At 40.0% G+C, this 60948-nt stretch overlaps 1 protein-coding gene and 1 pseudogene across 3 annotated transcripts; both read left to right on the top strand.

The window, feature by feature from the left end:
- The first annotated feature begins 3229 nt into the window (after window positions 1-3229).
- Window positions 3230-45804, top strand: ANKRD46 (ankyrin repeat domain 46). 3 transcript variants are annotated; one of them, XM_055286916.2, is made up of 5 exons: window positions 3230-3313; window positions 33247-33348; window positions 36700-37037; window positions 38561-38719; window positions 43801-45804. In XM_055286916.2, the coding sequence occupies exons 3-5, from the start codon at window positions 36727-36729 to the stop codon at window positions 44015-44017; spliced, it is 687 nt and encodes a 228-aa protein (XP_055142891.1). In that variant the 5' UTR covers window positions 3230-3313; window positions 33247-33348; window positions 36700-36726; the 3' UTR covers window positions 44018-45804. The 3 variants fall into 3 exon arrangements, with proteins under 3 accessions (XP_055142891.1, XP_055142893.1, XP_055142890.1); XM_055286918.2 differs by having other exon boundaries at window positions 3247-3984; XM_055286915.2 differs by having other exon boundaries at window positions 3252-3492.
- On the top strand, window positions 13744-15391 carry LOC129486667 (glyceraldehyde-3-phosphate dehydrogenase-like; annotated as a pseudogene).
- Window positions 45805-60948: the final 15144 nt, after the last annotated feature.

Raw genomic sequence — 60948 nt, 5'->3', positions numbered from 1 at the left:
TCGGTTGTAATTACAGGTATTCCCCCGCCATTGGAACTCTCACAATCAAAACTCAGGACCAAATAGATTTTAGTAATGAGGAAGAAGAGGCAGACTTACCTGAAGAGTGTAAAGGTTAAGCTTCAGGGCTCTTGTGGTAGGCTGGATAACAGTTCCTCAAAGATGTCCACATCCTAATCCTAATCCCCCGAATCTATGAATATGTTGCTTTGCATGGTAAAAAGAGCTTTGCAAATGTGATTAAGTGAAAAATCTTGAGATAGGGAGATTAGTCTGGATTTTCCAAGCATGCCCAATATAATCACAAGGGTCCTTATAAAGAGACAGGAGAGTCACAGAGGAAATGCAAGGCCAGAAGCAGAAGTCAGAGGGGAGAAAAGATGCTACACTGCTAGCTTTGAGGATGGAAAAAGGAGCCATGAGTCAGGGGATGTAAGTGGCCTCTAGGAGCTGGAGAAGGCATGGCAACCAACTCTCCTGAGAATCTCCAGAAGGAAAGCACTTCCTGCACTTTGAGTTTAGCTCAGTGAAACTGATTTTGGACTTCTCACCTCTTGAACTGTAAGATAATTCTTGTTTTAAATTATTAAATTTAGGGTAATTTGTTACAATGACAATAGGAAACCAATATACAGCCCTCCCTTGTTCAGGCCCCTTCCAAGACCCTGGGAAGCAGTGTTGACATGGTTATACGTTTTTGTAACGCTTGCAAAATTAAAATACTTTACCTACAATTGATTAAGATTTCTCTCTTTCCACTCAGACTTCCCGAGTATTCTTCTACTGGCTAACATTGGAGTGACTACAGGCATTTTTGGGATCCAGCTAAGCAGAAATGCAGTTGGGGGTACTTCGGTTTGCATTTAATGCCACATGTTCATGTGGTTCGTGGTCACTTCCATGCAGCATTAAGTTATTGCTGGAGAGTAGGAATGGCTTCTATGAATGCTCCTGTATTAGTCTGTTCTCACACTGCTATGAAGAAATACCTAAGACTGAGTAATTTATAAGAAAAGAGGTGTAATTGACTCACAGTTGAATCACAATTCTGCATGGCTGGGGCAGCCTTAGGAAACTTACAATCATGGCAGAAGGCACTTCTTGACAGGGTGGTAGGAGACAGAATGAGTGCTGAGCAAAAGGAGAAGCCCCTTATAAAACTATCAGATCTCATGAGAACTCACTTGCTCTCATGAGAACAGCATAGGGGAAATTGCCCCCCATGATTCAATTATCTCCACCTGGTCCTGCCCTTGACATATGGGTATTATTATAATTCAAGATAAGATTTTGGGCAGGGACACAGCCAAACCACATCAGCTCCTAACAGCCACTGTGTCAAAGTGCCCAGGTGTGGTAACATGAAGGAGTCATAGAATATGTGCAGCATGCAGTTCACTTTAATCCCGTCAGAGAAAAAAGCTGTCTTCACCATCCCTACATTTTTTCATATCAATCAAAAGCAGTAATTCATGAAGAGGAAGAGATAAATTTGAATAGAAGTAATGGAGAGGCTCTCAGATTGTTGGATGAGTCAACTAATGAAGAGTAAATCTTATTAATACATTGGGAAAAGCTTTAATTTCCTTGCTAATTTGACATAGTTTATAGGCATCAGTGAAGATATTATAAACTCAATACACAACCACAAGGAGGACATCAATAACAAACTGATTAATAAATGTCATCAATTTAACAAGTAATATTGCTGATTAGTCATAGCACAATAAAATGTGAAATGCCCTAAGATCTTATAACTTTTTTTTTTGAGATGAAGTCTTATTCTGTCACCCAGGCTGGAGTGCAGTCGTGAGATCTCGGCTCATTGTGACCTCCGCCTTTTGGGGTTCAAGGATTCTTGTGCCTCAGCCTCCTGAGTAGCTGGGATTACAGGTGTGTAACACCGTGCCTGGCTAATTTTTGTATTTTTAGTAGAGCCAAGGTTTCACCATGTTGGTCAGGCTGGTCTGGAACTCCTGACCTCAAGTGATCTGTCCACCCCAGCATTCCAAAGTGCTGGGATTACAGGTGTGAGCCACCGTGCACAGCCAGATCTTATAATTCTTACATGAAAGAAACGTAATAGTGATTTCCTCTAATATGACAATAGCCCTAAACCTTTACATGACATTTTCAAGAACAAATTATTAGACGGTGTAGATGGTCCTTGAATGAATGAACCATGAGATACCCTAGAGCAGGGGTGTCCAATCTTTTGGCTTCCCTGGGCCACATTGGAAGAAGAATTGTCTTGGGCCACACATAAAATACACTAACACCAGCAATTGTTGATGAGCTAAAAAAAAATTGCAAAAACAAAACCTCATAATGTTTAGAGAGTTTATAAATTTGTTTTGGGCTGCATTCTAAACTGTCTTGGCTGCATGCAGCCTGCAGGTGTGGGCCAGGGGTTGGACAAGTTTGCCATAGAGGGTGGCTTGGTTGGGTGAGGGTGCTAGAATTCAGAGGACGGTCACTGTGCAGTGAGAGTTGTCTTGGCTGTAGGACTGGAGTTGGTAAACTGAAAAAAAGAAAAAACTAGTTTTGCATGAAAGAATGTTTCCAGGATATAAATGTCCCACCACAGTTTTAGTTAGTCTTGGCTGTACATGTTGCAATAAGTCAAGGAACCCTACAAAGTAGGATGGAAGGATTCAAGCTGCGAATCGCTTGAACCCGGAAGGCGGAGTTGGAGTTTGCAGTGAGCCGAGGTTGAGCAACTGCACTCCAGCCTGGGCGACAGAGTGAGACTCTGTCTAAAAAAAAAAAAAAAAGAAAAGAAAAGATTCAAACTGCTTTTGAAAAATAAAAATGCAGGGTTATATCTTAGAAATAGCGCAGCCAATCATTAGTGGCTATTCCTAATATGTCAATTTGGGGTCTATAGAAGACCTACCTAGTAGCCAGCAACTATTAATTGATGCTTATAGCACCTAATGAAACTGCCCTTGCCTTTGAAGCCCCCATTTAGCTAAGGGGATGGGAGGATGGGATGTGAATTTAGAATAGGACGTTAAAAGTGCAAAATGCTCCCGGATTCAGATCGGATAAACCTCTTCTAGGCTGTCTTTCCCTTCTGAAGCCACAGTTTTGATGCTTTGCCTAATTCAGAGCAGGCTTTCCCGGAGTCTCTGACTCAGAGCAGCCCGAGCCACCGTGAGGACCGCCCACCTGCAGGGGGCGCGCCGGGGGCTGCAGCGCGAGACCGCTCTGGCCCAGCCGGGACTCCGACTGCCCCTGTCTGGCCCCTCCCCTCCGCCCGTCACCGCCGCCGGGAAGCTGCTGCTGTCGGTGCAGCTCGTTCGAGTCGCAGGTACCTGGCCCGGGGCCTGTAGGCAGCGCCTGGGATAGAGCCACTTGATACCTCCTGCACCATCCCTGTAGCACTGGAGGTCCAGTAGGCCTGGCCGGGGCCCTGAGGGGCGAGGGTGCCCGGGCTTCCCGCACCTTCCGCGGCGACTGGAGGGAGCCAGGCCGAGGAAGCGACCGCGGGTCCGTGATGGCTTCTTCGCGGTCTGTGTGTTCACGAGGGCCGGGAAGAGGCCTGCGAGGGTTCTCGTTTGCGCTTGCGGGTTAGGGCTGTGGTCCGGGGAACCCCTGGGCAGCGCGGGCAGCCTTGGCTCGCGGTTAATCGGGGGATGAGCGCGGCAGCCCCGCCGCAGGTCCAGCTGCGCGGCCGGGGCGAGACGGTGCTTTCGCGGCGTGTGCTTGGAGGAGCGCACAGTTCAGGCGCCGGGACAAGCTGTTGGGGTGTGAGTGAGCTCTGCAGAATGGCACATGGCTCCGGGGCGCCCGTGTTAAAAGGCAGGATTTGCACACCTTCCACTTAGGGCTCGGGTAATCGCAAACTTCCTCCCTTAATTGGCTTGCAGTGCTAAAAAGCAGATCTTTCTCTCTGAGGTTTTCCCAACAGTACCTCAAGAAAAAAACATCTGTTTTTATAACGTTCCACGATATTCGGAATTGGCTTCAGAACATAATAAGGTAAAAATATGCCATTGAATAGTAGCACTTATCAATCTTTAAGAAATGACGGTGGTACCTAGGAGCCTCTTAAAGAGCTGTAATATGAGTGGTGTGGGGATTATTTTTATGTTCTAGTAATAGCTATTTTCAGTGCTTATTTTATGTCAGACACGGTGCCATTGCTTTAAATACCTGGTAGCTTTAATCCTTGAAGCAACCCTATCAGGTACCATTTCCATTATACAGATAAGGAAACTGAGGCACCGAGAGTCTGACTTGTGCAAGGTCAGAAAGCTAGCAAAGGCTGAGCGAGATTTGGTCTCATCTCCCTTACTTCAGTATCCCTGCGTCTGTTATCTAGCCAAACATGTGGTGCTCTCTAAGAGTGTTATCAATTAGATTTGTTGCCTGAACTGATTTCTCTCAGGCTTAGTTTTCATGGTTATATGCAGGAGTCCTATATGAACTCTTTTTTAGTTTAAAAGGAGTTTAGTAAGAAAGATGTTAGCTCATTAAGGACTATAGTGATAATAAAGTTAAACTTGGACCGGGGTTCTCACTGTGCCAGTACAATTTGATTTGAAATAGAGATGAATTTGTTTGGTTGTTAACATACTTTATTACATTTCTTCATTATTTATGTTTCCATACCATTTTTAGTGAGTTCAGTTTGCCTTTGCAATATTATGGTAGCAGTACCAGAGGGAAATCAAAGATTTTTTGATGATAGTAAGTTAATATTTTACAGAATACAGGAAAGGCATTGGAGAGAGGATATGAAGTGATAAGGAATTTTTGGCATGTTATATAAATTGTGTTACTTACTCTGGAAAACAAAGGATTCTCACAGTTCTTTATCAAAAGGGAAATTGTATTTCCCATTGTGGAAATAATTTGGGCTTTATAGTCCCAAACTTCTTAGCCTTACCTATTATAGATTTAAGAATTTGCATATTCGGCATTCATATAGCATGCGTATATTGAGTGCCTTCTATGGCCAGGCTCTGTTCTAAGCACTGGGGGATGTGAGAGTGAACAAACGGAATTTGTGAAAGTTAACGTATCTGGAGTCAGATGGCAACAGTTACTAAGAATAAAAATAAAGTAGCAAAGGGGGATAGGAAGCACCAAGGAAGGAACAGGTGCAGTTTTAAAATAAGGACTGGTGCCATGGAAAAGACTCAAGCAAAACTGAAGGTGTCGGGGACCGCCATGCAGCTGTCTAGGGAAAGAGCATACCAAGCAAGGGCAAAAGCCCAGAACCCTTCAGTCTTGTTAGGGAGGAACAGCAGGGAGGCCAGTAGATTTGAGCACCCAGAGGGAAGGAGGGTGAGACAAGGTCAGAGAGCTAATGGGCCCGGGTAAGGACTTTTGCTTTTACTCTGAGTGAGAAGGGAGGTGGTTGGAGGGTTTTGAGCAGAGGAATGAGGGGATCTGGCTTAACATTTTTAAAGGATCACTCTGGCTTCTGTGTTCAGAGTTGACTGTAAGGGCAAGGATGGAAGCAGGGAGACCTGTTAGGTTGATGCAGTAATTGAAGCCAGAGAGAATGGTGGCTTAGACCAGGTGGGTAGTAAGAGAGGCAGTAAGAAGCCATCGTATTCTGAGTATTGCTGATAGGATTTGCTTATGGTTTGGATGTGCTTATGAGAGAAAGGGTGAAGCACGACCCTGTGGCCTTTGGCCTGAGCTATTGGAAGGCTTTAGTTACAGTGTACTGAGATGGAGAAGACTGAGTGTGAAGGTAGGTGGAGCCAGTTTTAGTTAGGTTTGAGATGCCTGTTCAAGTGGGGTTATAGAGACGGGAGTTGAAGAGAAAGGTCCAACTGGAAATAGAAATTTGGGAGTCACTAATGCAAGCTTGTGCAACCCAAATTTGTAAACGTTCTTAAAACATTATGAGATTGGTTGTATTTTTTTAAGCTCATCAGCTATCGTTATATGTGTGCCCCAAGACAGTTCTTCCACTGTGGCCCAGGAAAGCCAAAAGATTGGCTACCCCTGCACAGAAGAGTAGTATTTAAAGCCATGAGCCTATGAGCTCTAGTGTAAGGAAATGAGAATTGAGCCCTAGGGCTTTCCAAATCCAGATATTGGAGAGATGAATAATTACAAAGGAGAGGCTTTTGAAGGTAGGAGGAAAAAGAGGCGAGTATGGAGTACTGAAGGCCAAGTAAAGAGTTTTTCAGGGAGAAAGTGGCCAACTGTGTCTCCTCCTGCTGATTGACAAGTCACGTAAGATGAAGACTAGGAGATGACCATTGGATTTAGTAATAGGAAGGTCCTTGGTGACCTTGCAAGAGCACTTTCAGGAGAGTAGTGAGGAAGAAAACCTGATTGGTGTGGTTTCAAGAGACAACAGGAGGAAGGGCATTGGAGACTGCAGTATGGGCAGCTCTTTGGAAGAGGTTAGCTGTAAATTTTTCATATGTCGGTTATTTGAAAGCACTGTAGCCGTTCCCATAGTAAATTTTTATTTCTAACTTAAGCTACTGATTAATACCTACTACACTTGGATTGTTTTATTAATGACTGGTGGAAATAAAATAGCTATCCTACTGCTGATCATAATAATAATGTATACTTAACTTTCTAAACCAATAAAGCTTGTCCTTTTTACATAGTACATTTCAGAGTCCATAAAAATCCTTGAGTGGGCTGGGCAAAGTGGCTCATGCCTGTAATCCCAACACTTTGGGAGGCCAAGACTAGAGGATCTCTTGAGCTGAGGAGTTCAAGACCAGCCTGGACAACATAGGGAGAGCTCATCTCTACAAAAAACTTTAAAATTACTTGGGCGTGGTAGCACACACCTGTGGTCCCAGCTACTTGGAAGGCTGAGGTGGAAGCATCTCATGGGCCTGGGAGATTGAGGCTTCAGTGAGCCATGATTGAGCCACTGCATAGTTTCAAAAGGTAGTAAGTGTATAAAAAGAATGCAATTTTTATCTTAAGGCATGAGTTCAGGTTCTTGTTTCTGCCCTCAGCAGGTTAATGTCCAAACCCAAATACAAAACAATCAAGGTATGCAGTAAAATACCAGATTTACACCATCTGACTGGATAAATGTGCCTTTTCCATAGCAAATACAGCCATCTGTTGCATTGTAGATGTAAAATGATTAAAATATTTCAAAGTTTAGGGTTATAGCTACTGATTTTTTAAATCCAATAATTTTATCTAAAAGATGACAGGTCCTTTATACATTGAAATCTTTTTTTTTTTTTTTTGAGCTAAGGAAAATATTAAGTTGGTGCCTTTTGTTTTGTTCTTGTTTTTTTCTCCAGGAATTTTTCATTGGTTGGCTCTCTTTTCTTGTTCTCTTTGCTGTCATCTCACACATCCTTTCTAACTTTTTTCTTTTGCATAGCTTCTTAAGTTAGGCCCTTCCATCACTGATTTCCTTACTGCTTACAATTTGGATTTTAAATTTCTATTGTGTTTTCATTTAACTTATAGTCTTTTTTTTTTAAGTCCCAGTCTTCTTTAATACTGTTTTTTCCCCCGCCCTGAGTTCTTAATTTTTTGTATGTCCCTGAGAGCACAGTATTTTTCTGGATTTTTTTCATTTTCTTATTGTAAATAATTCTCAGTGGTGTGCTTTTCTTCATGTAGATCTAGTACACCTCTTTGCTTCTGGTGTAGAATTTTTTCACTGACTCCATGTTGACTTTTTTTTTTATCCTTTAAAAATGAAAGAACTTTTGAGACTATAATATTGAATTTGTCATACTAGTACCATTCTACTAAAGGTTTTTTCTAGATTTCCTATAAGGAAAATAATTAGAGAACTGGGTTTTGTCTAGGCATTCTATAAAAGACACTATTGTGATGTTTGTAAAAGATTTCTATTTAAAATAACTTTCAGTATTATTAGAACTTAAGTTTATGGTTATGTCTTTGTGATAAGGACTTTTTTTTTTTTTTTGGAGATGGAGTCTCACTCTGTCACCCAGGCTGGAGTGCAGTGGCACAATCTTGGCTCACTGCATCAAACTATTCTCCTGCCTCAGCCTTCTGAGTAGCTGGGACCACAGGCACACACCACCACATCCGGCTAATTTTTGTATTTTTTGTGGAGATGGGGTTTCACCATGTTGGCCAGGCTGATCTCTAACTCCTGACCTCAGGTGATCCACCTCAGCCTCTCAAAGTGCTGGGATTACAGGCATGAGCCACTGCACCTGGCTAAGTACTTTTTTTTTTTTCCTTGTGTTTTTTTGAGACAGGGTTTTGCTCTGTTGCTCAGGCTGGAGTGCAGTGGCACAATCATGGCTGAATGCACCCTCCACCTCCCGGGCTTGAGTGATTCTCCTGCCTCAGCCTCGAATATCTGGGACAACAGGCACGCACGCATCACCATGCAAGGTTTATTTTTAAATTTTTTTGTAGAGATGGGGTTTCACACTATGTTGCCCAGGCTGGTCTGGAATCCTTAGGCTCAAGTGATCCTCTTGCTGTAGATTCCCAAAAGTGCTGAGACTACAGGTGTGAGTCACTGCACCCAGCCAAGTACTTTTAAAAATTAAACTGGTAAACAGACATTAGAATTACCAATGTAAACTTTATATCTAAAACCAAAATCAATTACAAAGGATCATTATTTTCCAAAGTAGATACTTTTTTTTTAGTGCTGTTCAGTTTTTCTGAAGCTTATCTTTGTTCACAAGGATTGTTAGCACTTCCACCAAATCAGTGTTTAGAAACCTTAAATAATTTAACGTCTGACTTGCCAGTGCATTATTAGAGAAACAATTCCAAGACCAAAACATGTTGAATAAACAGGAGATATACACCAATTTGATTTTAAAATGGACAGCTTTCCTGTCTCTAGCTCTCTCTCTCATGTTGCCTTAAACACACATATGCCGAAGAAATCATATACAGATACTTGCATGCATTTAATAAACTATCCAATAAGTGGTACTTTTAATAAATTCTGAATACAATCAATTAAAAGATTTGTGCACATTATTATTTAGGTATGGTACCAAGTAAATCAGAAACAAATGCAAGAGCACAAATGGTTTATTTAGCTACCTTTCTATATTGGGTCTTTATGACATTAGATACTCTGCTGTATTTTATTTTTTAAAGTAAACATATTAAAACTAGCCACATAACCTATATTTTCTTTTATTACATTGATGCCTTTTTTTGGTTCGCCTAAGTTTTTTTGTTTTTTGTTTGTTGGTTTGTTTTTGAGATGGAGTTTTGCTCTGTCTCCCAGGCTGGAGTGCAGTGGTGCAACCTCAGCTCACCGTAGCTTCCACCTCCTGGGTTGAAGCGATTCTCCTGTCTCAGCCTCCCAAATAGCTGCGACTACAGGTACATGCCATCACACCCAGTTAATTTTTGTATTTTTAGTGGAGACGGGGTTTCACTATATTGGCCAGGCTGGTCTCAAACTCCTGACCTCAAGTGATCTGCTGCGGCTTCCCAAAGTGCTAGGATTACAGGCATGAGCCACCGTGCCTGGCCCGCGTATGTTTAATTAAAAAAACAAAAATGTTCTGAGTATGACTTTGTTGAAACAGTTTATATAGGCATTTTAACTTTGGTGGCAGTTTTAGTCCTACTATCAGTCATCTTTTTTCCAGTAGCCCAGCATTGCTGCTACTTTAATTTAAGTCTGCCCTTCTGCCCTCTCCTCAGTTTTTTGGCTGTATTTTGCCCATTGGCTGTTAATGCTGATTTTTTTTAAACACAACAAAAACTGTGGATTGCTTATAAAAGAGTTTTCTCACAATAGGCTTATTTTTATTTCACTTGTTTATTCAGAATATCCTTTCAACTTGTTCTTCAGGTTATCTCCTTTGTCAGTTCTAGAATTTACCAAGCTCTCAGTCAGTGTTCAATCTCCCATGCTGAACATGAGATTTCTTAGGCCTTAATTCAGGTCCTTCTCAAAGAGAGTTAAATATCAGTATACTTCACCCTTCCTTTGACCTTTGTCTTTTGCTGAAACATGTACCACAAACAATATTTTCTTCCTTTTTAGGAAACAATGACAGAAGCATATAAGAGTGGAAATCAAATAGTAATGACCACTTCAGATTCTGTGTCATTTAGATATTTTGTTCTAAGTAGCAGAAAACCTAATTTAAACTGTCTTAAAAAGATCCTTTATTTATAACCCGTAATATGAAAAGCCCAAGGCTTGGCCCTGTTTATCTGTTCTGCCTCACTATACTTGCTATCTATGAAATATAAAGATGACAAAAGCAAATTTAGATATCTCATTTATACACCATATTTTTAGAAAAATAAAGTGACTGTATTTCTCTGGCATTCCAAGCAAAGAGTTTTATTGGACTGGTCACTTGCTCACCTTTAAATAAACCACAATAGCTAGGGAATGTGATATGTTACATGGCCTTAGATAATAAAGACTGACCCCTCCAAAGCATATGAACAGTGAAGAGTAATGGAGTTGGGTACCAATGGAACAGGTAGGAATGGAGTCTAGGTAGGCAGTGGACGTCTGAGGAAATTAAAAACACATAGTTGATTTTGAGTCAAAATAATATATTAAATTCATGTTTGGGCACCTGGCAATAACTGATGTAAAAAAAAAAAAAAAAAAAAAGCCCCAAAGTATAATCAGAATAGTAAATAGGTTAACCATCTCTATAGAGTACAAGCACAAAGTAATGAGTGAGGCTGTAGCTGTTTTGGAATTGGCCAAAATAGAAATCATCGAATATCTGATCTCAGACCAAAAGAAATTAAATTAGAATTTGATAACAGAAAGATAGCTGGAAAATCACTGAATACTTAGACATTAAATAACACATTTCTTTTTTTTTTTTTCTTTTGAGATGGAGTCTCGCTGTGTTGCCCAGGCTAGAGTGCAGTGGTGCGATCTTGGCTCACTGCAAGCTCTGCCTCCCGGGTTCACACCATTCTCCTGCCTCAGCCTCCCGAGTAGCTGGGACCACAGGCGCCTGCCACCACGCCTGGCTAATTTTTTTTGCATTTTTAGTAGAGACGGGGTTTCACCATGTTAGCCAGGATGGTCTCGATCTCCTGACCTCGTGATCCGCCCACCTCGGCCTCCCAAAGTGCTGGGATTACAGGCATGAGCCACCGTGCCCAGCCTAAATAACACATTTCTAAATAACATAAGTCAAAGAAAAAATCTCTAGAGAAATTAATAAATATTTTGAACTAAATGAAAGTGAAAACATAGCCTGACATTTGTGGGATACAGCAAAAGCAGTGCTTAGAGGAAAATATATAGCATTGAATGCATGTATTAGAAAAGAAGAAAGATCCAAAATCAGCCATCTAAAGCTTACATGTTATGAAACTAGAAAAAGAAGAGCAAATTAAACCCAAAGTAAGCAGAAGAAAAGAAATAAGAATTAGAGTATAAATTAATAAAATTGAAAATGAGAAATCAATAGAGAAAATCAGTGAAACCAAAAGTTTGTTCTCTGAAAAGATCAGTAAAATTAATAAGCCTCTAGCCACAGTAAGAAAAGAGAGGACATATATTACTAATATCAGAAATGAGAGAGGACATCACTAGAGATCCCATGGACATTAAAAGGATAATAAAGGAATACTATGAACAACTCTCTGCCCACAACTTTGATAACCTAGATGAAATTCACCAATTATTTAAAAAGCACAAGCTACCAAAATTCACACAAAAAGAAAGAAACCATCGGAATAGACCTATATTCATTGGAGAAATTTAATAAAAAATCCATAACCTTCTAAAACAGGATCAGGCCCAGATGGGTTCACTGGTGAATTCTACCAGACATTTAAGGAAGAAGCTATACCAATTCCCTACAACCTCTTTCAGAGGATAGAAGCAGAGGCAATACTTCTTAACTCATTCTGTGAGGCCAACTTTCCCCTAATACCAAAAGCAAAGACATTACAGGAAAATAAAACTATAGACCAATATTTCGGATGAACAAAGATGCAAAAATCCTCAACAAAATGTTAGCAAATCAGATCTAACAATGTACAAAAATACTTACACATCCTCACCAAGTGGAATTTGTCCCAGATATGCCAGGCTGCTTCAACATTTGAAAATCAGTTAATGTAATTCATCACATTCATTAGGCTAAAGAAGAAAAATCACAGGGTCCTATAAGTAGACGTAAGAAAAGCATTCAATAAAATCTAAAACCTGTTTATTGTTACGAAAAAACTCTCAGTAAACTACAAATAAAGGAGAACTTCCTCAACTCAATAAAAAAAGATCTTCAAAAACCCTACAGCTAGCATACCTAATGGTGAGAAATTTGGAGGTTTCTCACTGAGAAGAGGAACAAAGCAAGGATGTTCCCTTTCACCACTGCTTTTCAATGTCATATTGGAAGTCCTAGCTAATGCAGTAAGATAAGAAAATAAAAGTTATACAGGCTGGGCACAGTGGCTCACGCCTGTAATCCCAGCTACTCAGGAGGCTGAGGCAGGAGAATCGCTTGAGCCCAGGAAGCAGAGGTTGCGGTGAGCCAAGGTCGCATCACTAAACTCCAGCTGGGGTGTCAGCGTGAGACTCCATCTCAAAACACAAAATAAATAAAAGTTATACAGATTGGGAATAAAGAAATAAAACTACCTTTATTTGCAGATGACATGATCATCTATGTAGAAAATCTGAATAAACTAGCAAAAACCCTCCTGGAACTAATAAACAATTATAGCAAAAATGCAGGATACAAAGGTAATATGCAAAAATTAATTGCTTTCCTATATAACAGCAATGAACAAGTGGAATTTGTAATTAAAAACAATACCATTTACATTAGCACCCTCCAAAAGAAATTAACAAATATACATAAAACTGTAGGAGGAAAACTACAAAACTGATTAAAGAAATCAAAGAAGAACTAAAATAATGGAGAGATATTGCAGGCTTGTTGATAGGAAGACTCAATGTTGTCAAGATACCACTTTTTCCCAACCTAATCTATAGATTCAATGGAATCCCAGTCAAAATCCCAGCAAGTTGTTTTGTGGATATTGACAAACTAATTATAAAGGTTATGTGGAAAGGCAAAAGACCCGGAATAACCAACACGAAATTGAAAGAGAACAAAATTGGAAGACTGACACTACCCAACTTCAAGACTTACTGTAAAGCTATGGTAATGAAACCAAATAGAAAGCCTAGAAATAGACCTACATAAATATATTCAGCTGATCTTTGACAAAAAAGCAAAGGATACAATGGAGAAAAATAGTTTTTCAATAAATGATGCTGTAACAACTGGACATTTACATGCAAAAAAAAATTTAATCTAGGCACAGAACTTATACCCTTCATAAAAATTTACTGAAAGTGGATCACAGACTTAAATGTAAAACACAGAACTATAAAACTCCCAGAAGATAACATAGGAGAAAATCCAGATGACCTTGCGTTTGGTGATGACTTTTTAGATAAGACACTGAAGGCATGATTTCTTTCACGATTAAGGTTCACTCAGTGTTACATTTTCTGTGTGTTTGGACAAATTTATAATGACATGTATCCACGTTATAGTATCATACAGATTAGGTTCACTGCCCTAAAAATCGTCTGTGCCCTGCCTGTTCTTTTCTCCCTCCTTTCTAACCCCAAACCATGGATATTTTTACTGTCTCTTTAATTTTGTCTTTCCCAGAGTGTCATTTAATTGAAATCGTACAGTATGAAAGAATCGATAGTTGGACTTCATTAAAATTAAAATTCTCTGCTCTGCAGACATCATTAAGAGAATAAAAATAAAAGGCACAGACTGGGATAAATATTTTCTTTACTTTTTTTTTTTTTTTTTGAGACAGAGTCTCACTCTGTCACCCAGGCTGGAGTGCAGTGGCACAATCTTGGCTCACTGCAACCTCCACCTCCCAGGTTCAAGCTATTCTCCTGCCTCAGCCTCCCCAGTACCTGGGACTACAGGTGCACACCACCACACCTGGCTAATTTTTGTATTTTTAGTAGAGACGGGGTTTCACCGTGTTGGACAGGCTGGTCTCGAACTCCTGACCTCAGGTGATCTGCTGACCTCGGCCTCCCAAAGTGCTGGGATTACAGGTGTGAGCCACCGCACCCAGCCCAAAATGTTTTCAAAAGACATATATGATAAAGGCTGTTATCCAAAATACACAAAGAACTCTTAAAACTCAACAAAAAGAGAGGTGGGCATGGGCACTGGCTGGGGTCGTTCAGTGCTCACCATCCTCTTCTCAAAGCCATGTCTCTAAGACATTATGGTGAAGGTGAAGGCCAGAGTAAATAGATTTGGCCATATTGGGCACCTGGTCACCAGAGCTGCTTTTGACTCTAGTCAAGTGGATATTGTTGCCATCAATGACCCTTCATTGACCTCAACTACATGGTCTACATGTTCCAGTATTTCTACCCATGGCAAATTCCACCACACTGTCAAGGCTGAGAATGGGAAGCTTGTCATCATTGGAAATCCCATCACCATCTTCCAGGAGCAAGATCCCACCAAAATCAAATGGGGTGATGCTGAAGCTGAGTATGCCATGGAGTCCACTGGCATCTTCACGACCATGGAGAAGGCTGGAGCTCACTTAACGGGGGGAGCCAAAAGGGTCATCATCTCTACCCCCTCTGCTGATGCCCCCATATTCATAATGGGCATGATCCATGAGAAGTATGAAAACAGCCTCAAGATCACCAGCAATGCCTCCTGTACCTCCAACTGCTTAATCCCCCTGGCCAAGCACATCCATGACAACTTTGGCATTGTGGAAGGACTTGTGACCACAATCCATGCTGTCACTGCTACCCAGAAGACTGTGGATGGCCTCTGTGGGAAACTGGCATGATGTCTGTGGGGCTCTCCAGAACATCATCCCTGCATCTACTGGTGTTGCCAAGGCTGTGGGCAAGGCCATCCCCGAGCTGAACAGGAAGCTCACTGGCATGGCCTTCCGTGTCCCATCTGCAAACATGTTGGTTGTGGACCTGACCTGCCATCTGGAGAAACCTGCCAAATATGATGACATCAAAAAGGTGGGAAGCAGGTGTCGGAGGGCCCCTCAAGGGCATCTTGGGCTACACTGAACACCAGGTTGTTTCCTCTGACTTTAACAGTGACACTCACTCTTGCACTTTTGATGCTGGGGCTGGCATTGCCCTCAGTGACCACTTTGTCAAGCTCATTTCCTTGTATAACAGTGAATTTGGCTACAGCAACAGGGTGGTGGCCCATATGGCCTCCAAGGAGTAAGACTGCTCAACAACCAGCCCCAGTGAGAGCACAAGAAGAAGAAAGAGACCTTCAGCTTCTGGGCAGTCCCCGCCATGCTCAGTCCCCCACCACACTGGGAATCTCACCTCCTCTCATAATTTCCATGCAGACCCCACAAAGAGCTCTACCTGGTCGTGTACCATCAATAAAGTCCCCTGTACTAAAAAAAAAAAAAAGAAAATGAACAACCTGATTTTAAAAATGAGCCAAAAATCTTAATGGACACCTCATCACAGAGGATATACAGATGGCAAATAAACATATGAAAAAAATGCTCCACGTCATATGTCATCAGGGAAATGCAAATTAAAACAATGAGATCTCACTACACACTTACTAAAATGGCTAAAATCTAGAACGCTGATAACACCAAATGCTGGTGACAATGTGGATTAACAGGAACTCTTATTCATTGCTAGTGGGAATGCCAAATGGTACAGCCACTTTGGGAGACAATTTGGTGGTTTCTTAAAAAAACTAAACATACTCTTACCATCCAGCAATCATGCTTCTTGGTATTTACCCAAAGGAGTGAAAAACTGTCCACACAAAAACCTGCATGTGGATGTTCATGTCAGCCTTATTCATAATTGCCAGAACATGGAAGCAACCAAGATGTCCTTCAGTAGGTGAATAGATAAACTGTAATACATACAGAGAATGGCATATTATGCAGTCCTAAAGAGAAGCTATGAAACCATGAAAAGATACAGAAAACAACACATACTAACGAGGGAAAGAAGTCAATCTGAAATAGCTACATACTGTATGATTTCAGTTATATGACATTCTGGAAAAGGCAAAATTATAGAGACAATAAAAATATCAGGGGTTGGGTAGAGGGAGGGATGAATAGGCAGAGCCCAGAAAATTTTTAGGGCAGTGAACCTAATCTGCATGATGCTATAATGATGAATACATGTCATTGTAAATTTGTCTAAACCCATAGAGTATATAACACCCAGAGTGAACCCTAATGCAAACTATGGACTCTGGGTGATAATGATGTGTTAGTGTAGGATCATCAGTTATAACAGATGTACCCTCTGGTGGTAGCAGGGTGGGGGAATATGGGAAATCTGTTCAGTGTTGCTGTGAACCTAAAACTGGTCTGAAAAATAAAGACCGTTTTAAAAAAGATAAAGTAATAAAAAATATGCTCACAGCTCAGCTGTGATACTAGTAATGCAGTTTTTTTTTTTTGCAAAATTGTGCTTTTGAAGAAATCAGAATTTTATTCTCAATTTTTTAGTGATTATTTAAATTTTCCCCATTTTTATATGGTTTCTTTTAAAATGTTTCACTTTTTTTTCCTAATTTCTATTAGAATGGCAATGTATGCTTAACACTTGTATTTTTATAAATCTATGGGTTTTTAATGTTCTGAAATGTTATTTTTTACTCTAAATGTGTTGAACATTTAACTTATTAAAACATTCCAGGCTGGGCCCAGTGGCTCACACCTGTAGTCCTAGCACTTTGGGAGGCTAAGGCAGGAGGATCACTTGAGCCCAGGAGTTTGAGGCCGGCTTGGGCAACATAGTGAGACCCCATCTGTTTAATAAAAATTCTGAATTAAAAAAAAAAAACCAGCATTAATGCTAGTGTTCCATATTATATGAAATAAGTGTGAAATACCTAAACTACTTTTTTTTTCATTTCTGGGTAAATCTTTAAATTTTTTTAATTAAAAAAATTTCTTATTTCTAAAAATTTTTGTGTATACATAATAGGTGTATATCATATTGAATTTCTATCTAATACGTACCTGCTTATGGAAGGAGTCAACAAATGTTTATTATTTCTAAATATTCCTATTTCTCGGACATTAAAAGATGTTCAAGAAGTAGTCATATGAACATGATTTCTTTTTAAATGTAATATCAGTTTTATTGGTACCGCATTTTTGCCACACATTTTTAGTTTAGTTATATTTTTTGGCCATCTTCAGTGAATGCCTTCATTTTCATTGTCATTACTTAAGCATTTATACTGACTTCCAGACTCCACTGAAAGACTTGTTTGAATGCATACTTTACGTTTGGACCATACATTCACTTAACAGAAAAGATACAGGTTGAGCACTTAGTGTGTAATAGGTAATGCGAAATACTGTGGATAGTGTGGAACAAGACAAACTCATGCCCTCAAAGTTTACTTTCAAACTGGGGAGATGTACAATACATGATTAAGCACATAAATAAGAAAATTATAGATTGTAATAAGAACACGAACAAAGTAAGCAGGGTGATGTGAGAAGTAACGTGGGGAGAAGTAAGTGACATTTGAGCTGAGACCTGAGTGATTCTCCATCCAGGGGAAGTACATTCCAGCAGGAAGAAAAGTAAGTGCACCTCTGAGGCAGGAAGGAGGCAAGTTGGGGGTAGAGTGTAGAAAACAAGAAGGGGGAATGGTTAAAGATGAATTCGGAGAGGTAGACAGGAACAAAATTATCAGGGCTTTGTAGCCTGATAATTAACCTTTATTAAGGAATTTGGCTGTTGTTTTAAATACATTGGGCTGCCATTGACATATTTCAAGTAAGGGAATGAAAGGAAATGGTTTGTGTTTTTGGAAATTTTTTTTTTTTCTGTATTGAGAACGGATTGTAGAGAGGCAAAAGTGGAAATGGAGGTCATGCTTGGGCCATAGGAGCTACTAAAAATACTTTTAGCTTGGAAGTGATGTTCACAAAGCATGGGATGAAAAAAGGTACATGATAGATTAATGCGATTGACGGGGGTGTAGAGGGTGACAGAAGAGAGAATGAGACTGAGAGACCAGTTAGGAAGACATTGGAAAACTTCATGTATAAAATTGTTTGTTAGGGCACAAATTAAGAGTGAAGCCAGTGTCAATAAAATGGAAAAAGAATTTGCAGGACAATGAAAGACAGAACTGACAGGGCTTTGTGTCTAATTCACTGTCAAGAGAAAAGAAAGCATCAAGGATTTGAAACCAGGGTTTCTAGGGAGGTATTGTTACCATTGGCAGAGAATTTTGGAGCAGAGTCTGCGGTATATGTATGGAGTGCTGGTTTTGTTTTATTTTATTCTATTTTTTGAGACAAGGTCTTACTCTGTTGCCCAGGCTGGAGTGCTGTGGCATGATCACAGCTCACTGCAGCCTCAAGCTTCCAGGCTCAAGCCATTTGAATTAGTCTACACTGCTCTAAAGAATTTATAAACAAAAGAAGTTCAATTGACTCACAGTTCCTCATGGCTGGGGAGGCCTCAGGAAACTTAGAATCCCCATGGAAGGTGAAAGGTAAGCAAGGCACATCTTACATGACAACAAGAGAGAGAGAAAATGCAGGGGAAACTGCCACTTTTAAAACCATCAGATCTCCTCCAGCCTGGGTGACAGCGAGACTCTGTCTCAAAAAAAAAAAAAAAAAATCAGATCTCATGAGAACTCCCTCAGTATCATGAAAACAGCATGGGGGACACCGCCCGCATGATCCAATCACCTCCCACCGGGTCCCTCCGTTGACATGTGGGGATTACAACTTGAGATTTGGGTGGGGACATAGAACCAAAACATATAGTTCTGCTCCTGGCCCCTCCCAAATCTCATGTCCTTTTCGCATTTCAAAACCAATCATGCCTTCCCAACAGTCCCCCAAAGTCTTAACTCATTCCAGTATTAACCTAAAGTCCAAGTCCAAAGTCTCATCTGAGACAAGGCAAGTCTCTTCCACCTATGAGTCTGTAAAATCAAAAGCAAGTTAGTTGCTTCCAAGGTACAGTGAGGGCACAGGCATTGGGTAAATGCTCCCATTCCGAATGGGAGAAATTGGCCAAAACAAAGGGGCCTCAGGCCCCATGCAAGTCTGAAACCCAGCCAGGCAGTCATTAAATCTTAAACTCCCAAATCTCCTTTAACTCCATGTCTCACATCCAGGGTACGCTGATGCAAGGGGTGTGCTCCACGGCCTTGAGCAGCTTTGTCCCTGTGGCTCTGCAGGGTACAGCCCCTGTGGCTGCTTTCATGGGCTGGCGTTGAATGCTTGTGGCTTTTCCAGATGCATGGTGCAAGCTGTCAGTGGATCTACTTTTCTGGGGTCTGGAGGACAGTGGCCCTGTTCTCATAGCTCCACGAGGCAGGGCCCCAGTGGGGACTCTGTGTGGGGGCTCCAACCCTACATTTCCCTTCCACACTGCCCCAGCAGAGGTTCTTCATAAGGGCTCTGCCCCTGCAGCAGACTTCTGTCTGGACATCCAGGCATTTCCATATGTCCTCTGAAATCTAGACAGATGTTCCCAAAGCTCAGCTCTTTTCTGCACACCTACAGGCCCAGCACCACATGGAAGCTTCCAAGGCTTGGGCCCCGCACCCTCTGAAGCAATGGTCTGAGCTGTAGTCTGGCCCCTTTTAGCCATGGCTGGAGCTGGAGTGGCTGGGACACTGGACACCATATCCCAAGGCTGCAGAGAGCAGCAGGGGCCTGATCCCAGCCCACAAAGCCATTTTTCCCTCCTAGACCTTCTGGCCGGTGATGGGAGGGGCTGCCATGAAGATCTCTGACATGCCTTGGGGAAATTTTTCCCATATTCTTGGCTATTAACATTCTGTTCCTTGTTACTTAGGCAAATTTCTGCAGCATGCTTGAGTTTCTCCCAAAAAATGGGGTTTTCTTTTCTACCAGTCAGGCTGCAAATTTCCAAACTTTTATGCTCTGCTTCCGTTTTAAACATAAGTTCCAATTGTAGATTATCTCTTCATGAACACATTTGTACACTTTCAGAAAAATCAAGGCCACATCTTTAATGCTTTGTTGCTTAGAAATTGCTGCTGCCAGGTACCCTAAATCATCTCTCTCAAGTTCAAAGTTACACAGATCTCTAGGGCAGGGGCAAAATGCCACCAGTCTTTTTGCTAAAGCATAGCATGAGTGACCTTTACTCCAGTTCCCAGTAAGTTCCTCATCTCTTTCTGAGACCACCTCAGCCTTGATTTCATTGTCCATATTACTATCAGCATTTTGGTCAAAACCATTCAGCAAGTCTCTAGGAAGTTCTAGGCTTTCCCATATCTTCTGAGCCCCCGAAACTGTTCCAACCTTTGCCTGTTACCCAGTTCCAAAGTCACTTCCATTTTTTCAGGTTATTTTTATAGCAGTGCCCCACTCCTGGTACTAATTCTCTGTATTAGTCTGTTTTCACACTGCTTATAAAGATACTGATTGAGGCTGGGTAATTTATAAACAAAAGGTTTAATTGACACATAGTTCCACATGGCTGGAACTGTGTGTCAATTCAAGAAACTTAGAATCATGGTGGAAAGTTATGGGGAAGCAAGGAACGTCTTACATGGTGGCAAGAGAGAGTGTGTGGGGGAAACTACCAATTTTAAAACCATCTGATCTTGTGAGCCCTCCCTCACTATCATGAGAACAGCATGGGGGAAACCACCCCCATGCTCCATTCACCTCCCACCAGGTCCCTCCCTTGACATGTGGGGACTACAATTTAAGATGAGATTTGAGTGAGGACACAAAGCCAAATTATATCACCATCCTCCCACCTCAGCCTCCCGAGTAGCTGGGACTACAGGTGTGCATCACCACACCCAACTTATATATATAATATATATATATAAAAATATATATATGTATATTATATATATGTATAAAATATATATAAATAAAAAAATATATTTTATATATATAATATATATATATATATTTTTTTTTTAGAGACAAGGTCTCACTATGTTGCCCAGGCTTGTCTTGAATGCCTGGGCTCAAGCAGTTCTCCCACCTCTGCCTCCAAAAGTGCTGGGATTACAGGCATGAGTCAGCACACCCAGCCTCTGTAGTGCTGGTTTTAGATATGATATTAAGGCCATGGCAACATATCCATTGGGGACTGTTGATCTGCCCTGTGTACATACTCATGTGCCAGTGTACAATGCTGTTATTATCTCCTTGGGCTTCTCTGCTTGTTCACTCTGTGAAGAGCACCAAACTCTATGAGTTGCTCCCGTTGTTGCCCCGACCCCGTTCAAGGCAGAATTCCTTTTACTTGTTGTTACCAAGATGTGGAAATCCTTTTACCCTTAATTCAAAGTGAACTTATTTTGAGGGGAACTTTTACTAAGAAACTAAGAAAAAATACATAGCATCTTATATTTGTATATTTCATTATAGTTTTCAAAGTTCTGTACAAAAATATTGTGAAGTAAGAAAGACAGATATTATCCCAGTTTTGCAAGTGAGGAAACTGGGACTCTTAGAGTTGGACTACTCAAGATAGTACCTTAGAAAATGGCAGAGTTCGGACCTAAGATACAAACCTTTTGATTGGTGTCTAGTACTTAGTGCTTATCCTGAAAAATAATTCTTGATAAATTCACAGATCATGGATCTCTTGATTCAAGTCTGGAACTGCCTTCGCTATTTATCACTTAAGATCACTTGATTGTTTTTCCTTGCTTCAGCCTTGTCTAGAGTGAGAGGCAAGTTGTACTTTGGGGTTAGCAGAATCCTGACACTGAGATTTGATCCAATGCTCAATTCTTTCTAGATGTTGATTATAGTCTTTTCTCCAATTGCTAGGCCTCTCCCCAACTTTATACTTATGTTCATTGTCCTTGCTTCTTTATGTCCTGGTCCCATGGATGGGTAAGGTATTTTCTTTCCTGGTGGAAGTGGAAGTGATCTGCTTTGAGCCTTAGAAGGAACCAGAACCTGGCTGAAGAGAGTTCGGGATGGTTGTACGGGCAGATTTCTTCCTGCTTGGGGTAGCCAAAAGGAGGGTGAGGGAGAGATTGAGAGACATAAATGAGAAATATTTCCAAAGTGTAATGGAATATAAAAGGTAGTTGTGGGTCAAGATCTGGGCGGTGGAGTTAAGTTCTAAGTGTGCAAAGTCCACCTAAGTGATGGAAGTGATGTGGAGATAAAGGTCTTTGACATTAAGAACTCTTGGGTTAATCTTTAAATGATTTCAGTTACACTCCTGAAACCATCCAATAAAATATAATTAAAAAGAAAAACTTAGGCCAGAGAGACATGGTATGAAAGGACACAATTTGAATAAAAATATTTAGATGTATTTGGAATAGATTTATTTTGGTAGTATCATTGAAGAGGACATGCAAAAATATTAGTGGTGAATTTAATAGCTACCATAAACCTGGAAGTTTGCCTTTAATTTGTTTTTGTGTGTCTTTTCTTATACTTCTCTACAGTTTAAGATATAACATTTCATATGATAGTTAATTTCCCCAAATCCAAAGCTTGTCAATCCTGAGAGTGTAATTTGTTTTATTTATTTAAAAACAAGAAACTTACTCTCCTATTGTTTGAAGACTGTGAAGCCATTATCTTCTGATAGCATTTTAAAGAACAATTTTTAAATCATAATTATCTTTGCTTAACACTGTAGTTCTCTTGAGTACAAGGACAAAAGTTTACCAGTTGTTCAAACTTTTAAAAACGAGTTCTTAACAGTTTTATATTGTGTCCTGCTCCTATCTACAAGTCATTTAGAAAATTGTTTTTTGAGATAAAGAAATTTACCATATTATTCCCAGTTTCCTTAGTATTTGTTATAGAACAAATGGCAAAATATTAAATGGTTTTGAGATTGAGAATAAGAATTAGAAGGAAAATAAGGTTTGTATTAACAGTTGCTAACACTAGGAATTGGTTTTAATTGACAGTGTCTAAACAAACAAAGCCTGTTTATTAAAGACATTTCCTGGAAAGCAGCAAATCTGGAAGAGCTATGTAGCTATTAAAACTTAAGATCTGTAGTCTTTAACCATTCTTTCCCATGTTAGTCACAATGAGCAGGTCTTTGGTCTCTGGGCAGTTTGCGAAAATAGGTCCATGGGAAACTGATATAGGAACTTATCATCCTCTATTCCCATTTCTGAAAGATTCTCCAGAATGCTCTGAGTACACACATGTAAACTGAGCTAACTCACAGATTCACCATTTTAATAGGAGAGGCTGTGTGTAGGGGCCAGGGCTCACTCAGAAAGAGAATTGCTGTAATTCATTGTCTTCCGCTTGAAATTATTACTCTGCTGAAGGAGTTATCAGGACTAGTGATTGAGCTCTGCTTTAGAATATCGGTGTCTTCCACTTCTTGCCCCACCCCTTCCTAATTGGCAACATGAGGAAAGCACTAGCCAAAATTACAACTTCTGCCTATAATCCTTTATTTATTTCTATCCTCATAAACTAGGCTAGAAAACCTGGGGGTAGGGAATCTCTGTTTATCTTTTGTGAACCTGGAGCCATTTCTAAGCATGTACTTCCTACTTTCTTTTCAAAAAAGACTCCTTCCCAAAATAGATTACCCCCAGTCCAGAGCAGAGACAACAGGAAAAGAGACACAGATTCCCTTTAAAGCTACAGACACTCCTCAACTCCCTTAGATATAAGACTATTTATTCCCTTTCTACCAAAGATCTCTGCATTAAATCAACATTTCCAGTGGAGAGAGAAGAAATACATCTAATACCACACATATGAGTCATTCTACCATTTCTCAGTCATTTCATGTCTGTTCTACAAACATGCCATTTTAAAAATACAGTTTGACTAAGTCATCTCCTTAGTCCGCTGTCCAGTTGTCTTTTATTGTATATCCTTATTTACGAGGGCCCCTGGAGGTTGGAGTGAGTGAGGTGGGATGTGAGTGTAATAAGGATATGTAAGGAATTCTGAATTTTAAGGGTTTACCTAGGCCATAAATGTACATATGGTAAATGTAGACTACAGTGATTTGCATAGCTTCACACACAGCAGACCCCACCTTAAAGAAGTCCACTTGATCCTCCAGGTTTTATAGTGTAGGGAGGAGGGCCCTTGTCCACCCACTGTCATGATGTATGTTTTGCATGAAGGATGCAGTACATGCTTGCACCCATCTAGCACATAATCTAGAGCATGGAAAGGGACAAATTACAATAGAATTGTGAAAAATAAACTATTACGTTGAAGATGATGTACAGTCATGCATTGCTTAATGACAGGCACACGCATTCTGAGAAATGCACCATTAGATTATTTCATTGTTTGTGTAGAGTGTACTTACTACCCAAACCTAGACAGAAGAGCCTACTGCACACCCAGGCCATATGGTATGGCCTGTTGTTCCTAGGCTACAACCCTCTACAACATGTTACTGTACTGAATACTGTAGGCAGTTTTAACACTGTGGTAAATATTTATGTATCTAAACATAGAAAAGTTATAGTAAGAATATTGTATTCTAATCTTATGGGACCACCTTCATATATGCAGTCCATCGCTGACCAAAATGTCATTATGCAGTGCACGACTGCATTTTATATTTCGACAATGAATCATGAATAGGACTAGAACCTGTGGGGATGAGGGTAGCGTGTAAAGTAGCAAAGTTACAGCCTTTCTGGTCTTAGTGTCCTTATTTGTAAAATAATGATATCGAGTTAAATGATGTTGGATGGCCTTCCGCCTCTAAGAATTTTATGGAAATACAGTCATGTATAGCATGGGCATGTAGTAGGCTATGTCCTGTAGACTTGTGTAGGAACCTGAGGACACTCTGTGCTGTTCACATAACAGTGAAAGCACCTGACGATGCAGTTCTCAGAACATATCCCCATCATTAAGCAACACATGACTATTACAGTTAAGCTTCTCCTAAGGATACAATCTCATACCTTCAAACTTATTTAGTGTGAAGTCTGGTTTAAATTTTATAGACTATTTAGAAAATAAGGAATATTTTGCAAAACCCACAATTCTTATATTTTGAAACAACACAATAAATGAATGAGTTAGAATGCCATTTAAGTAGCACTTTATGTAAAGTCTGCTAAGGTGGGTTTAATGGGTTTAGGTTTCTGAATAGGCCTGGAATCATATTTTTGCTATTAATTTTCTTGATAAAGTTTTTTTAAAAGGAAAATTGAACTTCATCCCAACTTTGGATTTTCACAAATTCACAGTTAGTGAGAATTATGGTAAATAACTTGAAATGGAACAGAGAAACTTCAGAGGTACAGACTTGCTTAATGCCGTACTAGATGCTGAAGTTGAACTTGAAGCCTACGCAGGCCACAAGGTGGCACCCTTAGGCCATATAAATAAAGTGCTGTTGCAACTAGAAAAGACAGTTTTAAAGAATCAAATAACTTTATTATGTAATGATAGACTGTAAACTAGAAACCTGAGGAGGAAGTCCGTTGCTAAGAATTTTAAACATGGTAAAATTACATAGTAAAGATTTTGGAAAATACTAAGATATTAGAATGTGAAATAGAATATCCAAAATAACTAGCATTCCTTTTGTGAGCAATTAATTTTGATTTGTCTTAAGCCAGTACCTTTTCTAAAAGTTGAATTGTAACTAAACTTTAATAATGCAAACAAATAATAGTTAAGCAATATAAATATTGCCAGAAATATATCAGAAATCCTTGTTGGTGTTTTTTGATTTCCTGATGGAGAAATAAAAATTTAGGTGTTTTCTTGTTATCCCAAGCAGTAGGAAGTACTTGAGAATAATGAGTCTAAGAATTTAGTCACCTGTGAAGTAGAAGACTTTTCCAAAAATATTTTATTGTTATTTTCCCATACTTTAAAAACTTACTTTGTATGAGATGATTAAAAAGAGTTAATTTGGCTTACGTGTGCTAGAATATTTTCTGTAAAGTAAAAGACATTTCCAGGTATTGTTTCTACAGTTTAAGAAGAAGTTCACTTTGAATGAAATGATTGTAAAGAGTTATATGGAATGTGTACCCTAGAGTAGTATTCTCCCTTATGTTTTATGAAGACATTTGCTAAGGTAATTCATTAAACAAAAAATCTTATGAAACAAACTTAGTGACTTTTTTTTTTTTACTCATGAAATGAGTATAGTGATAATATGCATGTACCGGCCGGGCGCGGTGGCTCACGCTTGTAATCCCAGCACTTTGGGAGGCCGAGGCGGGCGAATCACGAGGTCAGGAGATCGAGACCACGGTGAAACCCCGTCTCTACTAAAAATATAAAAAAAATTAGCCGGGCGTGGTGGCGGGCGCCTGTAGTCCCAGCTACTCGGAGAGGCTGAGGCAGGAGAATGGCGTGAACCCGGGAGGCGGAGCTTGCAGTGAGCCGAGATTGCGCCACTGAACTCCAGCCTGGGTGACAGAGCGAGACTCTGTCTCAAAAAAAAAAAAAAATATGCATGTACCTTGTAGGGTTTCTATGAGGATTAAATGAGTTATTACAGGAAAAACACTTAGAACTGTGCCTGCAGTGTAACTTAATAAATGTAGAATACTGTGTATCTCGAATGTTGCCAAGCAATTATTTGCATAGTAATACCAGACATAACAAACAAGAAATTCTTTTTTCTCTTTTCATTAAGCTTAATTCCAGAAGAACATCTACTAAGTAATATCTGATTAACCGAGTTTTTTTTTTTTTGAGACGGAGTCTCGCTCTGTCACCCAGGCTGGAGTGCAGTGGCGCGATCTCGGCTCACTGCAAGCTCCGCCTCCCGGATTCACGCCATTCTCCTGCCTCAGCCTCTCCGAGTAGCTGGGACTACAGGCGCCCGCCACCACGCCCGGCTAATTTTTTGTATTTTTAGTAGAGACGGGGTTTCACCGTGGTCTCGATCTCCTGACCTTGTGATCCGCCCGCCTCGGCCTCCCAAAGTGCTGGGATTACAAGCGTGAGCCACCGCGCCCGGCCAACCGAGTTTTAATTATTATGTGAACTTAACACAATGAACTGGGCTTTTTTGCTTTTTGTACAGACAGGGTCTCGCATTGTTGCCCAGGCTAGTCTTGAACTCCGGGGCTCAAGCAATCATCCCACCTTGGCCTCCCAAAGTGCTGGGATTATAGGTATGAGCCACTGCACCTGGCTAGTGGCCTGTCTTTAAGTATTATTCTGTAATTCCCATACTTCAAATTAACCTCACTTTTACTGCATTAATAGTTTTAATTATGAAGTTACCAATAGTTTTGTATTTGAAAATATCACAAAGTTAAGAATTTTAGACATGGCCACATTAGACTGAAATGTTGGAAATACCACAAAATGTGTGTTTTCTACAAAGTTGGATATAAAATAAAAATGTGTGTGTGTAGTAGATCCACATCTGCCTAAAAATTGCTCCAAAAATTTGCTAAAAATTTGAACTTGTTATTATTGAGCCTTGGAAATAAAATTCAGAAGATTCTGCTTATAAACTCCTTCCTTCCAATGTTCTTCATAGTACTGGGATATCCTAAAAGTATAGTGTTCTTGGTTCCTTCTTTTATTTACTTCCTACAGAAAGAGAGCAACTCTTTTCCTTTTTTAAAGAATCCAAATGAATATTCACATATTTTATCTTTATTTAGGACAGATCACTAAAACGTTAAAAATTGGGGTCTTAGCCATATGATCAGTGAGAATTTACTTCCTAGACCCTTCTAATACAATTTTCCAAAAAATAAGAGAAATAAGGAACTCAAGTTCATTCTAGTTTAGGATGAACCATAAACCAGAATCTTAGAAGTTTTGCAGTGAGCAAAGAAAGCATTGCATCAAGATTGCTGTCACAGTAAAACTATTCACTGGTCAGAGACTAGTTCCACAGCCATACATTAGACAGCTTTCATCACAAAATTCTGTTTACATTTTGATTAGCCAAAAACGTCAATGAATTTATGTGATAGGAAAAATATAGGACAAATTCTTTTTTAATGCGCTAAGGAATTCAGTAAAATTATGGTACATACATAGAATACAGTCATCCCTTAGTATCCATGGGAGATGAGTTTCAGGACCTCATGCAGATACCAAAATTCACAGATGCTCAAGTTCCTCGTACAGAATGATATGGTATTTGCATATAACCTATGCACATCTTTCCATATACTTTAAGTAATCTCTCGGTTACTTATAATACCTAATACAATGTAAATGCTACAGAAGTAGTTGTTACACTGTGTTGTTTAGGGAATAATGACAAGAAAGAAAGTCTGTACATACGTGTTCAGTATAGATGCAATTTTTTTTCCCCAAATATTTTTGATTCATGGTTGGTTGAATCATGAATTTGATTCATAGTTAATTGTGTGCAGCTTTTAGTTTCTTTTTTTTCATATTTATTTCCTAAAAATTTTTACAATGCACTGCAGAACTAGTCATAAGAAAAAAAATGTTACTTTAAAATCATGTGACAGTGAACTTAATTGAGTGTACTTTCAGGAAAGAATTATTGGATTTCCCTATGTCTAGACTTCAAGAAACTTAATGTGCCAGGCATTGCAGTCAGCCAGTGTATATAGACAAATCAGACCTATTTCTTGGCTTCTAGAAACATATTCTGGCAGGAATTTTAGGACAGTTGTGAACAAGCAACAAAGTTTTACATGAACTGTTTTCTCCTGGTTATCTTGACAACTTACAGTGGCTGCAGGGCACATTGGAAATATACAAACTAAATATGAAGCCCCACCCTGCCACTTAAAGCAGTATGGCCCTAGACTCAATGTCTGTGGGCCTTGGGAATTAAGATCACTCTATTAGAGAAATAGTTGCTGTTTAAATAGCTGCTGAAGATAAGCAGACTGAAGAAATATATTGTTAATGTTCTGGGAAGGATTTTAAATTGTTAAAATTCTTACTTGCTCACAGCTAAATTTCTTTTCAACATGGCTTTTTAAAACTTTGCCCAATATCTTTGGATTTTTGCAGAGCTCAGGTTTTAAGAACAGTAATTTTAAAGTACTAGCAGTTAGGATTTAATGACTTCATTGGAAATTTTTGTTTTATAGTTCTCTGAGATTATATTTTGAAACAGCTGTATCCTCTTAAAAGGATAAGAATAACCAAGTGAGAGAATCTAGATTTGGGGGTTTCATTTACTGTGTATCATTCATTTTTATAGTTGTAGTACTTTTCTTTGACATTAGAAAATGTCAAAGGCAATAAGATCTGATAGAATATCTTTCCAGCTATGTCGTTTTTTCCTTGCATTTTGCTGAAATGTCTGGTGCTTTGATCTCTGACCAAAATTGCTTGTGTAGGCATATTGTAGTCAGTCCATTTGAAGCAAGAATGTGGTACTTAGTCTTGCCTTTCCAAATGGCCTTTCAAAATGAAAAATCCATCTATTATGTATTCTTGTTGATATTGGATATAGAACAATTTTTAGTTATTATAAGTATATACATTCTCTCTATTAGTCCTTAACCATTAAGAATACTATTATATCTTAAAGTTTTACAGATTGACCTAAGATTGTGCATCTAAAATTTGAGATATAAAAGAAAATTAGGCATGACTTTTCATCAAGTCAGTGAATCACAAGCTTCCATCAAAACCTTTTGATTGTTGTTTGGGTTGAGACAAGCGTGCTGGTTGACATAAGAAGCTCTTGTTGCCGAGATCTAAATGACTGTGTCATGTGAAAGGATTAAATGACTCCGTCTTCAAGTCTCTCAGGCAGTGCCACAGAGCACAGAGTGAGGAGTTTTAAGTGTCAGGCTGCACCAGCCCTCAAAAACCTGACCCCCAAAGTTCTGCTTTTAACAATGCCAGCTAGTCTGCCTCTGAACCAGTCAGTGGACGCCGTTCCTCATGGACACTGTTCCTTGGGAACCAGGGCCCTGGTCAGCAACCAGCATGCTTTCTGGGGCATGGTTATTCCCATATTGATTGTTCTTGCACTAGACTATGTGGTTTTTCCTCTGCCAGGAACCAGTTCTTTTATTTTTCTTTCCTGGAGGTCTTTACTGCCCACTAGATGTCACCCCATTATCAGAAGCTGCTCTATTACCAGGGGATCAGTGCTGTATGCAAGCTTTCTTCCATACGGCTGAGGACTGTCTCCCCAGAGCTGTGTCTAGCCTGAAAAGGATAATAGCTTATTTTTGAGTGCTAAGTCATACAGCTAGTAAGTAGCTGAGCTGGGGTTCAAACCCAGGCAGTCCAGCTCCATATACATTCTGGGTGGAGTAATCAAGTTCTTTTAACAGCATCTGACAAGAAAATTGTCTCTCTATGGTACACTCCTAAGAGTAGTGCCTTTCAGGAGAGTCAGACTATCACATATCTCTCCCCGCTACTTTTCCCACCTCTTCAAGCAGGCTTCATTGTGTTTACTTAGGTTTCACATCCATTCACAGGAGCACAGACTCAGTCCTCAGTGAATCTTGAAAGATTACTGGTTCATTATTCACACTTTTATTAGTGCCTCTAATTCTGTTTGAAGAATGGTTCTTATTAAACACTCCCTTTGGTAAATGCCGGTACATCTACCTGTGCCCTTGCAAATGCTCGGTCTGACAGGTTCTTCCATAAATAACCTGACACCGAGACACATGACTCCAAAGGTGACCTTACATTCTTCTCAAATGGGGGAAATAGACACCTTCGTCTTCAACAGTCTTTTGGTCACAATCTTCAGGTCTTCATATGACTCACTAGTTGCTCTCCTGACCATTTATCCCAGAGAAATGAAGATTTACAGTCGCATACAAACAAATGTTTGTAGAAGCTTTAACAGTGGCCAAAAACTGAAGACACCAGATGTCCTTCGGTAGACGAACTGTTATATTGTGGTATACCCATGCCACGGAATACTACTCCGCAATAAAAAAGGGACAAACTGTGGATACACACAGCTACCCTGGATGAATCTCCAGAGAAGTATACCGAGTGAAAAGGCCAATCCCAAAAGGTTCCTGTATGTGCTGTATGGCTCCATTTATACAACATTCTTGAAATGACAGAATTAAAGAAATGGAAAACTAGGTAGTGTTTTCTAGGTGTTAAGGAGAGACTGGCATGGGAGGGAAGCAGGAATAGCTATAAAAGGGCAACATATGAGAGATTTTTCATGGTGATGGAAATGTTGTGTATCTTGACTATATCAATGTCAGTATCCTGGTTGTGATGTTGTACTATAGTTTTGTAAGATGTTACCATTGAGGGAAACTGGGTAAAGGGTGCACAGGATCACTCTGTGTTATTTCTTACAACTGCATATGAATTTATAATTATCTCAAAAAGTTTAATTTTAAAAAGTCTTTAGTCCTCTTCACCCATTGGACAGTTGTTAAATATGTGCTCTGATTTGTATTTGCTTTATGACTTCTTAGGGAAGCTATTAATAGAGTCTAGTGAGTAAGGTCTAATTGAGGTCTTGGAAGTTTTCTTGGCAGGTTTCTAGTAATTTAGTCTAATGAATTTGTATAATATTAATATGAAATCATACAAATCAGTAATTTGTTCAAGTGTATTTTCTTATGGGGCATTGTAATATCCAAAGAAAATGGCAGGCTCGGTGCAGTGACTCACGCCTGTAATCCCAGCACTTTGGGAGGCCAAGGTGGGTGGATCACCTGAGGTCAGAAGTTCAAGACCTGCCTAGCCAACATGGCGAAATCTCGTCTCTACTAAAAATACAAAAATTACCCAGGCATGGTGGCACATGCCTGTAGTCCCAGCTACTGGGGAGGCTGAGGCAGGATAATTGCTTGAACGTGGGAGGCCTCTGCAACTCTGCAGGTGAGTCGAGATTGCACCACTGGCACTCCGGCACGAGCGACAGAGCAAGACTCTGTCTCAAAAAAAAAAAAAAAAAAAGAAAGAAAAGAAAATTGCAGAAGCATTGTCTTCCTTGTGGATTTAAGAGAACGTTAGGATTATTTGGGGGCATAACCATATGAACTATAATTCCATCTCTAGATGAAAAACAAAATTTTTTCTTTTTCCATAATGTGAGCTCTACCACATCCAGAATAACCCACTTGCACCATTTTAATTAACATTGAAAATTGAAGCCAAATCATACATTAGAGACAGGCTCTAGTCATTAAAGACTCAGCTCTAGAGGTCGGGACAAGAGAGGAAAAATATTAGGGTTTGGGTGAATCATAATATTTGTTTAAGGAAATCAAGGTAAGTGGCTCCGTGATATGAAGTTTGTCTAAATTGATACTGTGGTATCACAAAAGAAGTAGGAAACGAGGAGCGTAGATGTTTTGTGTGTTACCATGTTTTCGTGATATTTACTGACCCTCGTGTGGGACTGGTCCTCACATACAGTTTGTCAGCTATTGTCATCAGTTCCAGCCTAGCACTGATAGCCTTTATGATACAACCTGACTTACATATTGTAAATGGAGCTTTGTAAAATACCATTAATTGTTTCCCTATGTAAATTTGTTCACAGGGGTTTGATAACAATGAGCAAGGATGACCAGTAAAAAGTTAACCTGTATTTCACCCTGACCAGGAATTTGAGATTTGGACTTCATAGCATGGTATCTGGCACATTTCAGGCACCCAGTGAATGTTTGTTTCATGAACTAATATTGCTATTTTTGTGGTCCTTGCTGCCTGCCCATGACCCTGCTTCCACGGTCCCTCCAGAGAAGAGTTGAGTGGGCAGACAGGGTGCCCTCATAGTGTCTCTCAGTGCAGAGAAGTGCAGCCTGGGCAGGGGAGCAGGGTCAGGTTATGTAAAGAAGATTACAGATAGATTTGGGCCAGGTTTTCTTTCACGCTGAAAAGACAGGGAAGGGAACAGATTTAAAGAGATTTAAGTACCAGTATTCAAGGTAGATTAGAAATACTTTTTCTTAAATGTATCCTGTTTGGTTTAAATAAAAGTATTGGCTTTTTAAACTTATTTTTTCCCATTATGAATAGTATTTTATTTATAAAAATGCTTTTGTGGACTAATCTGGGATCTAGCCTCCATTTATAATGTGAAAAATATGCATTCTGAATTCCAAGTAATGACTGAGAGTGAATTTTCGGAGCCCAATTTGTTCTTTACTGATGGCACATAATTTGATTCTTCTTCTTTTATCTGTCTGTCTTGCTTTCTTGTTGGTGGGCCACAGAGCAGCTTCTATTAAGCCCTTCCTTTTCATTATTTTTTTACTCGTCAGGTATTTTTCTGGCCTCACAAGTTGATGCCTCACCTACAGATTTTCTAGAGAATTTCTTCAGGCTCAGTAACCTGTCTGTATTTAATAGAACAGTGAGTTCTTTTTCTCACCACACTTCTATTATAACTGAATTTTCTATTTACTGTAGATCCTTGCCAGCACATTACAGAATATTTTTGTTGAACCTTCTTGAGAATTCAGAGAAACTGCTGAGTGACCACTGAACGAAAGATCTAATCTTAAGGCTTACGTGAGTATTTACTACTGTGGACTTCCTCACAAGATGTGAAACCGTCAGTGAACTGCTTTAGGACAGATTCAGTTCTGTGATCAAGATGAAAAATATCTATCATTCGGCTTATTAAATGTGGGATTAAGTTAAGCAGTTGCCCAGGGACACAGAGAAACTGACAAAATACACACTTATTCTCACCTGAAAAATAGACACAGAGACTTGTATTTCTTGCTGAGCCAACATTCAGAAGAATCCTAGTCTGCAAACCGCAAGAATTCTTACTGTGTTTGAATCAAAAACACCAAGTAGATTTTAAAAATTATCTATTCTTAAAAATTTAATCAAAACACATTACCTTTTGAAAAGCACTTGATATGTGGCATTTCATTTTTAAAAAGGTTTATGATAGCTTTTCCATTTTCATGATTCAATACTGCATGAATCATGTCCAACCTGCAGCCCAGAACAGCTTTGAATGTAGCCCAACACAAATTCATAAACTTTTTAAAAACATTCTGAGATTTTTTTGCAATTTTTTAAAGCTTATCAGCTATCATTATGTATTTTATGTGTAGCCCAAGACAATTCTTCTTCCAGTGTGACCCAGGGAAGCCAAAATGTTGGACACCCTTGCTGTAAGGGAAAATATTTAGATTACCCTCACAAAAGAATTCTTGACAATTTTATTGAGTAAATTCTTATTGAGTTTTTCTGTTTGTTGGTTTGGTTTGGTTTGGTTTGGTTTGGTTTTTGAGACAGGCCTCACTCTGATGCCCAGGCTGGAGTGCTGTGGCTCAAACACAGCTCATTGCAACCTTGACCTCCCGGGCTCAAGTGATCCTCTCACCTCAGCATCCCAAACAGGTGGGACGAAAGGCACACGCCACCATGCCTGGCTAATTTTAAAATATTTTATAGAGACAGGGTCTCTCGCTATGTTGCCCAGGCTAGTTTCGAACTCCTGGGCTTCAAGCTGTCCTCCCATTTTGGCCTTCCAAGGTGCTGGGATTACAGGTGTGAGCCACTGTGTCCAGCCAGATTTTTAAAAAGTCATCATATGTATCATCTGAAGTTTATTTTGATTTTAATCTCTGTAGTTTTTAATCATAAACATGTTTTTCTTATTTGAAATTATTCTTAACAGCCCCTTTTTACCCTTCATTTCATATCCAGTGAGTCATTAAGTTGTGCTAATTCTGTGTTCTCTGTTCCTCTCCAGTGTGTCCCCTTCTGCCTGCCACTGCCTTAGGTTAGGTTTTCATTTCTTGCCTAGAGAGCTGCAATGACCTAATGATTGATCTCCCTGCCTCCATCTTTTTCTCTACAATCCAACCCTTCCATACTGTCATCCAAGTAATCTTTCTGAAAGACTAATAAGACTGTGCCATTTCTTTGACTTAAAATCCTTCAATGGGCTGGACTCATTGAAATAGTAGTCCCAGCTATTTAGGAGGCTGATGTGGGAGGATTGCTTGAACCCAGGAGTTTGAGGCTGCAGTGAGCCATGATTGTACCACCGCACTCCAGCCTGGGTGACAGAGCAAGAACCTGTCTCAATTTAAAACAAAAAAATCCTTCAGTGGCTCCTCACTGAAATTCAGGTATAAAAAAACCTTACTGTGGAGTTGTTAGGAAGATTAAATTAAATTCATTAAAAGCTCCTAGTTGGTACCTGGCTCAGAACAAGTCTCAGTGTATGTTAGTGCCCACTCTTTCCACAGAGAGCCCATGGTAGCAGCAGAGCCCTTGTGTAAGGCAGCCCCAGATTTTGGGACAATGGCTCTGCTGAGAAGCCAAGTTGAAAGGAATAAGGGCAGCAATCTCACCAAACTCAGCAGCCAGGCTTCCCTGAATCCCCTTGAGGTTAGGCACAAGAATAGATGGGTCTAGCATCCAGTTCCATCAGTGTTTCAGAAAGAGACTTTACCTGATCAGCTGTATAAGCCAAGTCCATCTGTGACTAACTTTTGTAACCTAAGAATAAAAAAGCCATCTCTAGAAAAGCATTGGTCTCTGCCTGTTTTCTTGTTTGTTTTCTTGTTAATTTCCTAGTGAAGTTTCTTTTGACAAGCTTTAACTCTTTCTTAAATGAACCTAGGGGAAGAGAGAGAGACCTAGTTGTATGCAGTTTGGTAGAGCAGAATGTCCTGACAGTTGAGGTGCACCAGGCAGGTGCTGAACTCTAACCTGAGTTCAGGTGCACCAGTGGGGCCGGGAAACATCCGTGACAGAGGTGTGGGCAAACTGGTGAGCTGGATGAATCCAAGAGATGAAATTCACATCAGACCTAGTTGGGATTGCTGCTTTGTCCTGTCTTGGCATTCCCAGACAGCCCTACTTTTTCTTTCCCTCATCTCTCAGTCTTTGGACAGTGGGAATTTGGCACAGTCACATATTGAGATAACCACAGAGCACAGCAGAATAAGATCAATAGTGTAAAAAGAAGTATAATCTGAATTGATTTCATGCTCTGATTTTTAAATTCAGTTTGTTACTTTCCTTAGCCTTTCTCTTAAAATTTGTGCCATAGGCCAGGCGCGATGGCTTACGCCTGTAGTCCCAGCACTTTTTGCAAGGCCAAGGCGGGCGGATCATGAGGTCAGGAGTTCAAGACCAGCCTGGCCAACATGGTGAAACCCCATCTCTACTAAAAATACAAAAAATTAGCTGGGCATGGTGGCAGGCGCCTATAATTCCGGCTACTTGGGAGGCTGAGGCAGGAGAATCGCTTGTACTCAGGAGGTGGAGGTTGCAGTGAGCCAAGACCGTGCCGCTGCACTCCAACCTGGGCAACAGAGCGAGACACCGTCTCAAAAAAAAAAAAAAAAAAAATTGCTCTATAAACATAACACTCTACAGGTCTTTGTTGAGTATAAGTTCTTTTCATGCAAGTAGTTTCAGTAACCATGTAGAATATCTCAAACACAGGAAGAAGCAAATATATCAAAGAGAATTAGTTTGTATTAAATAAGAATATCTACCAGCAGTAGCATTTATATATGGGTAGTTCTTTGATGTTTAAACACCATGTTATCTATGTGTTCTGGCAATGTAATACTTAAATCTAAGCTATTATATCTTGCTTAACTTTAAAAATATCTCTTAATCTTTTTACATGATGAAAAGCAAAATAGAGCTTTACAGTAATTGAATTGGAATTTTAATCCAGCAGATGTGAAGAAAATGAAACGTTTTAATGGAAAATAAAATATAATTGATAACTTTGTTGTTGTTTCTGTTTGGTAAAGTAATTTATTTATTAGAGGCAGGAGGCCAAAAAGGATGAGAAATAGTGCTTTTCTAAATAACTTCTTTGTCTTGATTTCATTTGACTTCATGGAATCTCACTCACCTATTTCATTACAGGCGTGTTCCATCCACCACATCAGAACAATGTCGTATGTTTTTGTAAATGATTCTTCTCAGACTAACGTGCCCTTGCTACAAGCCTGTATTGATGGGGACTTTAATTATTCCAAGCGACTTTTGGAAAGTGGCTTTGACCCAAATATTCGTGACAGCAGGGGCAGAACAGGCCTTCACCTTGCAGCAGCTCGAGGAAATGTAGACATCTGCCAGTTACTGCATAAATTCGGTGCCGATCTTCTGGCCACAGATTATCAAGGAAACACAGCTCTTCACCTCTGTGGCCATGTGGATACTATCCAATTTTTGGTTTCCAATGGACTCAAAATTGATATTTGGTAAGTTCTCTGTGGTTTTAGAAGTCTAGTCATTTCTTCCCATTAGTCTCTCAACTGATAGTCTTATCTCGGGTCTGTTGATTTTGTTTCCTCATTAATCAGTTGAAATAAGTTCAGAAAGGCATTGAAGACAGTGTAATCCTGTTAGGCAAGTGAGGGAATGAGGGGCTGACTTCTAGATTTTTGCTGAAGCAGCATATTTTTCCTATGAAAATAGTGGGTAGTTTCTGCTACTAATTAATTATGTAGTGTTACAACAAGGGAAGAAGAAGAAAAGAACATTTGTTGAAAATCTGTGAGCTAGACTGTGTTTACTTGTTAGCTCATTTAGTCCTCAGAACGAAGAGCTCTCACAATAGGTGTTTTCATTTTACAGATTAGATAGTGAAGACAAAAAAGGATTGGACAAAGTTCACACAGTTTATAGAGGATTTGAAAAGGTCACAGCTTATAAGGGACAGAACTGGAATTTGAACCTAGTTCCGCTGACTCTAACGCTTGTGTGCCTTCTGTCATGTAACGCACCATGTGAGCTTCATAAACTCCCTGGAGTCAAGGATCCTTTTTAGACTGAACAATTTGAGGAAGTCATGGGGCTTTTTGTTTATTTTAGTGATACTCTGCTTTTTGAGTGGGAACGATGTCAAGTCACCTGTAAAACTGAGCTTGACCTTTAAATTACAGTTACACGCTGCCCTAATTTATTGATGCCATAATGCCCCCAAATCTGAATAAGACAGTAAATGCTTTTGTTTCTGCAGGACAAAATGGGGTAGGAATTGACTGCAGGATTTAATGTGATTGGGGTTCTAACCTATTATTAGCACTAAATAGCTGCGTGAACCAAAGCAGCTTATTTGACAATTTTTTTCTTAGACTTTAAAAAAAAAAGTACTGGTCTCATAAAATGTAAATATCAAATAAGAATGCGCCTAGAACTAGATTTATCCACTTTTTTGACTATATGTTCTCTTTTTTCTTTTCCTTGGAAGTAGAAAAAATAAAAATAAAAACAAGGGTTAATTCAAAATTCAGCTACACTGGATGTTTGGCTCAGCTCTGGTTTTACTTTTGAGTTAAATTGGACCCATCCTTTTTTTCCCCATGGTGATTTGTTTATTCTTCATAAACGCTTTCTATAGTACAATTGAGAAAAAAAATAGAGACACACGGCTATAACTTCCACCACAATCTGCTGTTGAGGAGACATTCAGTATGAGGATGGGGGCTGGAGGTGGGGGATGTGTTTGGGTAACAGGATAACGGCCTCTGTGACGAACTGTGCAGAAATCCCATCAGTCAAGGTCTGATTGCAGCCTGATGGTCAAGGCTCATGGTGGAAGAGTTGCAGTGAGCCAAATACTCGTTTAGTTCCCCACGGCCCTAGGGTAGGTCCTAATTGGTCCCATTCTTTCTTCACTGAGATCTATACAAATGGGTACTAAAAATGGAACTGACTATGTAGTATAACTGCTATGATGGCTTCTTTATTTTTATAAACTTTTTTTTTTTTTTTTTTTTAGCAATCATCAAGGTGCTACCCCTTTAGTTCTGGCAAAGCGCAGAGGAGTAAATAAAGAAGTCATCCGATTGCTGGAATCTTTGGAAGAACAGGAGGTGAAAGGATTTAACAGAGGAACCCACTCGAAACTGGAGACCATGCAGACAGCTGAGAGTGAAAGGTACTGGAGATACAATTTTTTTTTTTTCTCACTGTATTACTCATGCTGGACTTGAACTCCTGGGCTCAAGCATTCCTCCTGCCTCAGCCTCCTGACTAGCTGGGACTATAGGCACATGCAGCCACGCCCAGCAAGATAATATAATTTTTTAAGGGAAAGTCACTTTAAGTATGTGGATTTATGGTTAACTTTGTAAACTTTAATATTCATTTGCTTTTAACTGCAACTTGAACTTTATATAGGACCTTATGACTGCAGATTACAATTGAGAAGCTATTAACAGAAAGTACTACATGTCATGTGCACATAATGTTCTGTTAGCCACCTGCTTTATTGACAGTACAAAGGAGAAATAGTAACAAATGAATCTGAGGGGAGGAAGCCGGAGCTTGAGGATTTTAAGTACAGGTCACAAAAAGAATGGAATTTTAAAAAAAAGAGAAGTATAAGTAAAGCCAAGAACGTGGGCAGTTTTAGAAAAGACCGAAAGGTAGTTTCAAGGGTAGGGAAGTGGGGTGCTGAGAAACAAGAAAACAGGAGAGGGAAAGCAAGATAGTATTTAACACATGCATAGTTCAGTAATGTGAAAGTGAACGTGACTTTCATATGAGTTGGAGCTAATGAAATTTGGACTCCTGTAAGTAATTGAAACTAAGATGTGATAACTGACAGGGTCTTGAATAGCTCATCATTTCTCATCCAGAAGCAATGGAAAACGCAGTTCAGGGAGCTCCAAAAAGGTGGCACACCATCTTTTCTCCTGACGTCACTGGGCTCAACAGGTAAAGTTCATAGGCCAGACTTAGTTCTAGTAGCATATTATCTGGTTGACCACCGTGCAGTTTCAGCCTTCCAGATAATACATGTGAAGGAAAAAGGATGCTGAGCTTCCGTAGCCTCTTCCCAGCATTCTCGGTATTTTGTAAATAGAATAAGCAAGGGCCCACATCAGCTGTTTACCTAGTAGCTGATGGACTAGGACTTGGATTTAGAATCACATAATCCACTTAGACCATTGGGATCATTGTTTCTGTGAGTTCTAAATGAAATCCTCTCTATTTTTCATAGCTTACCCTTCATTTGATTCCTTTGTACCCATTTTTGCTTTCCTCCTCTCGTGTGCCAGTTGATGTGCTCTTTGGGGACCATTAATTCCACTCTCAAGCTTAGGTCTATTTTGTTTAGATACTTTCAAGCACTTAATACAATCCTAAAGAAATCCAAGAGCTTTACTTCTGGAACAGTGCATACTCCTCTTGAATGATCACTGAAAGCTGACAGATAGATAAACAAGAAGTTAGAGATGTATTTGCAAGACCTTTTTTTTCCTCTCCTGTGTACTTTGGATTGACAGAATGGCATAAGCACTTGAACAATATTGAGTTAACTATTATTTGTTAAAGATTTTTTCCTCTAAGATAACTTGAAATTTATTTTTATCTTTGTATGAAATAACATTAAGTACTTTAAGCTTCTTTACCATGAAAAACAAAACCAAGAATGTGTTTTTGTTTGGTATATTTTTAGGACCTTTATTTTGTTAATAGCCAGTTTCTTGGCACCTTTTTATTAGACATATACTTTTAGCATTAGTTTGCCTCAGTTGTGATTACTTACTAAGAAGTGATTAGTACAAAATAATACTACATTGGATGAGCAGTGGAAGTACTCCTGCATCCTTCACATACCTGCCATTTCACTGCAGCATGAGAATTTGTATTAACTGTAACACTGTATAAAGCTCATTTTTCAAAAATTGAATTATTAACACTTTTATTACCTGGTTTTCCTATCTTACTCCTACCCCTCAGTGTCATGGTAGAAATTCAGTGGTTGAAGCTTAAATCAGAAAGTTGAAAGGTAATGTCATTAGGAAAATGCAAATGAGGACCATAGTGAAATGCCACTTCACACCCACTAGGATAGCTGCAATTAAAAAGATAGATAATAACAAGTGCTGTGGAGGATGTGGAGAAATTGGAACCCTCATACACTGCTGATGGGAATGGAAAGTAGAGCAGCTTCTTTGGAAAAGTCTGGCAGTCCTTCAAAAAACTACACATAGAGTTACCCTCTGACCAGCAGTGCCACTTATAGGAATATACCAAAGAAAATTGAAACATATGTCCACACAAAAACTTATATATGAATGTTCATAGCAGCATTATTCATAATAGCCAAAACATTGATACCACCCAGATATCCATCAGCTGATGAAGGAATAAACATCATCTGTTCATCCAATGGAATATTACTAATATTATTATATTGTGCTGATACATGCTACAGCATGGATAAATTCTGAAAACATGCTACATTGGAGAAGCCAGGCACAAAAGGCCACATATTACATGATTCTGTTTATGTGAAATGTCCAGAATAAACAAATCCATAGAGACAGAAAGTAGATGAGAAAGTAGACTAGAAGCTGGGAGAAGGGGCAATGGGAGTGACTGCTAATAAGTACAGAGTTTCTTGTAGAGGTGCTGAAAGTGTACTGGAATTAGAAGAGATGATTGTGCAATTTGGGGAATATATGAAAAGCCACTGAATTGTACAGTTTCAAAAGGTAAATGTTATGGGGTGTGAATTATATCTCAATAAAAAGTAGATGAAAAGGTTTAAAGAGATTGGCTAGCACATGGCATTATGGCATAATTGTGTAACGGCCTTTTCTAGAGCAGAAGGTAAAGCAGGGTTTTAAATGTATTTACCATAATATTTTCCATTTCTCTTAGGATTCCCCCAAGACAGCACAACTTCTACAGGCCTTATAAGGGACTATAAATCAAGTTAATGAAAAATATTTCCCCACTCCTCCATATAACTCTTAATTCCTTTTTACTTTGTAGGTATGGCATAACAAAAACAGTATAGCTATCACATTTTTTAAAAAAGATGCATGCAAACACACCCCCCAAAGACAGTGTAGATATCACATTTTTAAAAAATATTATACACACACCCCATTATGTTAGAATCAGATATTCCCTGGACAGTAGAAAGCATTTCATTGGATAAGGTCTTTATAGAAAATCCTGATTGGCAGAGCTTCATGAGCTCTGAAGAGCAATGAGAATGCTCATGGAATTTTCATTTTATACCTAACAAGTATAAGGGCATGTCAACTCATAATCAATAAATTTTACGTAGGTCAAACTAAACCTCTGCAGAACTTCGTTATCTATTTTGGTTTTACCCTTTTAGGCCTTCTCAAAGGTCTAATCTTATTTTTAAACTTGCTCTCAAGTTTTCCAAAATTACTGTGTTGTTGTAGATTCCCACTGAAAACATTATCTCTTATTCAGAGAATAAACATGTTTTAATTATTAAAAAAAAAAGTTTGGGTGTTAAGCAGACTGGCCCATTAGGAAGTCAGTTTCCCATGGTCAGAGAAGACCTCTAATGTTGGTAAAGGCTGAAGGACTTTTGTTTGATGGTATCAAGAAGTAAAATAAAGTTGTAGGTTAAAAAATGCCAGTTTTGCATGTTTACTCATAGTTCATAGTGAATGAGACGCTAAGAGATTGTTTTATGGGAGTTAGGAGGGATAGTAATGAACTTTGATAAGCAGTAGATAGTTGATTCCTATGGATCATGGTCATGGTGGCTTTAATCTAGATGATACCCTCTTATTGGGCCTGTATGTTGTGATATAACCATGAGTGCTCTTCCCTTAGTGCTTCCAAGTACCAAAGTCAGATGCAGTTTCTCTTTGTGGTAGTCATATTTCTCATTGATAAAGTTCTGAAAACCAGAATCAGTGTTTTTATGGTATTTGCACTACCTTATTTTCAACTAGACTAGCCTTTATGCAGAAGAGAAATGAACATATTCTGTCTTATTGTACAAGATAGAACTAAAAGCAGTAGGAAGAAACTATTAATAATTCCTAATGACTAGGCCAGCTGTGGTGGGCCATGCCTGTAATGCCAGCACTTTGGGAGGTCAAGGCAGGTGGATCACCTAAGCTCAGGAGTTCAAGACCAGCCTGGGCAACATGGCGAAACCCTGTCTTTACCAAAAATACAAAAATTAGCCAGCCGTGGTGGCGTGCACCTGTGGTCCCAGCTACTTGGGGGACTGAGGCAGGAGGATTGCTTGAGCTGGGGAGGTGGATGTTTCAGTGAGCCGAGATCGCATCACTGTATTCCAGCCTGGGTGGCAGAGTGAGATTCTGTCTCAAAAAAAAAAAAAAAAAAAAAAGAATTTCTGATGACTAGATGACTAGACGAGTCCACGTGTACAACAGGCTGAGGAGTAACCTTCCATTATTAGAGAATTACAATTAAAGAAGGAATTCCTTCATTGGTCAGATTATTGAACTAAATTAATAAAAATTCCCTTTTAACTTCAAGATTCACACACACTGTATAAGTGACTTTTTAGATTTACTCATCTTCCCCCCTCCCCTCAAGAGACATTTACTTTCTCAGTTCTAGGGCCTAGAAGTCTGAGATCAAGGTGTCACAAAGTTGGTTTCTTCTAAGGCCTCTCTGCTTGACTTGTAGATGACTGTCCTCTTCAGGGGTCATCACCTGCATGTCTGCTTATTCGTATTAACACATTCTTAAATTATGAGTCTGCACTTTGAATCTTCTAAATTTAACATAACAAGAATGTGTTGTGGTTTAATATCTTGATGGAAAGATCTCATAACCTATTTCAAGACTTCTGCTCAGGACACCTTAAAAAAAAAAACAGAGTGGAGTCTCGCTGTTACCCAGGCTGGTCCCGAACTCCTGGGCTCAAGTGATCCTCCCTCCTTGGCCTCCAAAAGTGCCAGGATTACAGGCATGAGCTACCATGCCCAGCCAGGACCTTTTTAATAGAATTTTTAACTTGACTTTACTAAATTCTAAACCAAGAGAAACATACTCATTACCATTTAGCAATTTACAGTTTAGGATATATTGTTCAGATACGTAAGCATGTAAGAGTGTGTATATATATATATATATATGTGTGTGTGTATGTGTGTGTGTATATATTTGGTCTTTTCTAAATAGTAGCCCTGTGGTTTTATGTTTCTGGAATTGCTGTGTTTTTTAATGCCCTTTTTGCTCTTTCTTCTTCCACAGTGCCATGGAAAGCCATTCACTCCTCAATCCCAACCTGCAGCAAGGTGAAGGAGTCCTTTCCAGCTTCCGAACCACATGGCAGGAGTTTGTGGAGGATCTGGGCTTCTGGAGAGTATTGCTCTTGATCTTCGTCATTGCTTTGCTGTCTCTTGGCATTGCCTATTATGTGAGTGGGGTGCTACCCTTCGTGGAAAACCAGCCTGAACTGGTGCATTAAAGGAGCTCATGGAACATGAGGCAATTAATTGCCTGTTTCCTGGCTCCCAATGTTTGTTCTCAGTTTCTCAGAATTTTTCTTAGTGCAAAGCAGTGAGGGCGGTACATGTTTCTTTTTGCATTTTTAATTATTGTAATCCTTTTAGATAACGATGTGTTCATTTGAACTAACTACATACTATGATCAAGTATATTGCATCCTAACGCTACCTCTGACTCAACCTGACCTTGTAGGAAAACCTACATGTAGCCTTGTTTGATAAAGACACAGAAATGACTAGAGAATGGAAGATAAAGGAAGAAGCTAGGAAGTCCTTGCTATCAAAACCTTATCCTAATATAGGACCAATTGAAGTATCCAAAAAGAAAAACAGTATCTTAATATGATTAGTTTTTGTTGGTGGTTTTGTTTTCATTTATTTTTGCAAGAGCCACTTTTTATTTACTTTCTCTAGGGATAAGAGATAACTTAAAACTTGAAGTACTTTTTTCAAATCTTGTGTGCAAATTAGTATTGTTAGCATCTATTCAGCTTATTTTACTATTTTTAAGTCTAGTCACAAACCAAACAGAACTTTTGAAAATGAGCTATATTTTGTTCAAAGATGATTGATTTGATCTTATATTTATTTGTTTTTAGGATAATTTTTGATCTTTTTGTAAACTGCTTTGCTTCTTAATATCTGTGAAAAATAAATGAGTTCATTTTGTTCACTTTCCAATTTTCCCTAGTATCCTAGTCCTCAAAGATAACCGTTCATCAGAATTACAGTCAGAAAATCCTTTCTCTACTGAATAGTTAGCAGGGAAAAATAATTCTGATATTTAACTGTCATAATTCTGTAGTGCTATTATAGTGAAAAACTCAGTTCTATAAGCTAGCTGTGTTGTCACAGTTTTATCATAGTTCATAATTATTTCATGTGCAATCCTATTTAGAGGCCCCGTTAGACTTTTAACAATTCCATCCATATCTGTAATTCTCTGATGGCAAGAATGGATGGAGCATTTCTGAGTTAACAGTGCTGAACAGTATTGTACTGGGTGTCATAAATTCTTTATGAATGGTAATATTATGTAAATTGAAATCTGGCCCTCAAACTATATTGCAGCTTTCAGCAGTATGTTCGAAGGTCTCTTTTGTTAATGATTCTGTAATGTATGAATTATGTTCTTGAGTTATTAAAAAAGAATATGAAGGCCTGATATACTCATTGGGTAAAGTCAGGAAATTGTAGTGAAACAAGTAATGGTTTTGTTTTTTGGAATAAAGGCACCTAAGCTATTGCTAATTGAATTGCTGCTAGAATTAGAAATTATGCTTTAGAATAGAATTGGTATTTCTGTGATTCTTTTTGCTTCTTGGTATTTTCTCTTGTATCTATATATCTAGTATTGAGGCTCGCTCTTTCATGTGGCTTTATCCTCTCTTTAATAGCTGTTGTAAAATTCCTGAGTAACTGGCTGCTTCAGGATCAGCTTACAGAGTCTTGCTTTTAGGTTAGATACAAACAAAGTAAATCATAGTCAGTGTAAATACAGCAAAAGACAGCTGGCTTTAGAATGGAGAACACTACAATTCAAATTTGAAGTATATTCAGAAGAAAACTTTGGAATTAGCTTTACATTTGTTTGTAAATCTAAACAAATATGCAAAATTGGTCAAAATATAAGTATATAGCATTTTTAAAGATTAATGGTTCCTTTTATGTGCTGATTTCTTTGTATTCTGTTTTCTCTGCATTCATTCAGGAATACCACCAATAAATGTATTTATACATCCCTTAATCACGATTTGTCTTTTGTTTTTTTTTTAGTGTATTATAGTTTTTCTTTTAATTTGGGGATTTTGTAATGGATTGCAATTAGCTGCTTTTTAAAACACGCTTTTTTTCAAACCTAATGTATTAGGTATATTGAGTTTCATATATGTTTGCCTTATAAATACTGTGAAACTAATTTGAGTGAATTGCTTGTAGATTTAAGGGTGATGATAATAACTACCACAATTAAGCCCCTCCCAATTATGCAAGTTTTTAGCATGCAAGTTTTACCCTACGCCTCCTTGAGCACTACATGTCCCCAGTTTATAAGATGAGAAAATGGACACAGGGAAGGCTAAGTAACTTGTCCAAGGTCAAACAGGTAGGACCTGGTGGAAGAGGGATTCCAGATTGAGGCTCCAGCCCCAATTATGCTTGCTCTTTCCTCCTGTCCCGCTGTCTTTCATGAATCTGGAAATGGAACCATGTTTATCCAGAACCTCGCCTGATACCATTTCAGCAGGACATTACTAAATTTTCCACTCATGGTCCTATATACTTACTTTTTTTCCTTTTTTACACATCTTCCCAGTGATAGAAGCTTTAATATTCAAACTTCAACCCTGGCTTGTCAGAAAGTCTTCCATAGTTAACCGTACTTGACTGCCTCCTTCCCAACCCCTCCTTTCCCCACCACTTACCACACTCAGTTTTATTACTTGTATTTTGCGTTCCTTGATCCGTTTCTCTGTAAACATGATTTTCTTTCTAACTTGTTTAATTGTAAGCTTCATGAGAGCAGGGACTTAGTCTATTTTTATAACCCCATCTGTCCACAGAGCATCCTGTAGAGCTCTTTGTACACAAATACTTATAGCATTACTTTTATACCTGTAGCTATATTTTTTCTTTTGAGGTTGAATAGCTCTTTGCCTTTTATGCATCCCCCGCAACAAGCTGCAGGTGTGAGCTATGCTTGGTCCTCCTTCCACAGTGCGCCTGTAGCTTCATGAACGAACTATACAGGCTGGCAGTGTGGAGCCCTTTCACCTGTGGAGCATGCAGGCTTCTGATCAGCGGCGCCTGTCACAGGTTTACCACTTGGTGTAGAAGGCCAGGAACAATATTCACCTGCCACTGCTGCTGTTTTGGTTTCGATGTTTTTATTTCAAAACCAGGCCTCAGTCTTTGACTTGTGAAATTGTTTATGCATGTATCAAAGTGCTTTCAGCTGCAAGAACCAAAATCCAAATTCAAAACAGCTTACTCCATAGGAAATGTATTTGTTTATGTAACTGGAAGTCCAGTTACATAAAGCCCGTTTACATAAAAAGGTAGGGTTGACCCCAAGGGTGACATCATCCAGAATCTTTAGCCCAGTTCCCTTGTGCTCTTGCCTTGCCCTCTTTGTTGGCTGCTTCCTCCAGCTAGTTCTGCAATGAGTACAGAATTTTTAGACATCACATCCATTTATAACCACATAGAGAAGAGACTGTCTTTCCTGTGACTCCCTCGTAGGAAACTTTGATGCAAACTTAAGCTGTTTCATTGGCTGACATTATATCACGTACCCCATTCTCAAACCAACCAGTACCCTACACAGGTTGGCTTAGGCCTGGATTGATGAACCAGTCATTGGCAGGAGTGGGGTTGGTAGAATTCATATGTTGAGCTTGGACTAATGGTTTTAGAAGTGATTGGGGCCACTCCTGGCAATCAGTGGGCAGGGGCCATAGTTGTTTTACATCCCACAGTGCATGGGACAGTTTAGCCTAACAAAGGATTGTTCTACATCCCACATGATTCTTGAATGTTCTGCTGGACATTCATGTGTTTAGAAAACAAACAATTTTAGATATCTGAACCTAAAACCCAACCATTTCACATTTTAAAACAAGGTATTACTTGGTATAGTTTTAAAGTATCATGAATTTTCCAAGAATACAACCACGAGATAATTAAGGGAAGATTCGACTTCATTTTGTTCAAAACTTTATCAAGAATTGCACCGCTTTTCAAAAATCTTATTATTGACAGCAGTGCTACTTATAATTAAGTCATCAACATAATTCTATTACAGATATTAATGACTTCGTTGTTTCTTCTAATGTAGCTGGGCCTGAGCATTTACATATTGAAATATACATTCTATTATAAATTTCTTTCCCTTTATTTTGTGTTTCTATTACATAATTTATGTGAAATCATTTTATTGATTTTGACAGTTGTTAACTCCTACTTATCTGGGACCCATTCTATAGCTTAGCTTATTTAATCTTTTTTAAGACAGAGTCTCACTCTTTCACCCAGGCTGGACCGCAGTGGTGCGACCTAGGCTCACTACAACCTCTGCCTTCCCGGTTCAAGCTATTCTTCTGCCTCAGCCTCCCTAGTAGCTGGGATTACAGGTATGCACTACCACACCTGGCTAATGTTTGTATTTTTAGTAGAGATGGGGTTTCGTCATGTTGGCCAGGCTGGTCTTGAACTTCTGACCTCAAGTGATCTGCCCGCCTCGGCCTCCCAAAGTGCTGGGATTACAGGCGTGAGCCACTGCACCCAGCCTTATTTAGTCATCTTGATGTACCTTTTCCAAATAGTTTATCTTGGAGTGAACACCAGGAAGTAGCTTTTCCCGAAGTTAATAGAACATTTGGGGAAAATGAGGCCAGTATCTGATTAAAACACCTTTAAAATTGTTCAGGCCAAAGCAATTCCAGCTCTGCTAAAGTAGAACTTTGGGATGAGGTTCATTCCTTTGTGCTCCAAGTAGATTCAAAACAATTTTCTAAGGGGGGTTCTTGGCCTTGGCTCTGCTCAAAGCACACATAGGCTGGCATTCTGTTCAGCCGCTCATTCTTGAGTTTTCACAGCACAACCAGACTGCTCCACACACAGCCAGAGGCATAGGTGTCTATATTCACCTGGGGACAGAGATTTGGCCACACTCCTTAGATGTCAAGGACTACAATCTGGAGTTCCTTGTTACCCAACACTCATTAAAAGCTTAGCTGATAACAGTGTTTAGAGAGTATTGCTTGGAGGATGTTTTGGAGCAGCACTGTCCAATCAAACTTGGCAACACTGAAAATTTTCTATATGCTGTCCAATGCAGTAGCCGCTTGCCACCTGTAGCTGTTTAAATTACATTAGAAATTCATTTCTTTATTATATTAGCCACATTTCTGGTACTCTTGGGCAGCACAGATTCTATTTTTACAGAAAGTTCTTTGGGACCACACTGTTGTAGAATCTGCCTTGAGTTCAAGTCAGGTCAGTGGAGAGCTGGGTACTTGAACTGTGCTAATGGTAGTGCCCAGCCCAACTGCTTTTACTGAGTTCTTCATTAATAAGTTGTAATGCTATACTTATTAACTCAATCTTCACAAATGCTATTATTGTCCCCACCTCACCATTAGAGAAACTAAGGCACTTGAGGCAGGTTTGAATAGCATGCCCAAGGTAACACAGCCAGTAAGCGGCAGAGCTGGGATTTGAACTCAGGCAATATGGGACCGGGGTCTCTTGTCACCATCCTGCTGTGATGCCTGTCTACTTAGTTGTGATGCGATTGTCTTGAAGTAAAAATTGTCTTCTATCCTGTGGATTGAACCATTGGATCTATAAAGGAAAGTTACTGAGGATGCTGTTGGCACCATTCTTTATGAAGACCCCTGACAAGGAACTTTTGTTTCTTACCACACACAACTGCGTTTCTGCTGAGCAGTTACTTTACTTTCAATTTATGTTCTCTAGGAGTTGCGTAATTGATCAGGTAGAATTCGTCTTTCACACTGGATGCTGAAAAGCTTAATGCTAAATTTGGGTTTCACCACAAGCAACTGTAATGTACATCATCATGATGATTTACTAGAACCTCATTCCTATTTATTTTAAATCTTCATCTTTAGTTTTGTTTTCTTGTTCTAAATGTCCACTTTAGCCTACTTAAGTTGTTTTTAGATTATGATGGGGGGGTGGATAGTTAGGCAGCTATTAGTATGAATTGATAGGACTACCATAAAATTACTTTTTGATTTCTGGAACATAACAGCAGAAAATGTATTGACCTTTTGCAATTTGAAACAATACTTTGTTGCCTCGTATTCAAAATGCAGTCATGGTTTCTAGCATACCTGGAAATGTCAGTTTACCTTATTTGTATCTTTCTGTGTTCCAAAAAAGGATTTATGTTCAACTGAATAAGCAGATATTATTCTAAACTATGGAAATCAAATGACCTGAGTTCTATTCTAGCATTCTAATGAATCATTTGAATGAAGCCTGAAAAATGAACATTAACAAGTTACTGGGGGCCGGGCACGGTGACTCACACCTGTAATCCCAGCATTTTGGGAGGCCGAGGCGGGCGGATCACCTGAGGTCGGGAGTTCGAGGCCAGCCCGACCAACATGGAGAAACCCTGTTTCTACTAAAGATACAAAATTAGGCAGGCATGGTGGTGCATGCCTGTAATCCCAACTACTTGGAAGGCTGAGGCAAGAGAATTGCTTGAAACCTGGGAGGCGGAGGTTACAGTGAGCCGAGGTCACGCCATTGCACTCCAGCCTTTCCCCATTGCACTTCACTCCTTTAGCTGATAACAGTATTTAGAGAGTATTGCTTGGAGGATGTTTTAGGAGCGAAACTCCATCTCAAAAAAAAAAAAAAAGCAAGTTACTGGAATCACAGAATTTTAGAGATGGGGCATTAGAAGACACCTGGAGTGGAGAGGGATGAGGAGACCAAGGGGAAATGAATGACTATGGTCCCATTCTTAGGAAAGGAGCAGAACCATTATTTGAATCCAGATAGAGTCTGTTGCTCTTTCCTCTTCCACACTGCCCCTCCCTCACATGCTGCCATCACCGGCCCCCCATCTCAGTGTGCCATTCTAAATACTAAAATTACAAGAATCTGGTGTGAAATACCTAAAGATAGACTGCCTCACCATTGTGTTCTGTGTACTTTCATAGTTAGGCCAAATATGGACTGATCTTTTTATCAAGCTGATAGTCATAGCTGAGGATGTGGATTTCTGTAACCTGGTTTCTATTTGTGTGTCAACAGGAGACTCACTCTAAACTTACCTTCTCTTGATAGACAATTTTCTTCTGAGAAATCTTGCCACTTCTCAAAAAAAATCCATTTCAGTTAATGCACTTTCTCTGTAAAGCACCTTGCACCATGGAAATACTGTGAGGAAGCTGAGCAACAGGCCCCGGGGTTTCAAGAGCAGGCATGATGTTACCACATTTTGCACTGGCTAGTCACAGTGCTTTTCTTAACAGGAGAGCAATTATGTATTCAAGCTCGTTGTCTGCTGCATACTTTTGATTCAAGTTAGGAGATCAGTGGTTGCAGGAACGTTTGTCAACTTAAGCCCTGGGATTATAAAATGCCTTCTTTGATGGCATTTAAAAAACAAAACAAAACAAAACATTTACTGCCTGGTTCTCCAGTGTGCCAGAGATGTCTTCAAGGTATTAATTAAGCTCTTCAATATGTTTTCCTCTGTATCATTTTCCACATCTTTAGAAGCATCTCTGAAAAGGCAATGAAATATGTGTGAAGATGGGGGAATAAGGCTGGGCGTGGTGGCTCACTCCTGTAATCCCAGCACTTTGGGAGGCCAAGGTGGTTGGAGCACTTGAGGTCAGGGGTTCGAGACCAGCCTGGCCAATATGGCGAAACCCCATCTCTACTAAAAATACAAAAATTAGCGGGGTGTGGTGGCACGTGTCTGTAGTCCCAATTACTTGGGAGGCTGAGACACAAGAATCACTTCAGCTCTGGGAATCACTTGAGCCCCAGAGGTGGAGGTTGCAGTGAGCCGAGATTGCACCACTGGGTGACAGAGTGAAACTCTGTCTCAAAAAAAAAGAAGAAGAAGATGGAAGAATAACCCACACTCAGGATAAAACTATCATTGTTTCTGCTTAGGAATCATTCTTCAGGATGTTCAATAGAGTCTTCTCCCTTTTTTTCCATAAAGATTTATTATTGTTTTCTTGTTTTTAACTTGGATTATTTTTTCATGTCTGAATTAGTTTAAGAATCAATTTAAACATAAGCTCTGACCTAGGGAAATTTCAGCTTAAAATGCACAATAGTAAATCTCCTAATTTTTTTTTTAAGTAGATAAATATTTGCTGGAATCATTACAAATTAATGTTTGCATATTTTATGGATAGATACATCTTGGCAAATTTCAATGGTTTTCCTCTTTTTCACAGTATCCCTTTATGTACATTTACAATTTTACAGTATGCAACATCAGCTTTACAGAATGCTTTTGTGTTTTTATGTGTCCCTAGGCCAAATTACTTTTTAGAGATTCGAGAATAATTGCTAGCCTAATTCTCTTGCATCTTCATATCATAAATTGCAAATAGGAAATGTGGCATTGAAGAGTTAGTTATTTCTTCCTATGATTGGGCTATGAGAAGGTTATTCTCTGCCACAATAAAAGTTACTCCCTTTCTTTGGGGATTAATTTCTAAATTTGAAGACTCTGGGTCAGAGTTGTCTGGACTGTTTCACCGAAATTTCAGCCCATAAGAAATAAAAATAGTTTTTGAAGTAGTTTCTAGGTCACTGGCACAGAAAGCTGGCAAAAATCTGTAACTTACTTTGGATAGTCCTAGTTAGTACAATTCCACCAGCACAGTCTGTTCTTTTAGATTGTGATTCAAGTTTAGGAGAAAGTAAAATTTAGAGATCTTTAAATGTTACCCCAACCCCAAAAGTGCTTTTGCATTCTTACGCTATAACTTAAGTTTGGGTAATTCTCTTTGTAGATCCCCTGATTTGGGGGAAAGGCAGGCATATTTAACCAGGTAACAGTTCCATATTTCACCTTATTGAACAATCCACATTTATTTGTTATTTTAGGTAAGTTCCAATTTTGGATCAGACAGTGGAGGCTGTGGTTATACATGAAAACATGTAGACTTGGAGCCAACAAATCCCAACTTAATATGAACTGACCTTGATCAAATACATTTTCTGAATCTGTTTTCATGTTTAAAACAAATAATAGGAACCTCACAGACCTATCATGATTAATAAAAATAATAACTATGTTATTTAAGTGCTGCATGTGTACCAGGCCCTACCAGGGTTGATACTGGTATTATCCCCATAAAGAAAGTGAGGCTTAAGAAGTTAAGTATGTACCCTAAAGTCAGGGAGTAGAGTCACTTTTGAAACCAGATTCCACCTAACTCACTCCAGTGATTTTGTGCTCAACTATTATGCCGTCCATGGTGCTTCTTTGAAGGAAGACCCACATCTGAAAGGACCTGGTGCTCTGTAAGGACTCGATGTATGTTATATGTGTTTTATTGACTAAACTCCAGCTTCTTATGGTCAACTCATCTACATACTATCTCAAAATTTCTGATATGCTGAGGAAGTATTAATAACTACATTATCAATTACAAATCCTGTTCGTGGTTTTTCATAGCAGTGGCCTTCTAAGACCCCATAGAACCTTCCAGGCATCACCTCAGGAACTCTAGCAGTCTCTTCTCAAGAAAGCCTCAATAGAGCCCAGGGACCTCTCCAGTAATGGGAGAAGGAAAATGCCTGGGCTTCTAACCCCTGAACTGGCCAATCTCAGGTTTACATTGAACAGGGAAGTGTATACTTTTTAACCAATCATGAAATTTTACAATGCCCAATGCACAACCTGTGACACTCAAGAGGATGATTTTGATTGAGTTCCATGAGTAAAAATTCAGATATTGGTAGTCACAATTGCAAAATTCTTTCAAAAGGTATTCCTCTAATAGAACTACTCTCAGAAGTAAGAGTCAGTGAGAATTATGGAAGCTTATATTTTCTTTCTGGTTGAGATTTTTTTCTGTTTAGGAAGCATGAAACTGTTCTCTCATGATTTTTAACACTACAAGACCCTAGAACTGTGGTGACATCACCTTGCCTAATTACAAAAGAGTTCTAATGGCTGAGCTTAGAAATCCACTAAACTTCTTATAATCTTCAAAAAGTATGTGTTGGTCACAAGAAACAGGAATGCACTATATCCTCAATGAATAACTTCAGCTATTTTCCGGTCATCATTCTGGAATTCTCATTCTGGGAAGTGCCAGTCCCAGTCCCAAGTGGAAAGAGCTCTGTCCTATCTTATTTCTAATTCTACACCTTTTCAAGGCCTGCCCTGCCCTAGCCTTGAGCTGCAGGTGGAAGAGAGGCTTGAAGGTAAGCAGCTGCCTTGCTGCCTGCACCTGGCTCAGAAAATGCTATAAATAGCTGGGTCCTGGAGCTCCCCACCCTCAAGATGATGCTGTTCTACAGACCAAACACCTGATCTTGCTCAGAATGCAGTTTCTGTTAAATAAACAGGCTAATTCATTCTCACTATAAAGAAGTTATTCCAATTCCAGAGTTATGTGGCAGAGCCTCCTTTCCCCCTTTCTCCTACTGATTGAAATTCTTTATTATCTTTTTCTTCGTTTGTTTAAGATGGAGTCTCACTCTGTCACCCAGGCTGAAGTGCAGTGGCACAATCTCGGCTCACTGCAGCCTCCACCTCCTGGGTTCAAGGAATTCTTCTGACTCAGCCTCCTGAGTACCTGGGGTTACAGGCATGCGCCACCCCACTCGGCTAATTTTTGTATTTTTGTAGAGATGGGGTTTCACCATTGTTGACCAGGCTGGTCTCGAACTCCTGACCTTAAGTGATCTGCCCGCACTGACTTCCCAAAGTGCTGGGATTACAGGCGTGAGCCACCATGCCCAGCTGAAATTCTTCATTGTCTTTAATGGACTCATAATGACTCAGCCAACAGCCTAACTTTGGTTTATTGGTTTACAATTGCTCAAATAACATTCCCAGCCATGGAATAAATACAGACAGTCAACTTATTTCAATGTCAACCTTTTAAAATAGGTATGTGTATATGATTTTTGTCATTTAATTTGGATAAAATAAGTAGTAATGAGAAACGTGGTGCTTCTGAGTTACAAGAATAGATGTGAAAAGATGAGATGACATGCCTACCCTCAGTACACCACAGGACACACACACACACACACACACACACACACACACACAACTTGGTGTCTACCTCATCATTTACCAGATGCATAAGAAAATAAACAAGACACTCCTTGTCACAGACACCCACTCTTTTGTGACTGGGAGGCAGAAGAGTGTGGTGGTGAACACAGGGGTCTCGCAATCAGACAGACCTGGGTTTGGATCCCCAGCCTACACTATGATGGAATGTCCTTGGGCAGGTTACCTACCCCTGCTCCCCTAGCCTTAGGTACACCATCTGTTCAATAGGGATATTCCTGACTCAGCTCATCATCTGTTACATGGGAATAATGATGCTAACCAAGGGATCAGCTGCAATGTGTAAGCTGCGCAACACTGTTGTTGGTGCACAGCCGCTCTCAATAATCAGTGTAATTATATGATTACTTCCTCTTTAGGCCAAGCACAATCTAGAGCTCTGCCCTGTGCTGCATTAGGAAGCATTTATTTGCTGAAAGACAGGCCAACCTCTATCCTTGTGTAATTGGTCAGGCCTGCAGGCACTGGATGATTAGGTTCCCAGATGGCTTCAGCTCTTGTTTGAGCTTTCATTAAATAATACCTTAATTATTAGCTCAAAAGGACATTGAACACAGTCCCTGCCAATCTTCCCAGCCTTCCCTATAGGAAGCCAAGGACAGTTGTGGAGCGGCCGGACCCTTCCTGTGAGTGTTGAGAGCTGAGATGGGCAGAGGAGAGGCAAGCCCATGCTTTCTGGTTCTATATATTTATGATTGTATCTGGTCCTGGCACATCTCTGCAGCTTAACAGAACTGAGATTTTTTTTTTTTTTTTAATCTATCTTCCCCACATTTACAGAGAAGGACACTGAGGCTTGGAAGCTTTGCAAGGCAAGACAGAAGCTGAATCCAGGCCATCTAACCTCCAGGTCAGTGTCCTGTGCTCCTGAGCCTCAAAAGGCAAGAAAGAAGGGATACAGACGTCAGCGTCCCTGATGGGTGGGGCTGTCTCCGTCACAACTTGTGTCACGGAGCATCATCTCAAAGCTCTGCAGTTAGGAGGCAGAGGGACCTGCTACCACCTGTCCCCTCCTCTCCAGTCCTGCCCTGCAGGCAGCCCGGGCACCTGCTGTCTTCCCGGCCTCCCAGATCCTCAAGATGGAGCTCCAGGAACCATCCCCTCCTCTGCCTGGGCAGGATGCCACCTCCACAAGGCAAATCACATCCATTTGATCTTGAACAAAAGGCTGCCGTGGTGTCTGAAATGACAACTCCCAGGCGGGTGATGTCATGCTGTTTTGTTTGTCTCCATGGACTGTGGGGATCCAATTTCAGTTGTGAAGAAAATGGTCTGGGGAAAAAAGTTACTTCATTCGGAAAATTCCGAGAAGCCATAAATACAGTTTGCAGCTGAGGAAAGCACTTTCACACTCAGACAATGGATTTGGGTGGAAGAAAAGACTTCCCGCCCCCAAGGCTGAGCCCCTTCACTCCCACCCATGGCCACTGGCAGCCCGCTTCTGCCAGCAGATAGACGTGTGCATGGTTCTGACAAGATCTCAAGCAACCTCCCTTCCCCAAGGAGACTCTCCATGACCCAGTGGCAAGTTGGCAGGGGATGTGTTTTCCCTGGTTCTCATCCTAAATTGTCTCCTGCCCAGAGTCCATCCCTGAAGTATCAGGCACTTTCCTCTCGTAAGTGGTTGACCTGCATCTCTGAGCTGCTGTTAAAGCAAACATTTTGTTGTTTTCATTTCTTACTCCCTTTCTAGCTTTGCAATCTCTAGTGAATCCTTTTTGCTTTTCTTATTCTTTTCTTTTTTCTTTACATTTGGCACAGTGAGAAAGAGGCAGAAATAGAGGATAAATTTTATTGCTCTTTTCATGAGAAACTTAGCGTATAATTCCGAGTCCAGATCTTCAGCCCTAAATCAAGAAGGAATCATCCCTGCTGGGAAAGACCAGGGCCAGAGAGCTTAGATCCAGGGGGCAACTTTTCTAGAGCTGTTGCTCCCTGGATTCTCCCACTTTATTTTTTTAATCCCATAAGAACAATATGGCAAGATAACAGAATCTTGGAAGATAGGAGAAAGTCTCTCTAGACCACCCCTCCTTTCATTACATGTCTTCCTGGTGCCAGGTCCTGTTGGCCACTGAGCCTCTTTCTGTCTTCCCTGCTCCCCTGTGACTCCTAGCTTTGTTAGGGCACCCTTCTGCCCCGGGCCTGGCCTCTAGGAATTCACAGCTCTATGGCATTCCCCAGGCTCTCAGACTCATCTTTCCTGAAACTCTCCCACAGCCTCTTATATCCATCCCCAAATCAGTTCACAGGGTCAATGCGCCCCTTGCGTTTAGTTCTGAGAACACAAAGCCTCCTTCCCTTAGCCTACAAAGCACACAGATCTCTGACCATCACGTGCAGTGTCAGTGCCTGACCATTGCTGGGGAGGAAAATTTTTCTTCTATGCTCTTACATTCAGTATTTAGGGGCCTGTACATTAAACTGACAAAAGGCAGATTAACAAAAGAAAAATCCAGGCATGGTGTGGCTTATGCCTGTAATCCCAGCAACTCTGGAGGCTGAGGCAGGAGGATCACTTAAGCCCAGGAGTTCGAGGCTGCAGTGAACCCTGATCATGTCACTGCACTTTAGCCTGGATGACAGTGAGACCCTGCCTCCAAAAAAAAAGAAAACATATTATTGTTCAAATTTGTATGTACATGAGAGTTCACACACATAAAAGCTGACTCCGGGAGGTTAGAATCTGGGGCTTATGTGCCATCTTAATAGGGAGTGGGCAGATGCAGAGGGGAACTTCTACATGACCAAACAACTTAGGAAAAATAAATAGGTTCTTAGGTGACTCCATGGGAAGTATGTGTTGTCCCCATGGACTGTAGGGATAGTTTTGTAACAATATCCGTTCAGGCAATTTCTTATCCAGGTGATGCCTTGTGTTGACCTCTCTTCACTGATAAGAGTCAATCTTCTCTTCTTGTGAAATTCCTGGGAAAGGGATGTATAATAGTTGAATTCTTTGGGGAGGCTTTGCATTTAGGAAGATAAGAGGAGTTCAGGAAGAGCCTCTTCCTGCAGCTGTTGATTCTCAAATGTCTTCAGCTCAAAATACTCCACATGGTCCTGTAGCATACTGCAGACCTCTTCACCCTGCAAGTCTTTGCTCTAGAATACCCTGCCAGATGCCAGCAGCCTGCCCACAGGCCTGAGCTCAGGGCCCAAGCTTTGCTCCTCTTCCAGGCCTGTACTGACACTGGCCCAGGTCTGATCAGGCACCCAGCCCCCGGTTCCATGGCTGCCCACGTGAGCCTCAGTGGGCGACTCACCACATGTGCAATGTTAGGAGGGAAGCTTAGGGAAGGGAGGCTGGAGCCAGCCTTGTTGAATCCCCCACCCCTCACCCAGCTCCTGGCATACTGTAGGAGTTCAATAAATGTCTGAGGAACAAATAGAGGAGACTATGAATGTTTTGTGAGGGCTTTCTGCCCCTTAGGCAAATCATCACAAGATGATATAAGGATACAAAGCCAAAGCTTTTAAAGAAATCCTCATTAACTGAATTAGTCATATTCTGAAGTGGCTTTTATCTTAATGGAATTTCACTGTATCTCAGTATTATTTGAAATAAAGGAGCCATCAGTTTGGATTTAGGAAATGTGGATTTTCAGGGTCTTGAGATTTGATTTCTAGACGTGAGTTGTTTTTCCTCATACACCAGAACCATTCTGTAGAAATATAATGCAAGCCACTTACATCATTTTAAATTTTCTAGTAGTCACATTAAAAAAGTAATAAGATACAAGCGGCTGGGCATGGTGGCTCATGCCTGTAATGCTAGCACTTTGGGAGGCCTAGGAGGGAGAAATGTTTGAGCCTAGGAATTTGAGACCAGCCTGGGCAACATATTGAAACCCCCCCTCCCCCCGGCTAATCTCTACAAAATATCAAAAATTTGGCCCGGTGTGGTGGCATACACCTGTGGTCCCAGCTACTCGGGAGGCTGAAGTGGGAGGATTGCTTAAGCCCAGGAGGTCGAGGCTGCAGTGAGCCATGATCCCACCACCACACTCCAGCCTGGGTGACAGAGTGAGACCCTGTATAAAAAAAAAAAAAAAAGAAAAGAAAAGAAAAAGAAAGAAAAGGAAGGAAGGAAAGAAAGAAGTGAACTTTATTTTAATCATAAATTTTATTTAACCCAATGTATACAAAATAGTATCGACATGTAATCAATATTTAAAATTATTAATGAGATATTTTACATTCCTTTTTGTACTAAGTCTTTGAAATTTTATCCTTTCAACACATCTCAGTTGGGAATGGCCAAATAAGTACTCAGTAGCCACATGGCCAGTGGCTGCTATGCTGGACAGTGCAGTCGTAGACATACATCGTCTTGAGTATTCCCGGAAGGTCCCCCAAGAACTATGACGTTAAGCGGTGGGCAGTGGCTCTGAGCACACAGCTGCAGCCTAGCGAACCAGAGGCCCAGGTCTGTTTGAGGTCACGAGGCACAACCAAAGACAATGCAGGAAGAGTTCGGAGCCTCTCTCAATTCTCCCAATCCTGGGACAGGGCAGGATCCCTCCAGATCCACCTTTTCTCTGTCGTCTTCTGGATCAGTCTGCTCAGACCTGGGCTGATAGGCCAGAGGTAGGAAGTTTGCTCCTGCTGGTGAAACTTTCTTACTTCATTCAACAAGTACCTACTGGGCAGCTACTACGGGCCAGGCACTACTCTAGGACTTGGGATACAGCCGTGAACAAAACAGTTTCCTGCCTTTGAGTAGATAGACAATGAAAAGTAAACAAAATAAGCAGATTGAATAACATACTGACTGTACTGGAAAGTGGTGAGTGCTGTGAAAACAAAAGAAAAATAAAACAAGGTAAGGAAATAAGAAGTGCTGGGAGTGGGGCAGGTTACATTAAATTCTGCGGTCAGAGCTGGCCTCGTTGAGAAGGTGAGATTTGAGAAGTTTGAATGCACAGCATTGAAGGAAGTGAGCGAGTTGGCCAGGAGAGTACTCCAAACAGAGAGAACAGCTAGAGCAGAGGCTCTCAGGTGGGCGGGAGCACGCCTGACATGATCGAGAAACTACAAAAAGACCTGAATATCTGGAGAAGATTGGGCAAGGGCGAGAGTGTTGGGAGCTGAAATCACAGAGCTAAGGTGTCGGGAAGGAGACAGCAGATCCTTTAGGGCCTTGCAGGCCACTGCCAGGGCACTGGCTTTAATTTTGGGAGAAATGAAGAATTGCTATGTGATTTTGAATGTAGTAGCAGTGAAGATGCCGAAAGATCAATGGACTGTGGATGTATTTTGAAGGTAGAGCTAGTGGGGCATGAGAAAGGATAGTCAAAGATGACTCCTAGATTTTTTATTTGAGCAAATTGCAAGATGCCAGCCTAGGAAAGGCTGCAGCAGGGACAGGTTTAAGGGAGAAGATCAGGAGTTCTGTTTGGGGCATGTTGGGTTGGACATGTCTATTCAACATCCAAAGAGAAATGCCAAGTAGGCCATTGGAATTATGAGTCAAAATTTGGGAGAAGGGTCTGGGCTAGAGATAGAATTTCTCAATCATATTGGAAATTCTCAGCATATAGATGGAATTTACAGCCCTGGGACTTGGTGAAATCATCCGAGGAGGGAGCACAGAAAGGGGAATCCTGAGACAGCCGACATGAAGGGGTTGGAGAGGTAAGGAGAATCAGCACAGAAGACAGAGGAGGAGTAATCAGAGGCAGGCAGAAAACCAAGAGACTACTGTGTCCTGGAAGCCAAAGGAAGAAAAAGGAGTTAACTGTGTGGAACGCTCCTGACAGGTCAAATAAAATGTGACTGGGAAATGGGAACTAACCATTGGATTTAGCAACATGGAGGTCACTGCCGCCTTGATGAGAATGGTTTCCATGGCATGATGGGAATAGAAGCCTGGGTGGGGTGGGCTTCAGAAAGAATGTATGGGGTAGAAGTGGAGACAGTGAGTACCAACAGCTCTTTCAGGAGTCTTGCAAAAGGGGAGCTGGCAGGGTAAATGGATCAAAGGAAGCTTTTCAGAAAATCAACTTTATTAAGGCATAATTTACATACAATAAATGTGAAGTATACAGTTTAATGATTTTTGAC

This window comes from Symphalangus syndactylus, chromosome 7 (assembly GCF_028878055.3).
Source record: "Symphalangus syndactylus isolate Jambi chromosome 7, NHGRI_mSymSyn1-v2.1_pri, whole genome shotgun sequence".
NCBI lineage: Eukaryota > Metazoa > Chordata > Mammalia > Primates > Hylobatidae > Symphalangus > Symphalangus syndactylus.
The sequence above is the reverse complement of the archived record's forward strand: the minus strand, read 5'-3'. Positions and strand labels throughout refer to the sequence as shown.

Bases quoted from the DNA above. Each gene is read 5' to 3' on its own strand.
- ANKRD46 (XM_055286916.2), top strand. From the start codon at position 36,727: ATGTCGTATGTTTTTGTAAATGATTCTTCTCAGACTAACGTGCCCTTG. The intron at 37,038-38,560 runs GTAAGTTCTCTG...TTTTTTTTTTAG, and splicing joins GGACTCAAAATTGATATTTG to CAATCATCAAGGTGCTACCC. The intron at 38,720-43,800 runs GTACTGGAGATA...CTTCTTCCACAG, and splicing joins CAGACAGCTGAGAGTGAAAG to TGCCATGGAAAGCCATTCAC.